Source organism: Carlito syrichta, unplaced genomic scaffold (genome assembly GCF_000164805.1).
Source record: "Carlito syrichta isolate Samal-C Ts95f unplaced genomic scaffold, Tarsius_syrichta-2.0.1 Scaffold314298, whole genome shotgun sequence".
Classification (NCBI taxonomy): Eukaryota; Metazoa; Chordata; class Mammalia; order Primates; family Tarsiidae; genus Carlito; species Carlito syrichta.
Genome location: NW_007258394.1, coordinates 191,174 through 253,335, shown reverse-complemented (window position 1 = coordinate 253,335; position 62,162 = coordinate 191,174). Strand labels below are relative to the sequence as shown.

The 62,162-nt window shown below is 39.2% G+C and overlaps 2 protein-coding genes across 5 annotated transcripts; both read right to left on the bottom strand.

Annotated features, from left to right (window-relative positions):
- Positions 1-7,951: 7,951 nt before the first annotated feature.
- Positions 7,952-17,260, bottom strand: ZNF35 (zinc finger protein 35). 3 transcript variants are annotated; one of them, XM_008071366.2, is made up of 4 exons: positions 17,153-17,260; positions 15,174-15,494; positions 14,113-14,257; positions 7,952-9,971 (listed from the first exon to the last, which is right to left on the bottom strand). In XM_008071366.2, the coding sequence occupies exons 2-4, from the start codon at positions 15,363-15,365 to the stop codon at positions 8,725-8,727; spliced, it is 1,584 nt and encodes a 527-aa protein (XP_008069557.1). In that variant the 5' UTR covers positions 15,366-15,494; positions 17,153-17,260; the 3' UTR covers positions 7,952-8,724. The 3 variants fall into 3 exon arrangements, with proteins under 3 accessions (XP_008069557.1, XP_021574874.1, XP_021574875.1); XM_021719199.1 differs by having other exon boundaries at positions 15,174-15,491; positions 17,153-17,246; XM_021719200.1 differs by having other exon boundaries at positions 15,174-15,491; positions 17,176-17,246.
- Positions 17,261-21,196: 3,936 nt separating this feature from the next.
- Positions 21,197-41,075, bottom strand: ZNF197 (zinc finger protein 197). 2 transcript variants are annotated; one of them, XM_021719197.1, is made up of 6 exons: positions 40,634-40,762; positions 36,597-37,066; positions 35,268-35,427; positions 34,899-34,990; positions 34,183-34,309; positions 21,197-24,028 (listed from the first exon to the last, which is right to left on the bottom strand). In XM_021719197.1, the coding sequence occupies exons 2-6, from the start codon at positions 36,984-36,986 to the stop codon at positions 21,708-21,710; spliced, it is 3,090 nt and encodes a 1,029-aa protein (XP_021574872.1). In that variant the 5' UTR covers positions 36,987-37,066; positions 40,634-40,762; the 3' UTR covers positions 21,197-21,707. The 2 variants fall into 2 exon arrangements, with proteins under 2 accessions (XP_021574872.1, XP_008069554.1); XM_008071363.2 differs by lacking the exon at positions 40,634-40,762 and adding an exon at positions 41,034-41,075 and having other exon boundaries at positions 21,708-24,028; positions 36,597-37,068.
- Positions 41,076-62,162: the final 21,087 nt, after the last annotated feature.

The following is a 62,162-nucleotide window of genomic DNA, read 5'->3' as shown; positions in this document are numbered from 1 at the left end:
ACTTGGAAGGTTGAGGTGGAAGGATCGCTGGAGCCCAGCAGGTCGAGGCTGCGGTGGCCGGGAGTGGCCACTGCACTCCAGTCTGGGTGACAGAGTGAGACTCCAACTCAAAAAAACAAAAACAAAAACAAAACACATTTAGCATTTAGTATGGTACCTGGCACAGAGAAACCCAACAAATGGTGATGATTACAACCTTGCTACTGGTCCAGTAAGGGGACTTGCCATGAGAGAATCCAAGTCCTTGGAGAGAACATACCAAAGAAACCATAGGCATTTGGGAACATCATGCCATGCATGGTACAAGTGGAGAACCTAGTCCATATCAAGCTGGCCTGGGTAGCCAGGTAGTCTGCTAGGACTTGGGTTGCCTCCTCCCTTTTCCCCAGCCCTCCCAGCATCAGACAGGCATTAGCCAGTGTGAACACAGCGCAGCACCAAAAAGGCACAAGGAAACCAAGGCCTCTCAGGCTTAGGCCTAGCCCCATTTGTCACATCCTAGGTCTCACCAGAGTGTAGAGGCTGACTTCTGATTTGGGACTTGCTGCTTGATCTTCTGTGTCGCTTAAGGTCTGATCATCCTATCCTCTAAACATCACATCTATCTCTTCCCTTCTGGCCTTGCCAGTGGCCAGGGCAGAATCCCATGGCCTTTCTTCGACTCTGAAAAAAGCTGCCAGTGTATGATCTTCAGGTTTCATTTCTCCCCATCACCAGCTCAGCCTCTACACTCCAGCCACAACGCACATATTCCTTGGCTGAACTCCTTCACTGGCATTAGGTCTTGGTAACCATAAAATGGTAACAATGGCTAAAAATGGGACCCTTATCCCTCCAGATCCTAGTCTGTCATTCCCCACTACCCAATCCACACTGTATAAGAAAGTCTCACCACTCTGAACAAGCAAGATCTTTCTCTTTCATTAATTTGTCCTTCTAATCATAAAATTCAGGCTCACTGTAGAAATACAGACAATGCAGGAAAATTTAACCACTGTCAAAACCCAATTTATTTCCTTCCAGTCTTTTCTATGCATGTACATTTTAGAAAACTGAAGGTTCTCTGTACACAGTTTTACTTTGCATTATTTACTTAATATTATTGCATTTTATCACATCACTGGTTTTTAAATTGTGATTTTTAGTCATTTTCTAATATTCCCCAGTACCATAATTTAATCATTCCCGTTAGTCACTTATTTTTTTATAAAATGAGTAACACTGACATGTATGTAAATCATTGTTCAAATATTCATTTTAAAGGTAGCTTTAAAGTGATACTACTGTAGCAAAGGACATCAACATTCTTTCAAAAATGGTTTCACTTCTCCTGAAATAACAACAGATAAAAATGATTTAAAATGTATAAGCAACAATGATGGGATAAAAGGAACATATTTCAGGAAGATGGAAAATGAAGTTGTAACTGAGAAAGTTGGGTGGAAGGAATAACAGCTTGGAACACTTACTGAGGACAATGCAATGAAAGGAGGTAGTTGATCTACTCTGCCAAACCCCAGAGACTTGGGACTTAGAAAACCTTGGTACAATGAAGGGTGGGAGGCATAAGTGGGTCTAAAGTTAAGGGCATTGACTGAAAGTGTGTAATAACACTTGACTCCCTTCCCTCCACTTGTAGAGAAGCACTTAACAACATCTAAGTGCCAGACAAAAATATTAGAGAACTTTTGCTAATTAAATGTAAAAGCCCTAGGCAAAAGATTTCACATTCTAGCTTTAGGGGTCCCAGGAAATAGCTTGCTCCCTACCAATCACTTCAGAAGGTGGCCTTGTAGTGGGCAAATCTCACTCCCACACACAGAGGTCTCAATAGGGCTTTTAATTGGTATGCATGTGTATATATATGTATATGTGTGTATATCAATAAGAATCACAAGATATTTGAGGAAAATCTCCAATGAAAACAAGCACATAAACAGAGAGAAAGGACCCAGTGGCAGGGGCATGAAGGAGTGAGATAATTCTTGTGACAGAAGAGACTTTTAAGAAAAAGTCTCTTAGAAAGTAAACTAGTTACTTTCAAAATAAAACATTCATTAGAAAATGATCAAGGTACTTTTCCAGAAAGAGACACAAGACAAGGAAATAAAAATAAAGCAATTGAGGGTAAAGGCAAAAGGTCCAATATTTGATTAACAGAAATTCCAAAAGAGTGAAAACAAAAAAAAATTATACACACACACACACACACACACACACACATATGAGAGAGAGAGGAGTTTTCATATAAAAACAAGAATATTTCCAAGGATAGAAATACCTGAGTCTCTAGATTGAAAAATTCCAGAGTGCACTAGGGAATTGAGTACACCCAAAATAAAAAGGAGACACTAAAAGTTTCCTGGCATTGGGGTGGGAGAACAGAACACTGTGAATACTCTTTATTGACTGTCAAAAAAATAAGAATCAGACTGGAATCAGGCATCTCATTAGCAACAGTGGATGCTATAAGTCAGTGAAGTAATGGCTACAAAATTCTGGGGAAATTTTTCAACCTAAAATTCCAGAGTCAGTCAACCTACCAATCAAGTGTGAGAAAGATGATTTACTTATATGAGCACTCAACAACTTTGCATCCCATGCACTCTTTCCAAGTGATTTGAAGATACACTGCAGTAAAATGAAGAAATAAAAAAGAAAGAGGAAGACATGGAATTCAGGAGACAATGGAACCTAATTTAACAACAACAGTAGGCACAAAGGGCATCAAAGACAGACTAGAGCAGGAGGCTGGAAATCTCTGGAAGAGGAATATGCAGGGGGAAAAAGGGAATTCAACAGAATATCTAACTAGATGAAGAATTTGAAAATGACTGAGGATGTGCTAAAAGCAACTGGTACAAGGTAAGAAGAAAGGTAACTGGAAATGTCAGTAAAAACAAAACTATGCAGTGAATAATATCCACATAATCATAATAATGCTCATGCTATTTTCAACTTTTAAAATCAATCAAAACACAAAGCATTAAAGACTAATTGGTTACAGAATAGAGTTTTTAAGAATTAGAGTTGGCAGCTGGGCTTGGTGGCTCAGCCTGTAATCCCGTGCCTTTGGGAGGCTGAGGTGAGTGGATTGCCTGAGCCCGCGGGTTCGAGACCCGCCTGGGCAGCGAGACCTCATCTCTACAATAAATCAAAAAATCAGCCGGGCATGGTAGCGCATGCCTGTAATTCTGGCTACTCGGAAGGCTGAGGCGGAAGGATCGCCGGAGCCCAGCAGGTCGAGGCTGCGGTGGCCGGAAGCGGCCACTGCACTCCAGTCTGGGCGACAGAGTGAGACTCCAACTAAAAAAAAAAAAAAAAAAAAGAATTAGAGTTGGCAACGTTAGAGACAGGGAGGTAGAAAAAGAGAAAGGAAGGGAAGGGTACATTCAACATCTTCAAAATGGGGAACTGAGACACTATTCATAGTGAATGCAATAAAACTAGATATGTAAATATAATAAATAATTATTTTTGATTATAAAATTCTTGCTCCTTATAGAAAATACAGAAATTACTAAAAAACAAAAAACTTTTTAATCATCCATAATCCTATTATCCAGAGGAGTTGGGTTTGAGTCTAAGCTCTAGAATTTACCATCCATATAGCTGTGAACAAGTCATTTAACTACTTATAATATTCCCTTCAAGTAATTTATCTATATACTTCTTAGTAGTAGATAGTACTTGTAACAGCAACAGTATATGAGAACTGTATTATACACAGAATTAAAAAAAATTTTTTTGAAACAGGGTCTGTCCCCCAGGCTGGAATGCAGTGGTTCAATCATAGCGCACTGTAATCTCAAACTCCTGGGTTCAAGTAATCCTCCTGCCTCAGTCTCCCAAGTAGCTAGGACTACAGGCATGTGTCACCACACCTGGCCAAGTTTAAATTTTTTGTAGAGATGAGATTTCAATGTGTTGCCCAAGCTGGTTTTGAACTCCTAACCTCAAGTGATCCTCCTGCTTTAGCCTCCCAAAGTGATGGGATTACAGACATGAACCACCATGCCTGGCCTATATACAATTTTCAATCAATTTTTTTTCATTTTAAAGCATAAAGTAAAACTCTAGATACACAGCTTATCATAATCTTGTATTCTTCTAAATATAATTCCCAATATGCCCTTGACCATAGTGCAGTCAGAGGTTTTCCCAGAGATGAGACTTGAACTTAACCTTAAAAGAAACCTGTGGTTGGTAAAGTAGAAGGGGGTTGGGTAGGGAGTAGTGATGAGGTATTACAGACACTGAGAAAGGTGTGAGCAAAGGCACAGAAGAGCAAGTACGTGCCTTGAGACTGCAGTAAAATATGCATGAAAGCGAGATGAGGTTGGAAAGCAAATATGCAAAACTCAGTAAATCATGTTAGGTATCCATGTTATTCTCATAATAGTCTTGAGAACAGGATTAGCAGAACTTGTTTGCTTTGGCACTCCAGAATCTAGCCCAAAGTTCACCACAAAGAGAATGCACAAGATTTTCCTAATGAACAAATGATGCCTAGAAAGTCAGAGATGCCTCCTGGCTATCCAATCTGGGTGCCCCAGGTGGTGAGGATAATGCTATTTGGTGAGTGAGGGAATCTGGGAGATGCAAAATTTTAAAGGTTATGTGTCTTGGCCACACTGTTAGATTCTGTACTCTGACTTTTTTGAGTTGGAGTCTCACTCTGTCACCCAGGCTGGAGGGCAGTGGCATGCTCCTGGCGACCAGTCTCGACCTGCTGGACTCAAGCAATCCTTCCACTTCAGCCTTCCAAGTAGCTGAAACTACAGGCATGCGACACCATGTCTGGTTAATTTTTTTGATTAATTGTAGAGATGCGGTCTCACCAAATTGCCCAGGCTGGCTTTGAACCCAAGGGTTCAGGCAATCCTCTGACCTTGGCCTCCCACAGTGCTGGGATTATAGGCGTGAGCCACTGTGCCCAGTCAACCTATTCTTTTTTATTTTAAAAAGTCACTGGTGATTATGCAGTGCATCCCCAGATTAGACGTTGGGCCCCAAAGGGTCTACAGATCAGCTCCAGGGAGTCTGGATGACCCCCCCCCCCCGCAATGAGCACAAAATTCAATGTGCAATGCACATTTCTCAGGAGAGGAACCACAATCTCCATCAGTCTCTCAAAGGGACTGCAACCCCAGACGGTTAGGCAAACTGGATGAAGAAGCAAGTGGTAACAGATGTGGGAGAGGGATACCTGCCTGGGCAAGGAAGAGAGAGGATCCAAAGCACAGATGAAGAATTAGCTTTGCCCAAAGACACCTCTTACTAAACACGGAGGAATTCATAGCCGTGTTTGGAAGTGTGTGTGTGTGTGTGTGTATTCATAGCTGTGTTTGGAAGTGTGTGTGTGTTAGTGGTTGATAAAGTCTTTCCCTTGTGCTCCCAAAGCACCTGTACATGATTTTGTTAACAGTTCTGCATCACTGTGCTCCACTTAATACAAATCTGTTGGTCTCATGTGAGGGTGAGGACAGATCCCTAGTTCTACTCTTAATGCCAATCCCTAGACCTGGCACAGAGCTCTTTGTCTGACACCTAAAAGCCTGATAGCTGCTAGCAACTTAGAAAAATGGGACTTCAGTGTTCCCAACCACTCCTGGCAGGACCAGCCAGGAGAGATGGGAGATGACTTCAAAGAACAGGAAAACCTAAGCCAACTCTGACAAGGCTGTTCATTTTTCCTTTATTGGAAGCTGTAAAGAAAAGGCGGGTCATAATTTATTTTAAGGGCTGGAACTAAATTAAGAGGGTGGGTTGTTATTAGCTGGGGAAGGATCTGATGTGTCTAGTAATCCACTTGGCTCACAAGATTTGTGTGGGATCAGAGGTCCTGAACCTGGGTACAGGTTAATGAAATGCAAGTAGAAAAGTAAAAAGTCTTAATACATGCCTAAAAGTATGTTATATAAAACTTAGTTTGCTCATATAAATAAAATGTTGGTATACTCACTTAAATACAAATAAGTTCAGTTGCAGAATCTTCAAACATCTAAGAGTTGGCAGGGGCAATAAAGGACACCAAGTCTGACCAATGTAAAATAAGTGTCCTGTTTTGCTGAAACAACATAGAACAATTTGCATATACAGGTTCCTATGCTGAAGGCCCCATCCCCCGACCACCACTGTCTCCACCTTTGCTCACACTTTCTTGGTCTGCAGGCTTTACTTTGTTGCTGCAGTGGCTCATAATCTTGGCTGCATATTGTAATCTCCTCCAGAGTTTTCAAAAACACTGAGACCTATGAATGGAAATTTTAAAAAGTGACCTATGTGATTCTAACATGAAGCTAAGGTCTAAAATCGCTGCTTCCAGCTACATGGAAGGCTGAGGCGGAAGGATCACCGGAGTCCAGCAGGTCAAGGCTGTGGTGGTTGGGAGTGGCCACTGCACTCCAGATCTGGGCGACAGAGTGAGACTCCAACTCAAAAAAATAAAAAAACAAAAAATAAAACCACTGCTTTACTGCAAGGTTGGGTCAGTGATTCCCAAACCTAGCTTTCCATCACCACAGAATCACTTGGGTAGCTTTTCTGAACTACTTAAGAATGAAAATCTTTAGCCCAGGAAATTGTAATCATCCATGATTGAATACTCAATTATAAGGATGAATATATGATGCAAGCTAAACAGTTTAGCCGTATTAGTGGTCATATACCCCAGCTGCTCTTGTTATTCAGGAAAGTACAGTTTTGGTCTCTTGGTGGGTCAAGGCTACAGTTATCTCAAATCTTCAGTTCTGCTCTTCTGCTGTTCTGAGCTTTCTGATTCTGCAGGCAAAAATTCTAACTTGTTCCTAACCTCAACAGAGACGCAGGGTGTTATCCTTGGTTGCTATCTTCACTCCTAGACAGGAGGGCAGGAACAGCCACTAACTGTTAGGGTCAAAGAAGTTATGAGCATTTGAACCTACTATTGAATCCTTGTATTTGTGTCTCTATGATTTAGAGTGAAACTGGGAAAAGAAATTACATATGCTTTGACAAGACTACTTGAAGGGGAAAAAAGAGGAAATTAATAAGCTTTCTTATATATGCCTTCTGTATGTGCAAGTGCTCAGTAACCTAAAAAGCACTATGTAATTTAGTCTTGCAGAAATGAGACAATAAATGCATGGGACCTCTGCACAAGAACCATACCGTACTCAGCATTTATGATAAATGCTCTTGGATGCTGAGACATTGGAATAGGATGGCGGTACAGACTCAGAAATGAGATCCAAATTCCAGTCTTATGTTTTCTGCCTTCTGGTTACATTGCCTAAGGCACACCCTAAATCTGTCACCTCAGCTTCCTCACCTGAAAGTGGGACTACATACTCCTTTCTCAGGCTCCCCCACAGGTCTGTGTGGGGATTACAGGTGGTTAGGTGAGTAGCATGGCAGAAAAAAAGAGAACCTGGATTTAGGTCCTGGATGTGAGCATAAGCTCTGCCACTTGTTACTTGGCCTTGCACTAATGACCACTCTCAGGTAAATGGGCAAATACCTCTTTTAGTGATAGAAGGATTAAGGTAATGATCTATGTGAAAGTTCAAGATTAAGTGTCAGGTATCATGATTTGATACATGAAGGTATACAAGAATAAAATTTATGTATAAATACAAGGCATTTATTACATAACTCTACCTATTGCATAGTTTTATAAATGATTTCTGCGGGAATAAAGGCTGAAAGGGTAACAAAGATACCTTACCTTAGTTTCTTCATCATTCTAAAAGTTTTCGTATTCCAATTCCTTTGAACTTCTCAAAATAATCAAATTAAGACCTCAGGAATCCCACTTCACCTCCTCCCTTTCCCTTCATTTTCCCTCTTTGGTCCTCTCAGAATTAGAAGAGCGTGACCACTTTCTGTAAACACCATTCATAATGTAAGAATGAAACCCAAACTGAGCCCTTCGTTGAGCTTGAGCAGAATGAGAGCAGAGACAACTTGGGCATGTCTCCAGGCAAGCTTTATTCTTTGATTCCTCTATCCAGGAAGGGGCAGATAGTTGCCTCTCACCCAAATGGAATGCGATGGGAACTGAGGAATTGTCTGGAGAAAAAGCTGTCAATCTTAGCAAATGAATATAGCTTGTGCATGGGGTCTCCGTCAATCCTTGAGTGCTTGGTCATACAGACTAGGGAATGGTCAGAACAGACTCATCAGAGATCCCTGGAGCTTGACGATACCAAGGTTCAGGAGGTATACACAGCAAGAAAAAGGCTGTTTCCTATTTCTGTCCCTTTTGGGAGCAGTAGACAATTAATAGTTTTTTGTTTTGATTGACTTTTTAAAAATTACCAAGGGAAAAATTACCTGGGGAAAGCTTATAAATGTTCATAGATTAGTTGTTGTTGAATGGTTACCCTAAACAGTTTCCTTAACTAGTCACTGTTTAACCCCCAAATACTAGAATCCAGGGTTCAAAGCTTCAGCATTCAACCAAGCAGATAACCTGCCTGTTGTTCAAGCAATTGCCAGAGTTAAAAAAAAAAAAAAATTTAAACAAAAAAGACCTTTCCCCAAATAGGATCTTTATCACTTAGTTTTTTATGACTTGTTCCTAAGAAAGTAAAATTTCATTTAAAAAACACGACTGCTTAGGGTACAGTTAAAACAAAGTCCTTGCCTTTAGGTACTTAGTTTTCATTTTTTTTAAATTAGAGGTGTCTGATTTGGCGGGTAGTGGGTCATGACCAAAGCCGGAGGTCTTCCTCTTCCTTGTTATTCGACCAGATGGGTTCTGTGGTGCCGCATGAGGTGCGAGTTAGAAATGAAAGCTGCGCCACACTTCTCACATTCATAGGGCTTCTCCCCAGTGTGGGTTCTCTGGTGCACAGTGAGGCTCGACCTCTGTCTGAAGGCCTTGCCACACTCATTACATGTGTAAGGCTTTTCCCCATTATGAATCCGCTGATGAATAAGTAAGTATGAGCTACACGTGAAGGCTTTCCCACACTCATTACACACATAAGGAAGATCTCCACTGTGAATTCGCTGGTGGACAATAAGGCAAGAGAGCTGACTGAAGGCTTTCCCACATTCGCTGCAGTCATAAGGTTTCTCTGCAGTGTGAATTCTCTGGTGGACAATAAGGTGTGAAAAACAACTAAAGGCTTTCCCACACTCTTTACACTCATATGGCTTCTCACCAGTATGGCTTCGTTGATGTACAATAAGATTTGCACTCTGGGTAAAGGCTTTGCCACAATCATTACAGGCAAAGGGCTTCTCCCCAGTGTGGATCCTCTGGTGAACAATGAGGTTTGAGCTTCGAGTAAATGTTTTCCCACACTCGTTACATTCATAGCATTTTTCCGTAATATGGACTTTCTGATGCCGAGCAAGTTGTGAGCTATAACTGAAGGCTTTCTCACATTCACTGCATTTAAAAGTTTTTTCTAAAGAGTGGATTTTTTGATGTACAGTTAGATTTGAACTCTGAGTGAAGGCTTTCCCACATTTTGAGCAAACATAAGGTTTCTGTCCAGTGTGGATTCTCTGATGTACAACGAGGTTTGCACTCTGAATGAAGGCCTTCCCACACTCATGACATTCAAAGGGTTTCTCCCCAGTGTGAATTCGCTGATGCACAACAAGGTTTGCACTCTGACTAAAGCCCTTCCCACACACACTGCATGTAAAAGGCTTTTGCCCAGGCTGGATTTTCTGATTTTTAACAGTGCCAGAATTAAGGTTATATTTTTCCCCAGATTTCTTACATTTCTGGTCTTCTTCCTCTTTGAAGATTTCAGGTAAGTGACAGTCATTCACTGGCACTTGTCTGAAATCTTTCTTTTCCCTCTTTATTCTCTGCCTCTTTAACACGTTTCCTTTTTCACAGGCTTCTCCTGACTCAGGTTCGTGAGGGTCAGCTTTCTGGATTCTTCCTGTCATTATGAGGGGTTTTTCAGATTCCTCACATATTTCAGTTTTGGGAACCAGTAACTGTAGATTCTTGGTTTCAGCACCTGAACCAAGACAGAAAATACAAATGTTAGCTTTCTCTGGTCTAGAAAAAGAATAGGATCATCAAGTCATAAAGGTGAGAAAGTATGCGACTTCATCATTTCTGCAAAGTGCCTTCATCAAAGACAAGAATTCCTTGTTACCACTGCTCTGTAGGGTCTTCTGCCAAGTCTGTGCCATCTCCCCATGCCCCAGCAGAATCCACTGATTCATGATCTTTCCAGCACTTCCACTTACCTCCATTAGACACTCAACCCTCTGCCACGTGCTAGGAAGGCCTAGTCTCCAGACAGCACTCCTGGTTGTCTGATGACTGTTTTCACAACTAAGGTCAGTTACAAAGGACACCAACTTCTCCCCAGACTTGTCTTTTTACCTTGGCTACTTAGAGTAGATTTGTTTACAAACCACCAGTTAATTAGAGATATTCATTACCTGTGAACAAAGATCTAGCAGCTTAGCCTTCTGTGTCTGAGGATGCTGGATGTCAAAGAAAGAATAAGCATGGAAAGGGTTACACTAATGCCAGACAGCCACAGCAGCCAAAAGCATAGGAAACATTAAGAGGCTGTGCAGCATAGAGGTTCAAAACATGGATTCTGGAACCAGAATGCCTGGTTTCAAATCCCTACTCTGTCATGACTTTGGGTTAGCTACTTAACTTCTCCATGCCTCAGTTTCCTAATCTCTAAAACAGGGATAATAAATAATAGTATTTAGAGATTAGTTTCCTAATCTCTAAAACAGGGATAATAAATAATAAGGCTGTGACTGAACCAACAGAGTTATTCTATGTCAACTGCTCAGAACAGTGCATGGAATACAATAAGTGATCTGAATGTATGTAGTGACTTTCAGCCTGACTGACGGTGCTGTGGGGGGCCAGGAAAAAACCCTTAGGGGAGGGGAGTTGCTATGGTGATATACAGCTATACTGTAAGATATTAAAGTGGAAACTTTGCAAACCCTTACCCTTGTGTCAAGGGAACAGCTTAGCATTGTCAAGGAAAGCTGACCTTGTTGGATTATGGCATAGCTGGCCACACAATGCCAGAAAACATGAGAATCTCTCATGATTTTCATTTTTATTTTTATTGTTTTTTTGAGTTGGAGTCTCACTCTGTCACCCAGACTGGAGTGCAGTGGCCGCTCCCGGCCACTGCAGCCTCGACTTGCTGGGCTCCGGCGATCCTTCTGCCTCAGCCTTCTGAGTAGCCGGAATTACAGGCGCACGCTACCACGCCCAGCTAGTTTTTGATTATTGTAGAGATGAGGTCTCGCTGCCCAGGAGGGTTTCGAACCCGTGGGCTCAGGCAATCCACTCACCTCAGCCTCCAAAGGCGCGGGATTACAGGCTGAGCCACCGAGCCCGGCAATTTTTATTTTTAAAAAAATTTTTTGTGTGAAGTATTCTGAATTGTTCCATATACAGTTTTATGTCTTTTCTGTTTTTCATCTGTGCACTGCCTTCTCCTCTTTTATGTTCTCTGTTATTTCTCATTACCTACATCTCACTTTATTTTTCTCCCTTCTAATGTCTCCATCTCTGCTCTTTCTCCTTTGCTTCTTCCTCTCCTTTGCTTTAATTCCCCATCATGGACACTGGGGCCTCCCATCGCCCCCACCCCAGGTATTTCTCCAACAGGAACAGAGTCCAAGAAAACTCTAGTTCACAGCTGGATTCCCTCCCTGACCTTCATGCCTATTATCCTTACTGGGAGATTTAGAATGTTACATTCATGAAAGATATAGACCATATCTATGTTACATACATGAAAGACAGCAAGTATCTAGGGTATAAGACAAGAGAATTTAGGCCCATTTTGTGTCCTGAAGTTCAAATCTCCTCAAGTGAAAAGATTAACCATCAAATAATCCAGGACCTATCATCTTGGCTTGTTTGAAATGGTATTTTTCCTTTTTTGGACCAAGTAGGATTACTGTAATTCTAGAAAAAAAAAAGTATAGAAATAATGAAAAACTAGACTAATTTGTGATCAACCAGAACACAGGCATACAGAAGTTTTGAAATCAATACTGTATTTTCATTTTTTTAAAAAGAAGAAATCTGAAAAGCTATATGAACCTGCCATCCTAGCTGGTGACTGTGTTCTGAGATAAGAAAGGTAATTTGATTTACTAAATTCATAAATCCCATTCATTACACTTATAAAAGGTGTGTGTTTATCAAGATTCTACTTACAAGACTTATAAGCCTGCCTTGTTAGATGCTCAAAATATTTGAAGAATTAGATATATTAAATTTGCAATTATGGTTTTATATAAGAAAATATGATATGTAGTCAGAGTTAAATGCTTAAAAAATTTAATCCATAAAAGTTGAAGCATAACAACATGAATTAAAGAAAAAGTAGGCCAGGCATGGTGGCTCATGCCTATAATCCCAACACTTTTGGAGGCCGAGGTGAGAGGATTGCCTGAGCCCACGGGTTCGAGATCAGCCTGGGCTACTTGGCGAGACCTCATCTCTACAATAAATCAAAAAATTAGCCAGGTATTGTGGCGTGTGCCTGTAGTTCCAGCTACTTGTAAGGCTGAGGCAGAAGGATTGCCTGAGCCCAGCAGATTGAGGCTGTGGTGGCCGTGAGCGTGCCACTGCACTCCAGCCTGGGCAACAGAGGGAGACTCCAGCTCAAAAAAAAAAAAAAAGAAAGAAAGAAAAAGAAAAAGTAAAAATGTTGTCATTTTTATTTAAAATATTTCTAGATGTACAGATGTATAGATGTAGTTAAAACTCCTTCAGATGTTAAAACCCCAGAAACACAATTTCCAAAGTACTTTTATGTATTTTGTACAATTTCACCATGGAGATGAAACTGTCCTTCAATTGTGTGGTAGCCTTAAAAAGGACAAGGTTGTGTGTTACTGATTTCTGTATCTCCAGCACCTATCACACTACTGGACACATAGGAAGTAGGCAGTCAACAAATCCTGTATTTCTTGAATTAAAGCATCCAGTTTGTAGATCAAGAAATGAAGGTCTCAGGAGAGGACTTACTTAAGGTCACAGAGTTATCAGAGGCAGGGTGGGCAATCACATTCAGGTCTCTCTTATTCCTAAAGCTCAGTGTTCTTGCATCACCTGCTGCTATGGAAATAGCCAGCAACATAAAAAGTGTGAACAGGGTCTTGAAGTAAGAGGCACAGCAGGAAAAATGGAGGCCCTTCCTGATGTATGGGTGCAGCTAGCTGCTGAAGTTAAGACTATGAATGGCTGGTTAAGCAAGGAGATAGAAAAGAAGTAAACACATTAGAGAGAATAGAACATAAAGCAGAAAGAAGCTGCTGAGAGTTTGGGGGATAATTAAAAATGAGACAAGAAAATGAAAGGTAGAGATCTAATTGTTCCCACAGCACTGGTTTAAGAAAATGATTTGGTCTCCAAATGTTGAAAAACTGGCTAAGGAGGACAATGGATTCAAAATATTTAGATACAGGCCTGTATCAGGTAGAAAAAAAAGGGACCCTGACAGTCAGTCAGGTAATTGCTTCTGCAACACAGGACTCAACAATTACTGCATTCTTGATTCTAAGTAATATGTCACTTCTTCATAGTCAAGCTTCTGCCATGGCTGAGATATTTAGAACACATTACCCTTTCCTGAGCCTCAGCTTAGAGATAAGATGATAAGTCCCATCAGTACAATACCTAGTTTTGGCAACATTATGGTTGACACAGCCGCTCAAAATCTTCTACAATTAGTACAAAGATCTATGAAAACAGAACACTTCCAGGGCATTTTCTCAAAATCACCACAAAAGTTGACCATTCCTACCTTAGCTAACTTCTCTTGCAGACTCACCAACTATGATAACCACAAAGCACTTGAACAGGACACATGCCTACAAGTGCACATGAAACTTACTGAACAATAAATATGATGAAAAAGTGAATTTGGAATTCTATGTTTGTTTGATGTCTTGAGCCTGTGTGCAAAATGAGCCATTTCCCATGACAAAACATAGGCATTTCTCAGTAGTCCTCTATCAGACCTCTCTGACACTTTCAACACCAAAATACTCTCTGTTGTTCAAACTAGGAGACCAGATGCCCAGCAAAGTTTTTGACAATATTTTGAGAAACCTCAATGGTCAGATTCTGAATCAGGGAGTTAACCTTACCTAGAAAGTTCATGTTCTCATGAGTCTCCAGTATCTCGCTCTTGGCCAGAGTCCCTGGTAATGAGTAGCTGCCAAGGGGTGAAGCAGCAGGTGCCTCCTGCGTTGCTTTCAGGACTACTGCCATGTCCCAGAACATGTTCTGATCCTAGAGACAAGCAGGTACATGCTTATGAGGGGACTGGTGGTGGGGTGAGTACAGTTTTGAGAATGAGAACATAGGTATCTATTCCTGGAGGCCACAAAACTTTTTTTTTTTTAATGGAAAAGAAAGCCAGAGTCTCCCCTAGCTAACCCTCAAGTCAGTTGGGCAGAGAAGCAAGCTTGCTTCCTTCTTCCCTCTTACTTTGATTTTGCCTAATTCTCACTCCAGAATCCAAACCTAACTTGCCAGTGAGTGCATGACAAGAGGAGAGAGCATATGGGAAGATTTTTCAGAGAAAACTTTTCAGAGGTCTAAAGATCAAAGAAGCAAAGTTCTAACCTTATTTCTCCAGAAAGGCTCTGGGGGATCTCTGCCCTTATTTGACTAGTAATGGTAAGGGATGTCTTTGAAAACATTAAGGACACAGCACAGTTTACAGTCTCACTACTCAGCGTGGTCCACAGATCATCAGTATTTGTATCACCTGGAAGCTTGTGAGAAATGCAGAATCTCAGACCTCAACCTAAACCTCCTGAATCAGATTTAACATTTTAACGAGAGCCTGTAGGTGATTCCTAAAGTTTGAGTACTGGCTAGTGCTGTCAACCTCTGACTGGAATCACCTGAAGAGTTTTAAAATATACAGATACCCAGGTCCCACCCCTAGATCCTGATCTAATTGGAATAAATTAGAACTGACATTTAAGATTTTGTAAAAAGCTCCCCAGGTTTGAGAACCACTGGCTTAAACAAAGTATTGAATGTCACACCAGTTAATTATATTACAAAAAACCTAAAAATCAGAACTCTAACCAGGAAATAAGACACGAGGTGTGGAAGCAGAGGGGCAGAGTCCCAACTTAAGCTACTTGAAGTCCTCACGTCTCTTCTCCCCTCTTCCTCCCAGGCCACCCTTTACCTTTTCCTCTTCTTCTGATACATCAAGGCCTGTGTGAAGACCATCTCCAGGAGCCCAGACTTTGATGTTCTCAGAGGGCACTTGTTGGCTGGAAGCCTGACCTAGAAAGTCTTCCTCCTCTTCCTCCTCCTTTTTCACCTTCACTGGGCCCCAAGGGGCTAGAGCCTTGACTTCTCTCAATTCTGTAGTCATCTTCTCTGCTCAGCAGGGTAACTCCTATAGTTGGGGGCTGCCCAGCAGAGGTCAAACCCCATCTAATCTTTACATATCAAAAATTTTTCTTCTTGAGTTTTTTCCCAGTGCCAAGATGAGTACTGTCTACTGAGAAATCAGAAAACATTGTCAGTGTAACGCAGAGATTTACTTGGATGCCACTCAGCCCACAGGCCAATTCCACTAGTGTCTGGCCAGTGGCTACTGTAGCACATGGAATGCTCTATTCCTCCCCCTCATAAGATAAAGGAGTTGGACTGTAAACATGTAAATTCTTTCCATAATAATCACATTGCAAATGGATTTATATAACATCCAGTGATTTTTCTTTTCCTGATTAAATGGTAACATATTTTTATTGTAAGAACTTAAAAAATACAGAAAATGATTAAGAAAACCCCAGTATATCTCCAAAGAGATAACCACTAAACAATGTAAAATTTAAGATATTTCTTTTAAGGGAACACCTCCAACCATATTAATGATTTTATAAACTTGTTTTTGATTATGGGGATACATAGTTTCACAATTATCATCATAGTGTTTTTTTTAAGGGGTTATTACAAAGTTTACTTTATTGCCAAGGATACAAAATAGTGTGAACATTATTTTGATGTTGCCTTTCTTCATGCTTTTTAATTGCTACACAGTTATCTATGACATTAAAATATTTTCACTCTTATTGAAAAAGGATGAAGTAATGTGGAAATATATAGAATTAAATGTCACATGCATCAGTTTAGATGGGAATCCTACTCCCTTTTCTCTGTAATTACATATATATGCGTGTGTATACACACACACACACACACACACACACACACACACACACACTCCCGCATATTGTGTATTTTTCCAAAACACACTTTAGATCATCACACTTATACAATGTTAAGCAACTTGCAGGTTTTCCTATTTCCAGTTTATTTTCCTAATAACAATTGTTAAAAAAGTTTTCTGGGAAATAGCCTTTTCTTTTGCTGAATTATTCCTTTAGGATAAACAGAGGGATTACTGGCTCAAGGAATTTATGGTTGATATATATTATCAAATTACTTTCCAAAAGCACCACATCAATTTACACCCCCACCAATTATCAGCGGCTCCTTATCATAGCTAAGCCAGCAGGGTTTTTAAAAAATTGTTTTCAATTGGTGGGTAAAACAACCTTACTATTTTGGTTGATTATGAAGAGACTGAAATGTTTCTTTCTATTCCCCTTTGAATGTTTTATTAGAAGAAAGGTGTTAAATTTTATTTAATCCCCTTTTACAGCCATTGAAGTGATTATATTCTTTTCACTATGTTAACTGGTAACTTACCATATGCACTGAATTTCTTGAGTAATGCAATAGTATTATTCTTTTCATGACTACTTGGCAGGAAGGCCCTTGACACGAGATCTACCTTGTGTATACAAGGTATATACATTTTTTAAATGGACCTCCAGCCCCAGACGGCACAGAGCCCTCTATCAGTCTTCCCTTTCAACGTCCTTTCCCTATTCCCAAACGTGACAATCCAGCCCTTCCCCTCGCGGCCCTGTCTCTGGATCTGCCTGATCCGCTCGCTAGTTTGCGTCCAACCTCTCCGAGCCAGGTTCCCGGCAGGAGGCAGCCGGGATTCAGAGCGGCGGGGCACCGAGTCGCCCGGACAGGACTGGTGTTCCCTAGGGAAGGATGCAGCGGGCCGCCTCTCGGGCGGCCGCCCCTGGGATAGCCCCTCCTTCCCCGACGTTCGTATCCACCCCCGGCGACCCGGCTCACCGTGCGCAGCTGAGAGGTACAGCCCGAGTTCACCAGCTCTGAAGCAAGAAGATGACGGACCGGGACACCGGCTTCCACCGGCGCGAGAACAATGACCGGACAGGAAGTGCCTCGGGACGGGCTTCCGGATCCCCAAGTCGCCAGGCTGGCCTCTCTAGGAATCTCGGAGGTGCTTTCTTCTCTATGGGTGTCCAAGGTCGCCCCTGCCCGAGGATAGGGTCAGAGCGCTCAGAAGGAGGGTAGAGGATCTGATCCTCAGGGAGGGGCCCATCCCCGGCAGGGCATGAACACTCGGGCGAGGCGCGCGCCCGGGAGCCTGAGGCTACAAAACATTAAGCTGTAGAAAAGCACTGATAATATCCCTTAAACGTTTTATTTTGAAAATATCAAACAGTACAGAAAAGTTGAAAGAACGGTACACTGAATACCCGTCTCCTCCACTTGAATACGATGAAGACTTTGTTTGCCTGATCTCTCTATACATACTTAAAAGCATTTTTTAAAAAAAGTTGTAGGTGTCAGAACACTTCATTCCAAATAATTCAGCATGTATCCCTTTAAAATATTCTTCAAACACCACTATCATCACAGGTAAGAAAATTAACAATAATTTCCTAAGACCCTTTAATACTCAGTCATATTCAAATTTTCCCAACTGTCCTAAAACATATGTCATAATTCTTTTTTCAATTAGTCTCACACACTGTATTTGGTTATGCTCTTTAGTTTGGGTTTTTTTTTTGTTTGTTTTACTTTTAATTTAGAAATGATTTACAGGAAATTGCAAAGACAGTACCCTTTACCCCTATTTCCCCTAATGATTACATATTACATAATAATATCAAAATCAGGAAATCAACATTAGTACAGTGCGTTTATATTTTTTTCATTTTTATCACCTGTAGATTTGTGTAACCACCAGTACAATCAAAATACACAAGTGTTCTATGACCACAAAGTCCTTCCTGGTGCTACCTCTCAACAGTTCCATTTAACCCTCTCCCCATTCTCCCTCCTACCATCCTTAACCTCTGGTAACAACTCATCTGTTTTTCATGTCCATAGTTTTGTTATTTTGAGAATATTATATGGATAGAATCATGCAGAGTATGATAGACTTCTGGAATTGGCATTTTCACTCGCATTAATTCCCTTGACATTTATTTGAGTTGTGGCTGGCTATCAGTAAGTCATTTCATTTAATTGTACAGCAGCAAATATTCTATGGTATAAATATACCATGGTTTGTTTTAACCAACTGGTGAAGGATATTTAGGTTGTCTACAGGTTTTGATCATTATGAATTAATCTGCTACGAACATTCATGTACAAATTTTTGTGTACATGTATGGAACAAATGCTCAGAAGTGTGATACTGAGGCGTATCATCTATACATGTTTGGTTTTTACAAGAAAATGCCAACTATTTCCCAGAATGGGTGCACCATTTTACATTCCCAGCAATGTATGAGATCTAGTTTCTCTGCATCCTTGCCAGCACTGATATTATTTTTTAATTTTAGCTATTCTGATAGGAACATGATTGTATCTCATGATTTTAACTTGTATTTCCCTAATGGCTGATGATGTTAAGCATCTTCTCATTTGCTATCTATACTTTGGTGAAATGTTCCTGTCTTGTACTCACATTCTAATTAGATTTTTTTTTTTACTGTTAAGTTTGGAAAGTTCTTTCTGTAGTCTAGATGCAAATTCTTTACTGGATATATGATTTGCAATGTCTTTTCATCCCCATAAAAGGGGTCTTTTGCAGAACAAATTATTTTAATTTTGATAAGTTCCAATTTAACATTTTTCTTTTCCTCTAAGGAGTATGCTTTTGATGTCATTTAAGACGTCTTCACTTAGTCTTAGTCCTAAAGTTGTTGGTTTGTTTACCTATGCATATCCACTTGCTCCATCAGCATTAGAAAATGCTATCCTTCCTCCACTAAATTGCTTTTGCACCTGTCAAAAATCACTTGGGCATTTGTGTGAGTCTACTTCTGGTTCTTAGTATCTAATGGCTCTTTAGAATTTTTCTTTTTTAAACCCTCATTCACATTTAATGCTTTTGATTATGGAAATTTTCACACATACACAAAAGCAGAGAACAGTATAATGAACTCCCAGATTACTCATCCAGTTTCAACAATGTCCACTTCTCTCTTTCATCATGATGACATTTTGAAGAATTCAGGGCAGTTTTCTTATACAATATTCCATTTTCTGGATTTGTCTGTTTCTCAAGGTGTCTTTTGCTTTTTTACTTCCTGTATTTCTTGTAAACTGGCAATTAGGCTAAATCAGATTGAACATTTTGGGGCTGACTACCATCACACGAGGAGGCACATTATGTGAGCTGTCTTAGCAACATTACATTCTGCTACTTGGTTACGAGGTAAATGACAACTTTCTTCTTTTTTTTTGGAATTTCTTTTTGAGTTGGAGTCTCACCCCATTGCCCAGGCTGAGGTGCAGTGGCATGCTCACGGCCACCTCAGCATCAACCCATTGGGCTCTTTATTTTTATTTTTTACAGTAGAGATGAGGTCTCAAGTTACCTGGCTGTTCACTAACCCATGGGCTTAGATAATCCCCTCACCCAGGCCTCCCAAATTGATGGAATTACAGGTTTGAGCCACTGTGCCCAGCCTTTTTTCTTCACTGTTAAACTACATATGTCCCTTTATAATTATCATATAATCTGGGGTGATTATTCTACAGCATGGATATGAAGCATTTTCATATCCATTACCTCCTAACAACTTTGTGAGGTAGATATTTTCCCTTCTGTTTAACAGATGAGGAAATCAAGTCTCCAAGAAGTGAAGGGCCTTGTTCAAAAGTGGACGAACCTGAATCACATCCAGATCTTAAGTCCATTCCAGTTTTCAATCTTGGGGAGCCAGCCCTCAGAAAGCTGTGGGGTTGAATTAATAACATTTATTATAATCAACACACCACTTTGACATTACTAATACTAGAAAATACGATTCTTATATTCAGATATTTCTAGTCCAGCTATAGAACCGGAGTTTTGAGAATTACAGCATAAACTTTTCAGCTCAAGAATGTAGGGTAAATGAAACCTACAAATGTACAAAAGGGAACAGCTGAATGAATGGCTCATAGGGAGTAATGAACAAGAACTGCCCAGAAATGGATGCTGCAAGGGTTTAATCAACACTTGAAGAGGTTGGCTCTGTGTAAAAAAATTATGTAGTAAATTAAGTGCTGGGACAAAATGTTGCACAAGCAACAAGCTATCACATGACAGTAATGATGAAAAGTTAATTAGAATTGAGAATGACTGTGGCAGGGATCATCCCCTCAGCTGCTGGGGTCAAGGATTTTTTTCTTTTAAATCAATGATCAAGGGAAGCAACATAGTATTGTGTTTTCATTGTGACACTTGACATCTGTTGTTTCTAATTCAGAGGTTGGAAAATAGTTTTCCCTGGCATCATTAATGGCTGGCCAATATTTCTTCCATACACACAAACTAGATATGCTAACTATTAACTTCCTTTGACATTGTAAAGGCAAATTTAAAAAATATTATTCTTATAGCACTAAATTCCAAAGTTAACTATTCACCATACTTCTTATAAAAATGAGAATCTTGCCGGGCCCGGTGGCTCAGCATGTAATCTCGCGCCTTTGGGAGGCTGAGGTGAGTGGACTGCCTGAGCCCACGGGTTCGAGACAAGCCTAGGTGGCGGCAAGACCTCATCTCTACAATAAATCAAAACATCAGCCAGGCGTGGTAGTGCATGCCTGTAATTCCGGCTACTTGGAAGGTTGAGGTGGAAGGATTGCCGGAGCCAGCAGGTCGAGGCTGCGGTGGCCAGGAGTGGCCACTGCACTCCAGTCTGGGCGACAGAGTGAGACTCCAACTCAAAAACAAACAAAACGAGAATCTTTGAGGTTCATGGAATCCCCCTCGTTCTAAATTGATGTACTTAAATTATGCCATGTTCTAGACTTTGACAATATCTCTCCTATCCAACTTTATTGACAACTGAATGATTTCACAAAATACTTTCACAAAGATCCTTTCACTTAACCCTCACAACAACCCTGTGAGGTAGGTAGGCATCATGTCAACATCTGACTGACAGATAAATTGATGCTTAAAGACTGATTTAATAATATCACACAGCTAAAGGAAAAAGCCAGTACCCAAACCTAGGTCTTTAGATTCCAAATCCAGTGCTCTTCTTAGGTTGTCCTCTCATAGCAGACTCTTGTCCACTCAATTCCACCTTTGACATTCTGGATCATATTGTCTACACACCTTTCTACAGCAGTGATGCCATCTTTAAAGTGTACACTACACATATTTCCAGAAACAACATCCACTTTTTAATACAAAGATATTCTTGCTATTACTTACAACTCCATTGTTTTTGTACACCTGAAAGTTTAACTTTCTGTATGCAACTCACTTATCCATAAAAGGATTGATCATAAACTTTTTCCTTAGAACTATATACCATTCCTCCAGAGTTACTTATGTAGGCAAAAATTCTATTCCATTTTGCATATGACACTAGAGTTTCTGAATCTCAAACTTGGGCTCATTGGTATTTTGTAGCCAAGAGAATTCCTCAACGGTATGGGTTTGCTGTTGAAGATGAAGGTTTGAAGTTTGAGAGAATTCTTTTTCAGACTCATCACATTCACAAGGTTTTTCATCTGTATGAATTTTCTGATGTACCATAAGGTTTTTTCTTTGCCTAAAAACTTTACTACAATCATTACACCCATAGGGTTTCTCCCCTGTGTGGATTCTCTGGTGGCCAACTAAATTCCTCTTAGAAGTAAAGGACTTCCGACACTTCTCACACTCATAAGGTTTTTCCCCAGTGTGCATTCTCTGATGTACAACAAGGTTTTTATTCTGACTAAAGTCTTTTCCACACTCATTACATTTATAAGGTTTCTCTCCAGTGTGGATTCTTTGATGTACCATAAGATTTCTACTAGAGGTAAGGACTTTTCTACATATATGACATTCATAGGTTTTTTCCCCACTGTGAATTCTTTGATGTTCAATAAGGTTTCTATTGTAAGTAAAGCCTTTCCCACACTCGTTACATGCATAGGGCTTCTCACCGGTGTGGATTCTCTGATGGGCTATAAGGTTTGAGCGGTAACTAAAGACTTTCCCACAGTCACTGCATTTATAAGATTTTTCCCTCGTGTGAATCCTCTGATGTCCAATGAGGCTCTTCTTCAGAATGAAGCACTTTCCACATTCATTACACTCATAGGGTTTCTCACCACTGTGGATTCTCTTATGTTCAATGAGGTTTCTATTTGAACTGAAAGCTCTCCCACACTCACTACATTCAAAGGGCTTTTCTCCAGTGTGGATTCTCCGATGTACAAGCAGGCTTGAATTGTAACTGAAAGCCTTCCCACAGTCCTCACATTTGTAGGCTTTCTCCTGTGTATGAAGTTTCTGATGGACCATAAAACTTTTGCTCATAATAAAGGTTTTCCCACATTCTCGACATTCATATGGCTTCTCCCCATTGTGGAGTCTCTCATGGTCAATGAGGTTTCTGTTAGAACCAAAGACCTTGCCACAATCTTTACATTCATAGAGATTCTCTCCAGTGTGGAACCTTTGATGTAAAATGAGGCTCTTCTTAAGAATAAAAACTTTCCCACATTCATTACATTCATAGGGTTTCTCCCCATTGTGGAGTCTCTGATGGTCAAAAAGGTAAGCACTCTGAGTGAAGGCTTTCCCACATTCAGTGCATTTATAAGGTTTCTCTCTGCTGTGCATTCTCTTATGGTCAATGAGGTTTGACTTCGAACTAAAAATTTTCCCACACTTTTTGCAACCAAAGGTTTTCTTTTCTGTGTGGACTCGCTGGTGTAAAAGGAGGCTTTTACTTCGAATGAAGACTTTCCCACATTCTTTACATTTATAAGGGTTCTCTGCACTGTGGAGTCGCTGATGGTCAATGAGGTAAGTGGTTTGAGCAAAGGTTTTTCCGCATTCATCACATTTATAGGGTTTTTCCCCAGAGTGGATTCTCTGGTGCAGAATGAGGCTCTTCTTCAGAATAAAAGCCTTCTGACACTTACTACATTTATAAGGTTCTTCCCCTTTGTGGAGCCTCTGATGGTCAATGAGGTAAGCATTCTGAGAGAAGACTTTCCCACACTCGTTACATTTATAAGGTCTCTCCCCTGAATGGCGCCTTAGATGTATAATAAGGCCTGAGTGTCTATAGAAGCCCTTTCCACACTCCTTACATTTATAAGGTTTTTCCCCAGTGTGGATTCTCTGATGGTTTAGAAGGTAAGCACTTTGAGAAAATGCTTTCCCACATTCATTACATTTATAAGGTTTCTCCCCAGAATGGTTCCGTAAATGCATTAGAAGGCTTGAGCGCTGAATAAAGCCTTTTCCACATTCCTTACATTTATGAGGTTTCTCACCGGTGTGGATTCTCCGATGGTTTATCAGATGGGAGATTTTATTGAAAAGTTTACAACATATATCACATTTATAAAACTTCTTTCCTTCAATACCTATTAAACTTTCAGAAATAGCTGAACCTAAAGTCAAGCTTTCTCCAAATTCCTTCCACTTTTGGCCTCGTTTTTCTGGTGAAGTCCTTTTCTTCTTGTCTTGTTCACAAAGGGAAATTTTCTTCACTTTATCTGTCCTTTCCTCTATTTCACTTTCCCACTGACTTGCCAAAACTTGCCATTCACACTCTTCCTCAAAATCAAGGGCCTTGGGGATACCTCCTTGAAGTCTTTTTGATGTTCCTTTATGAGAGTCTGCTCTTTGAGAAATATTTGGCTTTGATGTCACTTCCTCATTCTCAGTCATGGTCTCCCATTCTGGTAAAAGGAATTAAAAATGCAAATGTTACCTAGTCCTGTGTTTTTAAGGATCTTCAAGTGACTTTAAAATGTGCTAGAGAGCTACACTTTTATATGTATCCAGAAAGGAGAAACTTCATTGAATGAAGGTACAAAAGCTGAATGCTACTGAAAGTGGATTAACATACAACTTACTCTGAGACATTTCTAAGCTCTTTGTCTTCAGAAGGTAGATGAAAAATACAACTGATACTAAGAAAATAGATGCAAGGAAGAACCAGAGGGAGAACATGGGATTTATGTAAGTGATTCAGATCTCAGGCTCAGGAAGCTGGATAGAATAGCAAGAACCATTTGGATTAGAAAGACTTTTCTTTTTTATTTTCTTCATGTTAGGAAGATAGAAACTTTAAAAGAAGGAAAAGTATACTAAGGACTCTGAAAGGCAATTTTTAATTTTTGAAAATTGTTTACTTAGTTGAAAGCAATTTATCTACAGAATAAAGCTCCATTAGAAAGCAACTTAATTTTTAAAATCATATATAACTCCTCATATCCTTTTAAAAAGGAGAAACAGAAATTTTAAAATTCATTTCACAAAAACATCAAATGTGTTGGACTCCCTTACTTAGTTACATATAAAAGGTAAGAGAAGAAATACAAGATGAAAAGAAAAAAATACAGAAACAGAATAAAAAACATGCAAACATCTGTAAAATGATGAGGCTGAACTAGTTAATCTCCAAGGTCCCTTTCTACTTAACATTCTCAAATATATATATTTTTTAGTTGGAGTCTCACTCCGTCACCCAGGCTGGAGTGCAGTGTCATGCTCATGGCCACCCCAGCATTGACCCGCTGGGCTCCAAGGATCCTTCTACCTCAGCCTTCCAAGTAGCCGGAACTACAGGCAAGTGCTACCACGTCCAGCTAATTTTTTTTTTTATTTTTATTTTTATTTATTGTAGAGACGATAAAAAGTTGCCTGGGCAGGTCTCGAAACTGCAGGCTCAGGCAATCCACTTGCCTTGGCCTCCCAAAGTGCTGGTATTACAGGCTGAATTGAGCCTGGCCCTCAAATATTTTAAAATATGAAACAATTTTTATGAAAATGGTTTGGAAGTTTACTTTCAAACTACCCAAGTGTAAGAAAAATTATGAGCTAGTTCCCCAAATTATCTAATAAGTTATGTAAAAATAGTAACATTATCTTCTCTTTGAATATAACAATACCTTCTTCTACCTAACCAGAGACAAAAGGCATAAGAAAGTAGTATAGCTATTTTATTTCATTATAAACTTTATGATAGAGTGATGATAGGAAATATCCAATAAATATTAAACTACAGATATTCTTAGGTCAGACCCTCATATTTCATTTCAACTGTCCCCTCTTTGGGACTCAAACAGGACTGCCAACCACACTACCTAACCACCTGGCTGCAGGGATGGGTATGTGTCTTAAGCCTATCCAACACTGGTACTTAAATTAAGTTTTCTTGTTCACAGTGATTAGATAAAGGATGGTTTCACAAGTCAAGCCAAATGCTGGTGAAGAGGGCACTTTTCAATATAATGAAGTACAAGGTTACAAGTGGTTAGACTGAGGCGGAAAATAGCTTAAAAAAAAAAAGCAACCCTTATATCAATAGCTAGTTAGCTGGTTCAACTACCTAATATTTTAGTATAAAAATCAGACTACCTATGGGCCTACTGAACTTTAAAAGACTTGGTAGAAAAATGTCAGAAGCATAGAGGGAGTTGGTTACTTTCTGCAATCTTTGGTGATTAAAGACTACAAGAAACAGACAAGCTTCCCTACCACCAATTCCCCCTGCCCCTCATCTGCCTCAATTCATGTGTACCACCATTGTCAATGATCCTTCCAATAGGTATATCTGATCATGCTCAAAATACATAATTCTCCATCGCCTATGATATAAAACACAAATGACCGGCACAGTCAAAGAGATGCCTTCACCCATTGTCTGTCTGTTTTTCTGGCATTAACTTGTCAGTATCTTTTATACCCCTAGATTCTAGCCATAGTGAACTGCATGCAGCTGCCCAAAAATATAATGGTATTTCTTGCCTCTCTATCACTACCTATGTCCTTTTCTCTTCCTTAGTTGCTCTTTTTCTTTCCAAGTCACTACATGCCCTACACCTATATCCTTAAGAACTAAGCTCTAAGGTCATCCCCTCTGGACATTTCCACTACTCTTAAGTAAATAAAAAGAATTATAAGGAACTATTATGCATGATTCTATGCCAATAAATTAAACAACTTAGATGAAATGGGCAAATTCCTAAAGCTACAAACTACTAAAACTGACTCAAGAAGAAACAGAAAATCTGAATAGACCTATAACAATAAAGTGAATCAGTTAAAAAAAAAAATTAGCTGGGCTCGGTGGCTCAGCCTGTAATCCCACGCCTTTGGGAGGCTGAGGTAAGTGGACTGCCTGAGCCCACGGGTTCGAGACCCACCTGGGCAGCAAGGCCTCATCTCTACAATAAATCAAAAAATCAGCCAGGCGTGGTAGCGCACACCTTTAGTTCCAGCTACTTGGAAGGCTGAGGCGGAATGATCGCCGGAACCCAGTGGGTCGAGGCTGCAGTGGCCAGGAGTGGCCACTGCACTCCAGTGTGGGTGACAGAGTGAGACTCCAACTCAAAAAAAAAAAAAAATTATACCCCACAAAGAAAACTCAGGCTCAGATTGTTTCATTGGTGAATTCTACCAAACATTAAAATAATGAATACCATTTCTTCACAAATTCTTCCAATAAACATAAGAGGTGGGACTATTTCTCAACTCATTCTATGGGGGCAGTATTATCCTAGCAAAACCAGACAAACCCATTATAAAAAAGAAAACTATAGAAAGACATATCTTAAAAATACAGACATAAAAATCCTTAACAAAATGCTAACTAAGTGTAGCAGCACATTAAAAAAATTATACACTATGACCAAGTAAGATTTATCAGAGGAAAGCAATTAATATAATATACCATTATCAACAGAACGAAGAACAAAAATCACATGACCATCACAATAGATACAAATACTCTATCATGATAAAAACACACCACAAAGTAGAAATAGAAGGGAATTTCCTAAACCTGGTAAAGGACAACTACAAAGAACCCAAAGATAACATTATATTTAATGGTGAAAGATTGAATGTGTTCCCTCTAAGGACAAGAACAAGAAAAGGCTATCTGCTCTCGCCACTTCTAGAATGTGTACTGGAGGTTCTAGCCAGAGCAACCAGGCAAGATAAAGAAGTAAAAGGCATCCAGATTGTAAATAAACAAATAAAATTCTCTATCTGTGGATGACAAAATCTTGTATATGGACAATCCTAAGGAATCCACTAAAAAGTAATAAATAAGTACAGCAAAGCTGCAGGAAACAAGATCAATATATAAACATCAGCCTGGTGTGGAGGCACACACATCCCTGTAGTCCTAGCCACTCAGGAGGCTGGAGGTGGAGGATTCCTTAAGCCTAGGAGCTCGAGGCCAATCTGGGAAACAGTGAGATTCCATCTCTTTAAAACAAACAAACAAAAAACAGTAGTATTTCTATTCACTAGCATTAAACAACTCTACAAGGGAAATAAGAAAACATTCATAATTGTCTCAAAAAGAATAAAATATTAGGATATATTTCACAGAAGTGTAAAACTTATATTCTGAAAACTATAAAACAATGTTGAAAGAAACAAAAGACCTGAATAAATGGAAATGAACTTCATGTTCATAGATGGCAATAGTTCCCAAATTGATCTGCAGATTCACTGTAATCTCTCTGTTAAAATCCCAGCTGGCATCTTCACAGATATTTACTAGCTGATACTAAATTCATATGGAAAGTCAAGCAATCTAGAATAGCTAAAACAAACTCGAAAAAGAACATAGTTGGAGGATTCATACTTCCTAATTTTAAAATGTACTATGCAGCTACAGTAATAAGACAGGGTGGTACTGACATAAGGACAGACATACAGCTCAAAGGACTAGAATTGAGAGTTCAGAAATAAATCCTCATATTTATGATCAACTGGTTTTCAAAAGGGTGCCAAAACAATGCAATGGGGAAGCACAGTCTTTTCAAAAAATGATGCCCAGGATAACTGCATAGCCGCATATAAAATAATGAAGTTGGATCCTTACCTCATACCATATACACAAATTAACTCAAAATGGATCAAAGACCTACATGTAAGAGCTAAAATTTAGGAGAAAATATAGACATAACTCTTCATGGCATTGGACTAGCAATGGTTTCTTAGATCAACACCAAAAACACAAGCAATAAAAGAAAAAATAAATTGGAATTCACAAAAATTTAATGACTTTTGTTCTTCAAAGAATACTGTCAAGAAAGTGAAAAGACAACCCACAGAAAAGGAGAAAATACCTGCAAGTCATACATCTGTTAAAGGACTTATATCTAGGATGCATAAAGAACTCCTATAAATAAATAATAAAAAGACAAATAAATTAAAATATAGACAAAGAATCTGAATAGACAATTTTCTCCAAAGATTTACAAATAGCCAACAAGGACAATAAAGTTATCCCCAGAGAAATGCAAATCAAAACCATAATGAGATATTATTTCAGAGCCACTAGGAAGGCTATAATAAAAAGGCCAGATAATAATAAGCATCAGGGAGGATGTAAAGAAATCAAAACCCTTATAACAAAAATTAGAATTGATTTATAAAAAATTATGTACTCTTACATGTTTAAACTTCAGTCACCTTCAAAGTACTCTCTGTCTGATGCCATACACCTATCAAGATGACTTTTCCATTGCTCAGTTTTTGAACTTGTCAATTTTGACGCCTTTTAGTGCTTCTGCCGTTTTTTGTTTTGTTTTTTTGTTTTGCCTCTTCCATATCAGCAAAAAATATTTCCTTTTGAGGACGTTTTTCACCCAGGAAAACAAACAAAAGTTGCTAGGGGTAAGATCAGGTGAATAGGAAGGGCAAGGCACAGGGATCATGCCATTTTTAGTCCAAAAACTGCTAAACACTCAGCAGATGCACTTGTAAATCACACATCATGAAATGGGCAAATACACTGAAAGAATTTAAAAAAAAAAAATTCACTGAGGCTGAATTTAGCCTCTCACAACGCTAACTGGTACACTGATACCAATGGGTTCCTAGAATACTTACCTAGAGAGGAAAGCCTGTACTACAAAGGGCCTGCCCTCCAAAAAATAATTCCAGGTTTTTTTGGATCCCCCTTGCACACTGCTGATAGGAGGGTAAAATAGTGTAGCTGCTTTGGAAAACAGTCTGTTAGTTCCCTAAACGATAAGTACATATAACAACAGTCTGTTAGTTCCCTAAACGATAAGTACAAAGTGAACCTATGATCCAGGAATTTTACTCCTGTGTATATACCCAAGAGAAACGAAAACGTATCTACATAAAAAATTGTACACAAATGTTCATAGCAGCATTATTAATAATGGCACCCAAATGAAAGCACCTAAATGGCCGTCAACTGATGAATTGATCAACAAAATGTAGGTATTTCCATTTGATGGAATATTATTCAGCAATAAATAGTAATGAAGTACTGACACCAGCTATAATATGAGTGAAACTTAAAAGCACTATGCTAAGGAAAAGAATCCAGTCTCAAAAGACCACATATTGTGTGATTCCATGTATATGAAATGTCCAGAAGACACAAATCTATAGAGACAGAAAGTAGATTAGTGGCTGCCTAGGACTAGATTGGAGCAAGGAGTTAGGTGGAATGAGGGTGGAATGCTGAAGTGTCCAAGATTCCTTTACGGGGTAATGAAATGTTCTAAAATTGACTGTAGTGATGGTTGCACAACTCTGTGAATATAACCACCACTGAACTGTATACTTTAAATGATAAATTTGATGGTCTGTGAATTATATCTCAATAAAATTGTTATAAATCTTTCCCTGAATCATCCTCCTCCCACTCTCCCAATCCTTCCATCATCCTAGGCTCTTATGGGCTCACATGACCTTGTGCATACTTTTATTATACAGTGGTGCCAAACTGTGTTGTAATTATCAGTGTAAATGTCTATCTCTCCAACTTGAATGTACTTTAAATCAGGGGCTATGCCTGACATGGGAGGTACTCAATATTTTTTAACACTTTCCTTCACGTTCTAGTCCAATGTCTTAAATAAACATACAAATCTTTTACATATTACAGCAGTGTATGTAAGCTATCTAGAAGTATGCTTTTCTACCACAGTTTATCAGTGCCCAGAAATTGAGTACACAGAGTTATCATTAATAGTTGATAATGTTATAATATACTGCCAGGTCAAAGCACCACTGTCTGCTTAGTACTTTATCTTGGAGAATTTGTTATGCCCAATTTTTTTTTTTTTTAAGTCTCACTCTGTGCCTGTGGAGACGGGAGTGCAGTGGAGACTGGAGTGCAGTGGCACACTCACATCCACCACAACTTCAACCTGCTAGGTTCAGGTGATCCTTCTGCCTCAGCCTTCCAAGTAGCTGGAACCACAGGTGTGTGCCACCATGCCCAGCTTTTTTTTTTTTTTTTAAATGTAGAGATGAGGTCTTGCCAAGTTGCCCAGGCTGGTCTCGAGCCCCTGGACTCAGGCAATCCTCTCACCTTCATCTTCCAAAGTGTTGGGATTAGGGCAGGAGCCACTGTGCTTGGCCCCAACTTTTAACCATTATAATTATCAGAGACTATCTTTAGACATATTACTTATTTTTCCTCTTTTTGAACCATTTCCTTAAAGTATCCTCCTCAGATCAATATTACTAGGTCAATGGGTATAAACACTGGGCACCTGCTTGCCAAAAACTCCAACAACACTGGAGAGTATGTTTTATTTATTAAAATCGATTCAAACTTCTCTTTCCTCAAAGATCCAGAATGATTAAGCAATTCGAATTTCTTTTTTTGAGTTGGAGTCTCACTCTGTCGCCCAGGTTGAAGATTCAGAATGATCAAGCAATTCCAATTTCTTTTTTTGAGCTGGAGTCTCACTCTGTCACCCAGGCTGGAGTGCAGTGGCACAGTCTCTACCGGCTGAGCTCAGGTGATCCTTCCACCTCAGCCCTCCAAGTTGCTGGAACCACTGGCATGTGCCACCACACCTGGCTAACTTTTTGATTTATTGAAGAGACGAGGTCTCATCATGTTGCTCAGGCTGGTCTTGAACCCCTGTGCTCAGGCAGTCCTCTTGCCTCCTCCTTCCAAAGTGCTAGAATTACAGGCTTGAACCACCAAACCCAGCTTCCAATTTCTATTATTACATTTTTTTGTTTAATTCTTAAACCCATATGTAATTTACTTTAGTGTACAGCATGAATGTTTTTCATAAAATTAGCCAATTGATCCATAAAGCCTACTTTAAACTCCTTAGAAAAGATTGCTTATTAAGTAAATAGCACTGGCACAACTGAAAGTTACCTGGGCTAAAAACAAGTTGGGCATAGTGGTGCATGCCTGTAGTCCCAGCCACTAGGGAGGCTAGGGCAGGAGGACTGCTTGAGGCCAGGAGTTCAAGGCCAGCCTGGACAACACAGTAAGACCCCCATCTCAAAGAAACAAATAAAAATCCCCAAAGGACTACTATGTCATTCTGTATATCAAGACAGATTGATAAATATCAAGATGGAATCAAGCTTAAATATAAACATCAAACAATAAAAGTATCTTAAGAAAATACAGGTTTTTTTAACCCTTCACACTCGGAGACATCTCATAGATCACCTACCAGCAACCTGACCACACTTTTTTTACAAAATAGTGAAAAACACATCACTTCATATTAAATAGTATAGTGATAGAACCAATTATTTTATTGTAATATTTGGCTTATAATGAAATTTTGGACACTGAGGAACTTATGACAAAAAAATTTTAAAACTTTATATTTTTCTAACATAAGGTAATGAGTGAAACAGTCACTGACAAGCATTGCAGGTTCATTGATACATAGTCATTTGTTTGATGTCTTCCACCTGGTGTTTTTCTATTTTAGCAGACAATGCAGTCTTGTTTTCTTCCTCCCACACTAATAATATGTAATTTATTGTTTTGTTTGTTGTTCAAAGAAGATGTGGAAGGATGCATTTATGATTCCTGAAGACCTGTTCTCAACTGATAGATCATATCTCAGTATATATTCCATCTCTTTATTTGCTTTTTCATGCAATTTGAATGGAAAACTTCAAGGAAACATACATTTTTTAAAAATTTGCACTTGTATAAGTTTGTCCTATATAATCACCAGCAATCTCCTTAAGTTCCCTGAAAGGGGACATCAGAGTGGTTTGCTAGATTTATGATGCTCCCTCAGAGGGAACATCCAAGAGCAAAGGGCTTAAGAAAATGATTTTATAGGGAAAATGACCATCAAGACCATAAAGGAAAATAATGCTAAGTTTGACTACATAAAAAATCTTCTGAGGCTTTAAAAATAATTTATAAATAAAACTGGAAAGCAAACAAATGGGAAAAATATATGCAACAATTGAAAAGTATTAGTGGTTCTAATATAAATATATATATAGGAAGGAAATGAATAAGAGTAAAATGATCAGTAATCATATGAAGAGACTTCAACCACACTAATAATTAAAAAAAAGAAAAACAAAGATAGTAATTCTTCATCTACCCAACAAAGATTTAATTTAAAAAACTGACCAAGCCACAAGTATATACAGGGGATATGGGCTTTCCTGCGCTCTTTTTGCGGGAGTTTAATTTGTGTATTATTGGTAGAAAGCATATTGGTAATTATGTATCAAAGTATAAAATCTATTGACTGTTTGACCCGCCATTGCCCCTGCTGAGATACTAAAGGATATATTCTCAGAAATATAAAAATAATACAGTACAAATTACTACAGACAATAAAATAATGAATAAGGGTTGCCAGGTACAAAATCTACATACCAAAAAAATCAGTACTTTCATATATGCAAACAACAATCAATTAGAAAATATCAGAAAAAAACTCCAATTTCAAAGAATAAATGTTACCAGCATTTATGTAGGGTCTAGGCAATTTTAAAACATACCTGAAATATACAAAGGCAATACATAAAAAATGGAATGGTGTATAAAGTTCTTGAATAGAAACATTCAGAACCATAAAGCTGTCGATGTACAACATAATACACAAACAATGGAATACTATGCAGCCATTTAAACTGATACTATAAATTTGTATTTCAGTGAAAATTAGTGTGGCTGATTACTCAGTTTTCAATGTTGATTTCTCCAAAATCTTACTCTTTTCTTCAAGTTTCAGCATAATTGTTACCTCCTTTATGGCTTTCCCTAACCCCCAAGAATGAAATTAGTTGCTTTGTCCTCTGCATTCCCATCACATAAAGCTTACACCACTCTTGTAATAAGCATTGTATTCTGCCTTGTATGTTTACTCTTTCTGTAATTACCTCCTAAACCATGGTAAGCTATGTAAGGGCAGAATCACATCACTTTCACAGTAATACCATATGATAGGTGTTCAATGTTTGTTGAAAGCACAAATTTTGAAAATATTATTTTATCACTAATTAAATAAGTCTACTTTAGAATACTATATATGTTAGCAACAATTTAGAAAAATGGGATTACTCAGTACAAACGGAGAGTTCTTATATAGCACTGATAAGAAAAGAAAGGACAGGGATCACTGGGGAAAGTAATTTGGCAGTATGAAGCAAGCTAGCAATTGTATTTCTAAAAAATAATAAAGAAATTTTTAAAAGGTCTAAGCACAGAGATAGATGATTATTACAGCAATTATCCCAAATAAGGAAACAGCTAACTGAATTATGGTACAAACTTTACAGCCAATAGAGAGAATTACTGCAAAGAGCTACTAATATAAGAGCAAGAACACAAGGAAAGCAAGCTATAACAATGTATACCCACACACATATTTAAGCAATGTTAAAAAAAAAAAACCTTAAACACATAGAGAAAAACAGAAAAGTAATATATCAAAATGTTGATAACAGGTATCTGCAAATAGTGAAGGAATTTTTTTCTTCTTTGTAATATTTTGTTTTCCAAAATAATAAATACTAATTTTATAATCAAAAAGCAAATAAAGGCTGGTGAAATAAAGGTAAGAATTACAAGAAGAAGGGTCCTTACCCAGGGAGGTCACATTTCCATAATTCTCCAGCATCACATCCCAGTACAAGGCCCTCTGAATTGGGCCCAGACATGCCCATTCCTCTGAAGTGAAACATACTGATACCTCCTCAAACATCACCAATTCCTGAAATAACAGGTGTGAGTGAGATTATCAATGCCCAGAAGCTTACCTATTAAAGGCTCTTTTCGGCCGGGCTTGGTGGCTCAACCTGTAATCCTAGCACTTTGGGAGGCCGAGGCAAGTGGACTGCCTAAACCCACGGGTTCGAGACCCACCCGGGCAACTTAGCGAGACCTCATCTCTACAATAAATCAAAAGTTAGCCAGGCGTGTTAGTGCGCGCCTGTAGTTCCGGCTACTTGGAAGGCTGAGGCGGAAGGATCACCAGAGCCCAGTAGGTCAAGGCTGTGGTGGCCGGGGGCGTGCCACTGCACTTCGGTCAGGGCGTCAGAGTGAGACTCCAAAATAAATAAATAAATAAACAAATAAATAAAATTAAAAGGTTCCTTTCACCTTTAGGGAAGAAATACATTGTGAGGCCATGGGATGTGCAACAGCCATCAGGGAGACATGAAGAAGCCATAGTGAAGTCTGTCATCCAATAGCATGGATCTTGATTTAGAATGGGAGCGGACTAGACACCCAAGCACTAGGACGAGGGCACTTTAGTCACAGTTAAGTAGTGCAGATAGGAAAGAGGTTGCAAACCTTACCTGGGGCTGGGCTGTTAGGAGCATAAGTGCCATTAATTGATTTCTTGGGTTCTCTTCCTGGGAAAGGGCAGAAGCTTCAGGGGCAGGAGAATCTGAGGAAGGAGGAAAAGCTGCATGTGATACCTACGGAACTTTTCAGAGTGACCTCTACGTGCAGAACTGGAATAACACAAAAAGTAGCAATAAGAAGGATACAGAATCAGAGAGACCCAAGAAAGAATGAGAGAGGGAACAGAAGGAACAGCAAAAAGAGACTGGCACTGTAAAGGATTCTTATACAGGGCAGAAGAAAAAACTCCCTAGCAGAGGAGGAATGAGCCACAGAAAGGGTCCTGGAAAAGTCCAAAGTCAAGGCCACTGAGTAAGTACCATGTTGAGGCTCCTGGAGGTTGAACACCACTGGGTCTGTAAGGGGATTTGGGCAAATTTCAGCTGCTATGTGGCTGCTAGTGAGTACGGGAGGAAGTATTGTTCCTGGAGAACTCATCTCCTTCTGGAGAGTGTCCTGATCCTGGACAAGGACTGGAACCTGGAAACAAGCAAAACAAAATAAGTTGGTTCTTCTTGTACCTTCAAAAAATGAACTCACTTAACCAACGTGGACCTCTTTCTGCCCACGATCTAGAACTGTGAGATCAGAGAGACCCATCTGAAGCAAGTATGGAGCAATAAAATAGCAACTGAGAGCAATGCAACTGTACACTCAGAACAATGGAGCTGCCCTCTAGCCACAGACGTAACACTAGTGAGCTCTCTGACAGGAGACAGTACATAATAGTTGGAAGAGAAGCCGAACCTGGGTATGGGTTAAGGAGGGAATGGGAAATAACTAGCAGTAATGAAGACCATGATTTTTAGCTTCATATCTAGTTTTGGATCAGGCTTAGGTTCAGTCACATCTGTTCTACTTACTTGCCTTCTATTTATTTACCCTTTTACCTATCTCTTTCTGCTCCAATACAATAATAGGTAGGTACCGAGAGACTTGGCTCTGTGGCCAGCTAGATGTCTGCTTCAGTTTTATCTCTCAAATAAGGAGGATGCATTCATAATTTGTAATGAAATAGACAGCTTTATTTTTTGTGATTAAAACAAGGCCATCCTTGTTTGAGTTATGACTCAGACTTCTTAGATAGAAATGTTTCTAGTGGGCTATAGATTTACAGAAAGAAATCTCACATGCAAGAGGCCATAATAAGATCGCATTACAATGGTCAAGGTATAAATCTTATCAGAAGCAAATGTGTTAGCTCAATCCCTTGGCTTGCAGAATCCCCAGTAGGCACACACAAGGGGAGGTTGTACCAGATCCAGAAAGTATGCTACTGCCTTTTATACTCCAGGCTTACATCACCATTCCAGACTTACAGAAACAATACATATGCTTCTGTTTAGGGAAACATTTATAAATATTATCTTCAGGTTCTTGAAGCAAACTCAGCGCTAGCAAGCATCACCCAGAGGACAAGACAGAGTAAGTGCTTTTGTGCTGATTCTGAGTTAAGCCCAAAGACCTCAATCAAAAGTCCATTTCTCTGCAGAGATATTCTATGGTCTGAATAGCTCAAGAACTAATTAGCACTAGTGTTGCTAGTGTGCTATAAGTTGTTAATGAAAATCACAAGACCACCCTCCCACCCAGCCTCAATTCTTTCCCTTTATCCCAACCCGCCTCCCCCCGCCCCCCACCCTTCTTACTTTTAGTGCTGGTTCATCAAGGTCTTTCTGCAGCTCCTCTACCAGGGCCACAGCCTCCTCACCACTCCCAGGGCGATGCAGCTGCACCCAGGTCCGAATCTCCCCAGGTAAGATGCTAAGAAACTGCTCCAGCACCAGCAGCTCCAGGATCTGTGCCTTGGTGCGTGCTTCTGGCCTCAGCCACCGGCGACAGAGTTCCCGGAGCCGGCTCAGAGCCTCCTGAGGTCCGGATGTCTCATGGTAACGTAACTGTCTAAAGTGTAGATGAGAGGTCTCCCAAACAGAGGAGCTACTCCCTTGGAAGCTGGTTCCCCATTTCCAGGTATCATCCTTTCCTTTCACAAGACCCTCTTGTCTCAGAGTATTGTGAGCCCAATTTTCTCTGGTCATTGTTGTCTTTTAAGAAAAACTCCTCTCCAGGTACCCTTAATCCTTGCTTGACTTCTTCCTTAGAGCTGGGACAGTATCATCTCTAAGACCTCAAGAAATCATTGTTAGTTAACTCAGAGAAATAACCAAGTTGTCCAGACCCCAGTTGCCTCCCAGTAATAAAGAGAAGCTCTGTGAATCCAAGGTTCTTGGCTCTAGACTGCTTTTTCTGACAGAAGCCTCTACTTAAGGCTCTGAGGGCACAGCCACTCATGTTACCCAAACCATGTTGAAACCAAACACATGAAATTTCTTTGGTATTTATTCATAGACTCTCCTTCATTTAATTACAATAAACTCCTAACCACTCTCAATGGGCATCCTGGCTACTCCTGTGTAACCCTGAACAAGTTACTTTACTTATGGGACTTTTTTCTTAAGCAGTAAAATAGAATTAAAAACAGGTCTTATCTCTATCTCATGGGATTGTTGTAAGAATTTGAAGTCTAAATATATTTCAAGTTTTTTAACAGTGCCTGGTACACAGATTCAAATGTCAGCTTTTATTCTTCTGTAACTAGCATTCATTCCTACATTCAGCAGGATCAACGTAATCCTGGTCTTAATCCTGAAATTTAAAAAAAATCTTAACATCTTCTCAACAAATAAAAAAAGGCCGAATTAAGTTCTGTGTAGCTTTGTTGTACATTTTAAATTCTCTGAAAATTGTTCATTCTGTTAATCAAACTATATGAATAAATAAGAATAAGGCTTTGTTATATAGAACTCGGGTTTGTTGCTGTATAGAAACCATCTGTTCTTTAGAAATAACATTTATGTTTCTGATTATAAAGCAGAAAATGTATAAAATCAGAAATCACACCAAAAAAAGAGAAAAATAGTCATTGCTAGTGTTTTGGACTATGTCCTTCTAGTCTTTTGTGTACCAGTTTAGGTCACAGATTGACTCCAACTGTATTGCTCTATAACTTGTTTTTCTCACATATCATGTAGTGAACATTTACTAAATATTCATTATTTTTAAGAGCTGTATGAGTTCATTCATATTAAGTAGTTCCTTGTTGCTAGACATTTAGATTGTTTTCTAATTTTCCCCTATTATAAATAAGGCCACAATGACTATCCTTGTTAAGGAATTTTTGGTTACATTTCTGCTTATTTCTTCAGGATAAACTACTAGAAGAAAAATGGTTTGGCTGAAGGGTACAAACATTTTTAAACTTTTAAGATTATAACAGCTACATCAGTGACCTATAAAAACATCCTCATTAATTTTATTTAACACACAGACTCTTAAAAAGCTATAACTGAGCAGAGGAGGCAGAAATAGAAACACAATTTCAATATAATATGTAAGTACAACTAATAAGAGAACATAAGAGCACACAAAGGACTCATGAAAGGTAATTTGAACTGGGCTTTAAAGGAAAAATAAGACCACTGGAATTCCAGGAAGAAATATATTTTAAAAGAAAAGCAAGGGAGTACTAGTGCATATACCTCTGTTAGAAATGTGCTTTGCAAACCAAAGAAAGAAAATAAACTTTGAGGCAGGATTGTAGAAATAGAGAAGAGAGGTAAACAGAAGTCAAATTCTAAAGGCTTTTTAGTGGCAAAAAAAGGTGATTATGTCCTATAAGAGACAAACATTCATTAAGGAGGTTTACTTTACATTTTTCCTTGTTATTTTAAAAAATAGGTAATATATTCAACTGGTTCAAAATTTAGGCACCTCTCCAGCTACTTATGTATGTACAAGTGTATACATATATTGTCTGTATTTTCCTTTTTTCACAAATGGTAGAACACCATGAAAATGTGCTGCCATCTTCTTTTTCTCAGTATATCCTAGCAATCTTTCCTGTCAGTATATAGCCCCTTCCCCTGTCTTTATTGATGTATGGTATTACTGCATGGATGTATCATAATTTATTCATTCCAGTACTGATGAGACATTTAGGCAGTTTTCAATCTTTTATTACCAACAATATTATCATGGATAACCTTGGTCATACATCAATTTGCATACATGTAGGCATGTGCAGGAAAAGTTCCTTGAAGCAGAATTGCTGAGTCCAAAGATATGTGCATTTACAATTTTGATACTGCCAGTTAGTCCTGATTAGGACTGTACCAACTCACATTTTACTCCTTCATCAGCAAGAGATACATGGAAGTACTGATTTCCTCACTCTCTCACCAATACAGTTGTCAAAGTTTGAGATCTTTGCCAAGTTTTTAACTTGTACTTTAAGTGAATAAGTATATAGGAGTTTATATATTTTTTTCAATTATTCATATTTTGGTCATGTTTCTATTGGGGTGTTGGAGTCTTGTTAATTTGTACAAACTCTTATCATTGGAAAATTGTCCTTTGTTTATAATGGGAGGAGCAGATTTTTCCCTGTTTGTCAGGTGTCTTAGTGTCTGTGTCATCTGTGTCATATGCCTTTGCTTACAGTGGTTTTTGCTGTATAATTAATCTTTTATTTTATGGCTTCTGGTTATTGAGCCATAATTAGAAATATCTTTCCCTCTATGAGCATGAAAGGAGTCTTAAGTGGGGCCAGGAACCTATAAAGGAGGAATGATGGGGGAGGGAGGACTGGATATTAGGAAGGTCAATTAGGTTTTTGCAACAGTCTAAACAAATTAAGTTTTAAACAAAGCAGCAGTAGGGATAAGATAATTGAGAAAAACTTGGCAGTTCTTGGTAACTGATCTGGGGGCGACGGATTTTTTTTAAAAGGATTTTAAATAATTTTACACTAAATTATCAGTACTCTACATTTACTTCACAGATAAAAACGACAAATCCTGAAACATACATTTATTTGCTTCTCACAAAAGGTTTGCAAAGCAGATGTATAAAAAGAGCAAAAGGCACAGAGAATACAAGTAATTCACTCAAGGCCACTCAGCTAGTAAAGATGTGGGAGCCAAATTTGAACTCAGGGATTCTAATTCCAAAAGTCCAAAATAATTTCATCTAAGAAGAAACTCATAAAACTCAGGCAACACATGAATGATTTAAAACGATATTCCAATACTAGTCCACAATAAAACTTTACCTGGCAAGTTGCTAAAAGAGAAAACCACCATCTATACATAGTCACTAACAGGTAGGCAATGACTTTTTTTGGCAAGTCACAGCATTTATTCTGAGTTTTCAGTCTTATTACTTAGAGTTAAAATATATTCACCGAAATAATGGTGATATGGGTTAAGTTTGCTTTTTAAATACCTTTATATTACAGAGTTAAAAGATGACAGACAACTGTCCCATCCCTTAATTTAAAAAAAAAAATCTGTCCCCAGAAGACCGAGGGCTAGGTCTAGGGAAGCCTCAAAATGTTTCTGTGCATCTGCCTCAGAGAAGACTGAGGAAGAGCAGAAGGGCCTGAATCTGTTCCCAAAGCTGCAACAGATTCTGTTTAACTCCAGCCCTAGTCCATAGTCCACACACACAGACTCAGGGGCGCTGTCAATATCTCCCCCAAGCCGGCTGCGCACCTAACAGAGCTGAGGAGGGACAGTACTGGGGGCCGGGGCCGGGGAGGGGCCAGCGACGGGTGTGCGGTTTTAGCAAGCTCAGACCGGGCCGCCCTCCGCGCACGCCCACCCGCCCCCGAGCCCACTCCGCTCACCGGGGGCTCACGCTGTGGTTCCAGCCTTGGGTACTGCCGCCTCGGCATTAGGCCGCTAAGAGATGACAGACTCAGGAATGGGACGCAGCGGCAACCGAGGCCCAGAATAATGGCCGAGACCTGGATACTGCGACTTCCGGTTGCTCCCCCGCCCCCCGCAATTCCCGCCTCTCTAGGAGACCGCATCTCTATGGTGCATTGCTTTTCCTAGAGTAGATGAGGAGGGGCGGAGCTCCTAAGTACCCGTGTCTTCATTTCTCCCGATGTTTCAGACTGGACGAGTGCGGAGATAAAAGACAGGGCCCAGGGCTTCAGGGTGCTTGTTGCCTCCTGAGAGAGCTATTTCTGTTTTAATTTGCATTTCAGTTGAAGTTGATAGGGAAACTCTCATATGTCTCACCTGGCGGGTGACTTTTCTGGTCTCTTCTTGAACCTATGGTAGTTCTCACTGTAAATAATAACACGGCTTATAAATTGCTCTTTGTGAATTCACTTATTGTGGTGTATCTCTGGCTCTAATCATGGCTTAATAGAGCTTTGATATTAAATGGTAACCAAATTGAAGTTGCAAGGTAATGTCTAAATGGCGGGGACGCCCTCAGCCCAATAGTCCATCACCCTGTATGAAGGAGTCTGGAACTCTGATTCTGTCTTTGATTTTCAATCTCTTAGGTACTGACATCTATAATTGACACCCCTATTTGGGACTACAGCTGGAATCTGGCTCCAAAAGAGCAAGGGCCATGTCTTTATGGGTTCCATATATGTAGCACCTCGTACAAAGCTGGAGCCATACTAAGTAATAGATGAATATTTGTTGAATGAGCAAGGTTCATGTTATTGTTTATTTCTGTATGTTTTATCCTAGTTTTTCTTAAACATGTGCTTAAAAATTTCAACTTTTACTCATTCATTCATTCAATTATTACCTGAGTACTTGCCATGTCCCAGATAATAGGGACTAGGAGCATAAATTAGGAGGTAAAGTTCCTGCGCTCATGGAGCTTACATTTCTAGTGGAGGTAGACAGAAAACAAACAAATACAAAAAATGACAGGTAGTGATACATTTTAAGAAAGGGTAGAGAGGACCCAACAAAGGAGACTGAGAAGCAGCAGCCAATCAAGTAGGAGGAGAACCAAGAAATAATACTTTATGGAGCTTGAAGCATGAATGGGTAGATTCTGAAATATTAACCAACGTGGTCCCTGCTCCCCCCACACTAAATTATTTTGCTTGTAACCTGATAACTTCTTCTGATCTCCAGGTAGTTAGGGGTTATTCATTATGGGAGTGGAAACAAAGGAGACAAAGAGTATACTGTTAGGTCAATAGAAGACTTTGGGAGACTGGAAAACATTCTTGCTTACCAAGTGTTTCTGCTGGAAAAGAAAAAAGGAATGGGGGAAGCCAAAATGATCAAAAGACTGTGGAGCACTGACCAGTGAGCCTGTAACCATCCACACTCCTATCAAACAGTGACCTAGAAGCGTATAGCCACATAGTTGTCAGCTAGTGAGGGCCACCAGTTACCAATGGCCAGCACAGAGCCCCAGTTATGTCATTCCACTGGTGCCTGAGATTCTGCCTGGTGCCCATCTGAGGGTCAGGGAACTTAAAACCCTCATCCCTGACCCAAGATGAAAGAGTTGATAACCTTGTGGAGTGATGGTGATAGGAAAGAAACTCTATCTGTGGAGTTCCAGCCTCCGCTGAGCAGGGCCTGAGGTGAGGGGAGGGAATGAGAAAGAAAGAGACAGAGAAACAGCGGGATTGGGAGGACTCTCTCCCAGGTAGAAAGGAGAGAGAGAGAGAGAGAGAGCAAATTTATTTTCATTGCATGACTCTTATATAGGGCAAAAATCACACAAGGTAGGGTAAAACCACACAAGCAAGATATATGTTAATGTCTCAACTATGCTTATCTTAATGTCTATGCTAAGTTAAAAGCAAGGCAATCCCTTAAGACAGACAGCCTCCTGGCTAGGCATGGTGCTGCTATGCTATCCATGGAATATCCATGACCATCCAAAGGTCAGGGGAGACAAAGGAAATATAGGCTTGGTTCTTGAACACAAGCCAAGAAACATAAGGACTTTGTTAGTTTATGCTCTGGTTTCCTTCATCTATCCTTTGACTAAGGTGGAACTATACAGAATCTGTTTACAGTGGCCCAGAGTGCTGGGACAATAGTGGAATACAACACATAGCCTCTGCTTTACATATACATATATCCCTGGTATTTAGAATACCCAAATGTACAGGTGAAAAAACTAAGCAAACAAGAAATAAATGAGTTTGAGATGGTGTTTGAGAAGACGCTGGAGGCAGAGGACTGATAGTTCAGAATAGGTTAAGACCTTAGAATAATGATCAACTAAAACTGAAATCTAGCCAGACGCTCATGCCTGTAATCCCAGCAGTTTTGGAAGTCAAGGTGTGGGAGGATTGCTTGAGCCTAGGAGTTCAAGACTAGCCTAGGCAACATAGCATGACCTCATCTCTAGAAAAAAAAATTAGAAATTACTCAGTTGTAGTGGCACACACCTGTAGTCTCAGCTATTCAGGAGGCTGAGGTAGAAGGGTGACCTGAGCCAAGGGGTCAAGGCTGCGGTAAGCCATGATCATGACATTGCACTCTAGCCTGGGCAACAGAGTGAGACCCTGACTCAAAAAGCAAACAAACAACAACAACAAAACCCCTCTGAAATCCCAGTCTGAATGGAAATGTGTTTCTCATCTTTCCATAAAAACCTGTCAGGCTACTATAAACCCACTCTACCAGTGTTGTTTTATATATATTAGAGGGTGAGAAACCCCAAGACCTAGAAGCTGGAGACCCAGGAGACCCAGAAGGTATAGTTCCAGTTTGAGCCTGAAAGCCTAAGAAGCAGGAAAGACTTCCAGTCTGAGTTCTAGTCAGAGTCCAAAAGCAGGAGAAGACTAATGTCCCAGTTGGAATATAGGCAGAGAGAGAAAATTCTCCCTTACTCAGCCTTTTTCTTCTACTCAGCCCTCCAACAGATTGGATGAGGCTCACTCATGCTAGAGAGGTCAATGGTCTAGATTCAAATGTTAATTTCATCAGGAAACAACCTCACAGACACACCCAGAATGTTTAACCAAATATCTAATACATCATGCCTAGTCAAGTTGACACATAAAATTAACCACTGTACATGGATTCCTCCAAATATAATTCAGAGTGTTAGTTATAAAATAGAGTATCTAGGCACTGAAGGGCATCCATGGTGGATAGACTCTAGTCAGTGTTTCTTAGAAGGATATATTTCAGATCTGAATGTCCATCTTGGACAACTTTCCCCCCTTACATTTACATCCTCAGAGAAAAATCCTGTAGAAAAGAGGCTGGGTGTGGTGGTGCATACCTGTAATCACAACAATTTGGGAGGCTGAGGTGGGAGGATTGCTTGAGCCCAGGAGTTCAGGACCAGCCTGGGAAACATAGTGAGACCTTGTTTCTACAAAAAATAAATATAAATAGAATAAAATAAGGATTGAGGAAGTCATAGTGAATGGAAAGTTGGAAAAGGAGACCTGTGAAAAACTAACCAGGATGGGAACAGAGAGGTGTAAATCCAGTCTGGACGGGAAAGCTTGAGGAAAGATAGAACAGCCATCCTTTTTGTGATTTGGAAGGAGGTAGAAATCCCATTGCCTATCCTTTTACCTTTATTGGAGGCCTACCTAGAGAGGATGGAAAAAGGGAATCTGGTAGGAGTAGAGTGATCATAAAATAAAAAAACCTGAGCTTGGGGTGCCTATAGCTTTGCAAGGAGTTTTAGAATCTGAAAAGTTTAAGGGGCTGTTTTGGTCCTAGTGGGAAAGGAAGGGGATACTGGGGCATCTGCTTTGATCTTTCTCAAAGGCTAGATGAAATGAAAATCTTCAGATTGTTCCAGGTTGGTCTGTAGGCCAGCCCTCTATTATTAGGGTGGTGATGCCATAATGAATCAGAATAGGATTCTTGACCCTTGATAGAGGTCTTTACTGGTGCCAAAAATTATCCAGCCGCACTTCCTATATCTCCACCCCCAACACACACACACTAAATTTTCAGCAGTATATATATAAAACATTTAAGTTGAATGAAGCTAGAATTCAAACCAGAACAGTGAGGCAAAGCTGGGATATCAGAAAAAAATAGGGGTTATAAACATTACTGGTTACGTGTCAGCCTCTTTCACATGGTTAATCTCATTTACTCCTACATGAATCCTTGAGATAGATAATATTGCCATAGTTTAAGTAATGATACTGAAACTAAGGACAAGTCAGGTTGAGTAATTTGTTAAAATGTACTTTCTAATAACCAAAAAGCCTTTAATATCTAAGCCAAATACTCTTCCCACCACTACATATAGGCTTTTGTACACCCCGGAAGCAAGCAAATCACTCAGGAGACTGAGGTAAGACACAGGCAGGGAGAAAGGGGAGAAAAGCGAAGAAAGCTGATATAAAGAGTACCTTCACCCTCCTGAATACTTTAGACCTGTGTTCAGGTCTTGGACAATTCATTCCAACTTGAATGCAAGCCAGCATTAATATGCTCTGTTCTCTGGCAATCCAACTAAATTGTTGATAATCTGGTTGGGATGGAGGACAGAAAGCCTGCTATCTTGGCTTGTACCACCTTTGTTTTACATGGAAGATCATGACTCTTGAATATACTCTGTTCTAGAAAAGCCCAAAAATGGTAATTCTAAGGTCAATCTAGTATCTCCTAGCCTTAGAGATGTCTGGGGAATAGAACAAAAGGTAACTGAGGCCCTATTTTACATATACGTTATTTTTGGATATTGGAAAAATAATGGAAATAGTTACTACACAGCTGAAAGACATATTTTGAAACGCTAAAATTCTTTGGTTCAGATATTAAAAGCAGCTTCTGCTTGTTACCTAAAGAAGCTGTCTTTTGTGTTCTATGCCATGGTCCCTTCTGCCCACCTCTGATTTTTGTGCAGCTGTGGGAGAACGTCTCTACCCATCCTGCCAGTCTCCTATCTCAAGCACTCACTATGATATCTCAAGTTATTTTGCCTGAGAGCTCCCTCTGAAAGTTCAGAAGCCTGCTTAGCCAGGTCTAAGGCACAGATTGGAGGAAGTGGATGAGAATAACATCCCCTCTGGCAAAACCTGAAAGAATGATAAATAAGGATTGGTGCCTGAATGCCTCAGTATCTTTGTCCTTTGACAAGAACATTCTGGGCTATGTTCGACATGGGTCCTTAGCGGGGCCCTAATGAGAATGAGCCTCAGTTGCCCACAGGGGAACCAGCTCGATAGCTCACTCATTGTTGACTTTCGTCCTTCCCTAGCTTCCTCTCCCTGCTCACTCCCTCCTGCTCCTTGGGATGACCTTCAGTATAACCTGCTCCACCTACATTCTTGTTTCAGGCTCTGCTTTTGGGAAGAAAACTAAACTTACAGTCAACACTTTAGAATCAGGCAAGGTTGTGTCTTTTCACAATGCCCAATTTTGCCAACACCCATGTATTAGTCAAAATGAAGACATGTTATTTTTTTCCAGTGGAAAAAACACTGAGTGATACACTAATGAGGAAAATGGAAGATGCCTATCCAAAGAGGGGAATTACAAGTTTAAAATTTCTTACTACCATATGAAGGGAGTCAAGTGCCACAGGCTTCACCAGATTGTGGAAAACCAGGCCTCATGGAGACTGTGCCTTGATTTGAGAGGACCGTAATAAAGTATACCATAGACTTAAGTTAAGAGCATGCTATAACCCAATAAATATGTAATCAGCTTGTGGACAATAGCACAGCCATTTTTAGTTTTCTGCTTTAAAACATAACCCTGTAGCTGTTTAAAGTTTCAGTTATGGAAAAAACTGCAAAGCTCTGGTTACAAACTTCGACCCCTTCCCTTATCTCACTTTCCCCTTAGCAACAACCAATCAGGTGCCAGGGGGTAATCACCTAAGTTTCCAGATGTCTCTGCAACTTCCTTAGCTAGTGGGCCAAGGTCAGCCCGAGTCAGGCTAGCCAATCCTCCACGATTAAGCTGGCCACCAGAGGTTACTACCCAATTAAATGGTAACAAAACTGGAAAGCCCCCCAAACTCCTCCTCCCTTTGTGTAAAAGCATAAAAGGCATCTGCTTAAAAAAGTCAGGGCCTCTGGGTGTACTCCGCTACGTCAGTGGTCGACAGAGGTCCAGGCTCGAGCTTGCAAATAAAGACCCTCCTGAACTTCCATCGGAATTGGCTCTTGGTGGTCTCTCGGATTGAACTTTCGGCCACTACAGATTCAGGGCCGTCCAGGAGCCTCAGCAACAAGAGTAAATGCATATTTATGCTGTGTTCCACTATAAATGCAATCTAGCTGCTCAAGTGTATATTTTTTCTCTACTTCTCCTCCCATCACTATCTAGCTTCTTCACTCTGAATCTTCTGTCCACCTCATTAGTCCTTCTTCATTATAACTTTGTTCCTTTCATACTTATTAATCATCATGGCTCCTAATGAATTGGCTTCTCCTCATATATAATTTCTGCTTCAGCTTTTGCTTTTAATTGCCTTGTTTTTGCCCTATTTCCAATTCAGAATTTCCTTAGAGAGAGGTTCCAGCTAGTATAGCCATTAGATATTGTCTCTGTTTGGGCAGACCTTTGGCCCCAGGCCACACTCTGCAGGATGATTAAAAGGAACCAACATCAGCCAGGCTCGGTGGCTCAGCCTATAATCCTGCGCCTTTGGGGAGGCTGAGGTGAGTGGATTGCCTGAGCCCGCAGGTTCAAGACCCGCCTGGGCAACTTGGCCAGACCTCATCTCTACAATAAATAAATAAAAAAAAATTAGCCAGGCATGGTAGTGTGCACCTGTAGTTCCAGCTACTTCGAAGGCTGAGGTGGAAGGACCACCAGAGCCCAGCAAGTCGAGGCTGCGGTGGCCAGGAGCAGCCACTGCACTCCAGTCTGGGCAACACAGTGACACTCCAACTCAAAAAAAAAAAAAAAAGGAACCAACATCTTCATGTTTAGTAATCATGTTCATGTTTACTTTGCCTTTTCCCATATTTGACTTGACTTCTCTATCACCCCAATATCTTTTAGGAGTACTATAGAACTATATAAGGTCATAATTGAGAAGGAATTATAATTCATCATTTTACTAAGTGTCTTATAGAGGTAAGATCCATACCATCTTTGCAAACTGGTCTCACCCTCGAAGTGTCCTCCTAATTTGGCTGTGATGATTCAATATCTGTCTATCCCTGTTATTTCTTCTTCTACCCTCCTCCACTAATTAACTTCTCTCTTTCTTTTTTTTCTGTCCATGAATAAAAAATTGAGCTATTTCCCATTTTAGTCTTGTTCTCAATGTGTGACCTCATCCCACACTCATAATGTGACTCTTTTTGAGGTATATAGGTCTCTTGATGATTCTGTTTCCAAAACCAGGACAAGAAATGAATAAAAATTGTTTTCTTCTTTTGTTTTGGTTACGTGAAATGGGTTAGAGAGTTCAGAGTTGACTCTGAAGTAGGATATTTTTATAGGATCAGAGCCAACTGATAGAATAGCATGAGGTGGTTCATAGTGAAACCAGAAACTAGAGATGCTTGTGAAGATACCTTCAAGAAGCTAAAAGGGTAACTCTCAGATGAAAAGGGAAGTAGACTAAAAGTGATTTATTGTAAATAACATACAAGGATTTTTTTAAACCACAAAAGGTGGATATTGGGGTACATCCTGATATGTTCTCTAGTCCTGCTGCATATAAGGAGTTCTGATAGGACAGAAATTTTACCAAGGTGATGGATCTAGTAAAGCTTTCAATGAGGGTGCACATCTCATTGGCCATCAAAAAACCTATACCAAAGTGAGATCCTGTGAATGTAATGAGTGTGTTCTGATCCAAAGAATTTTTTTAAAGTCTCAGACATTTTTTTCTTTAGAAGTTCAATTTAGGTCTTTTTTGTATCTTCCATGTCTGCTAAACAACTTCAATCTTTCCTTTTGTTTTTTGCTTACATAATATACAGTTATAAAAACTGTTTTAATATCCTTGTTGGTTAATTCTAATATCTGTATCAATTCTAGGTCAGTTTTGAGTAATTGATTTTTTTCATTAATATAGGTGGTATTTTTCTGCTTGCTTACATGCCTACTAATAACTGTATATCAGACATTTTGCATTTTACTTTGCTGGGGGCAGAATACTTTTTATTCCTTTATAAATATGCTTCAGTCTTTTTTTAGTGGGAGGAATGCAGTTAAGTTACATTATGGTCAGAGAACATACTTTGTATTATTTTAATCCTCTTAAATGTGTTAAGGTTTGTTTTATGACTGAGTATATAATCTCTCCTGGAGAATGTTCCATGAGTACTTGTGAAGAAGATATAGCCTGCTAATCTTGGGGAGAGTGTTCTACAGCTGTCTTAGGCCTAGTAGGTTAATAGTCTTCAAGTCCTTTATTTCCTTGACCTTCTCTCTGGTTGTTTCATCTACTGTTGAAAGCAGAGTATTGAAACTTCAAGCTGTAATTATTGAATTGCCTATTTCTCTGCTTCATTTCTGTCAGTTTTTCCTTCATGCATTTTGGAGGTTTTTCATTGGCCTCATATATATAATTGTTATAGCTTTCTGATTCATTTACCCTTATGTCATTATAAAATGTCCCTCTTTGTCAGTAATAAATTTTTTTGTCTTAAGGTCTAATTTTGTGTCATATTAGCATAGCCATTTCATGTTCTTATGGTTGCTTTTTGCAAAATACATCATTTCCATCAGTTGACTTTTAATCTACTTGTATCTTTTAAACTGAAGTGTGTCTCCTATAGAAAGCATGGAGTTGGATCTTATTTCTTTATCCCATCTAACAACCTCTACTTTTTTATTGGATTGTTTAATCCATTCACATTTAATATTATTATTGATATAGTTGAATTTACATCTGCCATTTTACTTTCTCGTTTTCTTTCTATTTTATTATTATAAACTCAAGTTTTTACATATACATTTATGCTTCAACCTACTGCAATTGGTACAGGTGGCCCTTCATCTGCATATTCCACATCTGTGGATTCAAAAAAAGCATGGATCAAAATATTTTTTATAGTCTGAGCTCAGTGGCTCATGCCTGCAATTTCAGCCCTTTGGGAGGCCTAGGCAGGAGGACTGCTTGAGCCCGGGAGTTGGAGACCAGACTAGGAAACATAACAAGACCACACCTCTACATAAAAATAAATTGTAAAATAACTAGAAAAAAAATTTCCAGGCATGGTGGCATATGCCTGTAGTCCCTGATACCCAGGAGGCTGAGTTGGAAGGATCACCTGAGCCCAGGAGTTCAGGGCTTGTGGTGATCTGTGATCATGCCCCTGCACTCCGGTCTGGGTAACAGAGTAAGACTCCGATTATATTATATATATTTAATAAATATATATTTAATTATATGTAATTAAAAACCCACAAATAATGACAAAATAAAACAATAAAAAATAATACAAATACAAAAACAATACATGATAACTATTTACATAGCATTTACATTGTATTAGGTATTGTAAGTAATCTAGAAGTTATTTACAGCATATGGAGGATGTACATAGGTTATACAGAAAAACGACAACATTTTATATGAGGGACTTGAGCATCCTCAGATTTTGATATTCACAAAGGGTACTGGAAACAATGTCTTCCCAATACTGAGGGATGATTATATTCCTACTTATGCTAAATGAACCCATCTTTGGCGAATGGGAGCCTCTTACTTTGGCTCCTGAATGTTTTTGACACACTCCAGTAGTCTTTTATTCTTTCCTTGCTTTCTGGTATCACAAGATGTTTGAGACTCATCTTGTGCATTTTCTGCCCCAATCTTAGAATCAACCACTGTTTCAAAAAATCAGCCGGGCGTGGTAGCACGCACCTGTAGTTCCAGCTACTTGGAAGGCTGAGGCGGAAGGATCGCCGGAACTCGGCAGGTCGAGACTGCGGTGACCCGGAGCCGTCACAACACTCCAGTCTGGGCGACGGAGTAAGACTCCAACTCAAAAAAAAAAAGCTCTAATTTCTTTTAGAGGAAATGATATTTCAATTCCACAGCCTTGATGGGAGGGGTGTTCACTTCTTGGTAGGTCTTTGTTTCTACTTTTCAATGAGCAGAGCTGGAAACAATTTTTTTCTTTTATTTTTAGTTGGAACATAATAATTGTACATATTTTTGAGAGAGTGCTATTTCAATACATGTATACAATGTGTAATGATCAAATCAAGGTAATTAGCATATCCATTGCCTCAGACATTAATCATTTCTTTGTGTTGTGAACATTCAAAATTCTCTACTCTAGCTTTTAAAAAATACACAACAAACATAATTATATTCACCCTTCAGTGCTATAGAACACCTGAACACTCATTCCTCCTACTAGCTGTAATTTTGTATCTGTTAACCAACCTCTCCCATCTCCCCACCCTTCTCAGCCTCCAATACCCACAATCCATTCTCTACTTGCATGAGCTCAATTTTTTAACTTCCCACATACAAGAGAAAACACGCAGTATTTATCTTTTTTTTTTTTTTTTTTTTGAGTTGGAGTCTCACTCTGTCGCCCAGACTGGAGTGCAGTGGCCGCTCCCGGCCACCGCAGCCTTGACCTGCAGGGCTCCGGCGATCCTTCCGCCTCAGCCTTCCAAGTAGCCGGAATTACAGGCATGCGCTACCACGCCTGGCTGATTTTTTGATTTATTGTAGAGATGAGGTCTTGCTGCCCAGGCGGGTCTCGAACCCGTGGGCTCAGGCAATCTGCTCACCTCAGCCTCCCAAAGGCGCGGGATTACAGGTTGAGCCAGTATTTATCTTTTTGTGCCTAATTTATTTCACTTAATGTCCTCCAGACTCATCCATGTTGCCACAAATGACAGGATTTCATTCTTTTTATGACTGAATAGTATTCCATTGTATATACATACAACATTTTCTTTATCCATTCATCCATTGGTGGACACTTTGATTGCTTTTATATCTTAGTTATTGTAAATAGTTCTATAATAAGCACGGGGGAACATGTATTCCTTCAATATTCCTTCAGATAAATACCTGGGAGGAAGATTGCTAAATTACGTGGTAGTTCTATTTTAGTTCTTTGAGAAGCCTCTATGCTGTTCTCCACAATGATTGTACTAATTTACAGCTTCACCAACAATGTATAAGACGTCCCATTTTTCTGTATCCCTACTCTTTTTTGTCTTTTTGGTAATAGCCATTCTAACTGGGATGAGATAGTATCTCACTGTGGTTTTGATTTGCATTTCCCTGATGATTAGAGATATTGAGCATTTTTTCATCTATTCATTGGCCATTTGTGTGTCTTCTTTTGAAAAATGTCTATTTAGGTCCTTTGCCCACCTTTTACTCAGATTATTTGTTTTGTGGTTGCTGAGTTGTTTGAGTTCCTTGTATCTTTTGAACATTAGTCCCTTGTCAGAAGAATAGTTTGCAAATGTTTTTTTACCATTCTACAGGTTGTCTCTCACACTGTTGATTGTTTCCTTTGCTGTGTTGAAGGTTTTTAATTTGATGTGGTTCATTTTGTCAGTTTTCGTTTTTGTTGCCTGTACTTCAGAAGGCTTAGCGAAAAAATCTCTGTCTAAACCAATGTCCTAAAACAATTCTCTTATGTTTTGTTCTAGTAGTTTTGAAGAACCATATCTTATGTTTAAGTCTTTAATAAATGATGAGTTGATTTTTGTATATGGTAATACATGGGGGTCTAGTTTGATTCTTTTGCATATGGATATTTCCTTTTCTCAGGACCATTTATTGAAGAGGGTGTCCTTTCTTCAGCACATGTTCCTGGATCCTTTGTTGGAATTCAATTGGCTGTAAATACATGGATTTATTTCTGGGTTCTTTATTCAATTAATATATATATCTTTTATATACCAATACCGTGCTGTTTTGCTTACTATAGCTTTGTAGTATATTTTGAAGTTGGCCAGTGCAATGTCTCCAGATTTAATTTTTTTCAGTATTGTTTTGGCTATTTTGAGTCTTCTGTGGTTCCATACAAATGTTAGAATTTTTTTCTATTTCTTTTTTTTTTTTTTTAGACTGGAAGATATAGTTCATTTAAAAAGTAAATTAGTGAGAGAGATGGAGAGAGGAGATTCACCTCCCCAAGGTAGAGGAGAGGGCCAAAGCTAGAAAACATGGCAGCCATAACTCCTTTTTTTTTTTCCTATTTCTGGAAATGTCATTGACATTTTGCTAGGGACTGTATTGAATCTATAGGCTGCCTTGGGTAGTATGGTTACTTTAACAATATTAATTATTTTAATTCATGAGCACACAGGGTGTCTTCCCATTTGATTGTGTCCTCCTCAACTTCTTTCATCAATGTCTTGTAGTTTCTATTATAAAGATCATGCACTTCCATGGTTAAATTCATTCATAGGTATTTTGTTTGAGGCTGTTGTAAATGGGATTGCTTTCTTGATTTCTTTTTCAACTAGTTTATTATTGGTGTGTAGAAATGCTACTGATTGTTGTATGTTTGTTTTGCATTCCACAACTTTACTGAATTTGTTCATCAATTCAAAGAGTTTCTTGGTGGAGTATTAAGGTTTTTAAAACATAAAATTATGTTGTCTACAAAAAAGGACAATTTGACTTCCTCTTTTCCAATGTGAATGCCCTTTCTTTCTCTTAGCTAATTGTTCTGGCTAGGACCTCCAGTATTATTGAATGAGAGTGGTGAAAGTGGGCACCATTGTCTTGTTCCAGTTCTTAGAGGAAAGAATTTCAGCTGTTCTCCATTCAGCATGATGTTAACTGTGGGTTTGTCATATGTGGCCTTTATTGTGTTGAGGCATGTTCCTTCTATTCCTAATTTGCTCAGGATATTTATCCTAAAATATTTTATATGAAAAGCTTTTCCTGCTTCTATTGAGATGATCATACAGTTTTTGTCCTTCATTTTGTTGATGTGAAGTATCACATTTACTGATTTGCATATGTTGAACCATCCTTGCATCCCCGGATAAATCACATTTGATCATGCTATATTTTTACGCTGGGTACAGTGGTTCACTCTTATAATCCTAACAATTTGGGAGGTGGAGGCGAGAGGATTGCCTGAGCTCAGGGGTTCAAGACCAGCCTGAGCAACTTGGCAAGATCTCGTCTCCACAATAAATTAAAAAAATTAGCTGAGTGTAGTGGTGCATGCCTGTGGTTCCAACTACTTGAAAGGTTGAGGCAGAAGGATCACCTGAGCCCAACAGGTCAAGGCTGCAGTGGCTGTGAGTGTGCTATCGTACTACAGCCTGGGTGACAGAGTGAGACTCCAACTCAAATATATATATATTTTTTATGTGATGTTGGATTTTGCTTGCTAGTATTTTGTTGAAGATTTCTGCATCTATGTTCATCACGGATATTGGTCTACAGTTTTCTCTCTCTGTGTCTGTGTGTGTATCCTTTTGTAGTTTTGGTATCAGAGTAATGCTGGCCTCATAGAATGAATGAGCAAGAATTCCCTCATTTTTCAACTTTTTTTGGAATAGTTTGAGAAGAGTTGATGTTAGCTCTTCCTTAAAGCTTTGGTACACTGTGTGCAATGGTGTGTGCCTGTAGTCCCAGCTGTATGAGAGGCTAAAGAGGGAAGATCTCTTGAGCCCAGAAGTTTGAGTCCAGACTGGGCAACAGCAAGAACCTTTCTCTTAAAAAATTTTTTTAATGTTTGGTAGAATAAAGCAGTAAAGCCATGCAGTCCTAAACTTCTATTTCTGATTCAATCTCATGATTCATTATTGGTCTGTTCAGATTTTTAAATTTCTTCCTTGTTCAATTTTGATAGGTTTGAAGTGTCCAAAAATTTTCCATTTCCTCTAGGTTTTCCAATTTGTTGACATAGAGTTGTTTGCAACAGTCTTTAATTATCCTTTGTATTTCTGTGGTATCAGTTGTAATGTCTCTCTTGTTTCTGATTTTATTTATTTGAATCTTCTCTCTTCTTTTTGGTTAATCTAACTAGTAGTTTATTGATTTTGTTCATCTATTCAAAAAACAACTTTTTGTTGTGTTGGTCCTTAGTATTTCTCGGTTGCTATTTGATTTAGTTCTACTCTGATTTTAATATTGATTTCCATCTACTGGTTATGGATTTGGTTTATTTTTGCTTGTATATTTCCTTCAGGTGCAATGTGAGGTTGTTTATTTAAAATCTTTCTACTTTTGTGTGTAGGAGTTTATTTTTATAAACTTCTCTCATAGCACTGCTTTTGCTGTATGTTGGTATCTTACGTTTCCATTTTTATTAGTTTCAAGAACTTTTTTTTTGAATTGGAGTCTCACTCTGTCAACCAAACTGGAGTGCAGTGGCCACTCCCAGCCACCACAGCCTCGACCTGCTGGGCTCCGGCGATCATTCCACCTCAGCCTTCCAAGTAGCTGGAACTACAGGCGCGTGCTAACATGCCCGGCTAATTTTTTGCTTTATTGTAGAGATGAGGTATCGCCAAGTTGCCCAGGTGGGTCTTGAACCCACAGGCTCAGGCAATCCACTCACCTCAGCCTCCCAAAGCACGGGATTACAGGCTGAGCCACCGAGCCCAGCTAAAAACTTTTTAAAATGTCCTTAATTTCTTTATTGACCCAATAGTTGTACAATAGCATGTTGTTTAATTGCCATGTATTTTTACAGTTTCTAAATTTACTCTTGTTATTTATTTCTAGTTTTATTTCATTGTGGTCTGAGAAGATACTTGAAGTGATTTTGATTTTTTAAAATGTGTTGAGACTTGTTTTGTGACCTAACCTATGATCTATCCTGAAGAATATTCCATGTGTTGATGTGAAGAATGTGTATTCTGTAGCTTTGAGATGAAATGTTTTGTAAATGTCTTGTTAGGTTTATTTGGTCTATAGCATTGATTAAGTCCAATGTTTCTTTGTTGGTTTTCTGTCATGATGATATGTCCAATGCTGAAATTGGAGTGCTGAATTCCCCAACAATTAATGTATGGATTTTTCTTTTTAGCTCTAATAATATTTGCTTTATATACCTGGATAGTCTAGTGTCAGGTGCATATATATTTATGATTGTTAAATACTCCAGCTAAATTGATTCTTTTATTATTTTAGAACAATCTTCTTTGTCTCTTTTTATGGTTTTTTTTCCTAACATCTATTTTGTCTGGTCTAAGTAAAGCTACACTTGCATGCTTTTGGTTTCCATTTATGTGAAATATATATAGTTTTTCCGTTCCTTCACTTTCAGTCTATGTGTGTCTTTACAGGTCAAGTGAGCTTCTTAGAGGCAGCATATAATTGGGTCTAGTTATTTAATCATTAAGCCAATCTATATCTTTTTTTTTTTTTTTGAGTTGGATAGCTGTGGTGGGTATAATATTATTGATTGCCAGGTTTTTTTCTTTCTTTCAACCATTTGAATATATCTAGATGTTTATATCTCTTTCAAGACCTTGGAAATCTTCAACTATTGTTTTATTATATACGGTTTCCACTCCTTTTCCCATCTCTTAGTCACCCAGACTGGAGTGCAGTGGCCACTCCTGGCCACTGCAGCCTCAACCTGCTGGGCTCTGGTGATCCTTCCACCTCAGCCTTCCAAGTAGCTGAAACTACAGGCGCATGCTACCACACCCCACTAATTTTTTGATTTATTGTAGAGATGAAGTCTCGCTAAGTTGCCCAGGCGGGTCTCGAAACCGCGGGCTCAGGCAATTCACTCACCTTAGCTTTCCAAAGGCGCGGGATTATAGGCTGAGCCACCAAGCCCGGCTCTATATCTTTTAATTGGATAATTTAAATCATTGACAACCAAAGTTATTTTGGATAGGTGAGGACTTACTCCTGTCACTTTGTTAACATATTTCTGATTGTTTTGAATATCCTGTATTCCTTTCTTTTTCTTTTATTATATACGTTTATGTGTTCATTTTCTGAAATAATAACATTTAATTGCTTCCTCTTTCTCATTTGCTCTGTGGGTTTTATGCTTTCATTTGTTCATGATGGTAGATACCATCCTTTTACCTTCAGACGCAGAACTTCCTTAAGCATTTCTTGTAAGCCTGGTCTAGTAGTGATGGTTTCCCTCAGTTTTTGCTTGTCTAAGAAAAACTTTATTTCTACTTCATTTCTGAAGGATAGCTGTGGTGGGTATAATATTATTGATTGCCAGGTTTTTTTCTTTCTTTCAACCATTTGAATATATCATCCCATTCTCTCCTATCCTGGATGGTTTCTGTTGAGTCATCTGCTGTTAGTTGGATGGGGATTCCCTTAGATGTGATTTGAAGATTTCCTCTTGTTGTTTTTAGAATTCTCTCTATGTCTATGATTTTGACCATTTTACTATAATGTACGTCAGAAAAGATCTTTTTGAATTGAATATATTATGGGATCTTTGAGATTGCTGTATCTAGATGTTTATATCTCTTTCAAGACCTTGGAAATCTTCAACTATTGTTTTATTATATACGGTTTCCACTCCTTTTCCCATCTCTTCTCCTAGAACTCCCAACATTTGAATATTTGTTCACTTGATGGTATTCCATATGTCATGTAGGTTTTCTTCATTCATTTGTATTCTTTTGTGTATTATTTTGTCTGTGTTGTTTAAAAGAACTGTATTCAAGTTCAGAATCTTTTTTTCTCATTGGCTTAGTCTGTTGAAGTTCTCAATTGCAGTTTAAAATTTCATTCATTGAATTCTTCATTTCCAGGATTGCTGTTTGGTTCCTTTTTGGATCTTTTTGTTGAATTTTGTACTCAGATCATGAATTGCATTCCTGACTTCTTTGAATTGTCTGTATTCTCTTATATCTTGCTGAGGTCCTTTAGGATCATTATTTTGAATTCATTTTTAGGAATTTCTTAGACATCTTTTTTTTAGATCTGTTACTGGAAAATTGTTTGTTTTTTAGATGTATGTTTCCTTGGTTTTTCATGCTTCTTGTGTCCTTGCATTGATACTGGCACATCTGGTGTAACAGACACTTCTTCCTATTTTATGGATTGAGTTTAATAGGAAAATACATTTGATATAGATATAGCTATAGTTTTGGCTGGGTAGGGTGCTTTGGCTTTGTTTATGGGTAAGTGCAGTAGTGTATTCTCTATATGATTTCTTTAGCTCCACTCAACATCAGCGGTGTCTGCAATTCCCCAGTGGCATAGACTGCAGTTGCTAGTGGAGGTTATGGCAAGGTTATGCTGGAGACAGTGACACCAGGTAGTTTGATCCTAAGACCTGCCAAAGATGTATATGAGCACTAGTGGGTGGTAGTGGGCCAGGTGTGCTGGTACTTGGACTCCCAGGGGGCATGCACTGCACAGTCACTGGCAGTGGCAGCAGCAAGCTGAGTTAGCTGTTTCTTAGGCATTTGGGTGGTGCAAGTGGTGCTGGTGGAGTCAGCAACAATGTGGACCAACCCTTGGGCCCCCAGGCAGTATGTACACCAGCTGTGGCAGCAGCAGGCAGGGCAAGCTGGTTCCTGGACCTCTGGAAAGTATGTGCAGGTGCAGACACACCTTTTTTATTATCTATACACCTCGTGTATTTTTTTGTTCCTCTCTTCTTTCTTTACTGCTTTCTAATGTAACATTTTAATTTTTCACAATTGTTTCACCATAAATTTTGAGTTGTGTCTTTAGTGGTTGATCTAATATACATACATGTTAACATCATAATCTACTTCCAACTTATGCTAACTTAATTCTATTGAGATACAGAACTCCTATATAACTTTATTTATTGTCTGCTTTTGTGCTATTATTATGGTACATTGCTACAGTTATTAGTTTGTATAATTTTATGTCTTTTAAAAAAGCTAAGAAAAGAGAACAAGTATATGTTTATATTGCTTGTTAAATACTAACATTATTTACCATTTCTGATTATCTTTATTTGTTCCTGTGGATTTGAGTTACCAGCTGGTGTCATTTCCTTAGTCAGCTTTGCTTCACCCACCTCCTTTATGTTGTTATGCACAATTTTGTTATGCATCTATAGGTCATAAGCCTGTCAATACAATTATAAACATATTGCTTTATGCAATTGATTTCTTAAATTTAGGGGAAAAGATATGCATATATATTATCTTTTATAATTAAATAATTTCCAGGGCTTTTTTAATGTGTTGATTTTAACTTCTACTAGGAGTCACTTGCTTTCAGCCAGAAAACTTTCCTTTAGTATTTCACATAAGGCAGACCTACTAGCAACAAATTCTCTCAACTTTTGTTTATCTAGGTGTCTCTTTATTTCACATTTATTTCTGAAAGATAGTTTTGCTAGTTGTAGACTTTTTTGTCCTTTAAGAACTTTGAAGCCAGGCTCAGTGGCTCAGCCTGTAATCCCACACCTTTGGGAGGCTGAGGTGAGTGGATTGCCTGAGCCCGCGAGTTCAAGACCCGCCTGGGCAGCGAGACCTCATCTCTACAATAAATCAAAAAATCAGCCAGGCGTGGTAGCGCATGCCTGTAATTCTGGCTACTCGGAAGGCTGAGGCGGAAGGATCACCAGAGCCCAGCAGTCAACGCTGCGGTGGCCGGGAGTGGCCACTGCACTCCAGTCTGGGCCACAGAGTGAGACTCCAACTGGAAAAAAAAAAAGAACTTTGAATGTATTACCGTACGGCCTTCTGTCTTCCATTGTTTGTGATGAGAAGCCAGTTGTTAATTGTTCATTATCATTTCCTTGTAAGGGATGACACATTTTTCAATTATTGCTTTCATGATTTTCTCTGTCTTTGGTTTCAGTCTTTTAAAAAATGTTCCTGCGTGTATATTTCTTTATGCTTATCCTACTTGAAGTTAACTCAGCTTCTTGGATGATTAATGCATTTCTTTCCTTTTTTGAGTTGGAGTCTCACTCTGTCACCCAGACTGGAGTGCAGTGGCCGCTCCCAGTCACCGCAGCCTCAACCTGCTGGGCTCCGGTGAGCCTTCTGCCTCAGCCTTCCAAGTAGCTGGAACTACAGGCGCCTGCTACCACACCCAGCTAATTTTTTGATTTATTGTAGAGATGAGGTCTCACCAAGTTGCCCAGGCAGGTCTTGAACCCACAGGCTCAGGCAATCCACTCACCTCAGCCTCCCAAAGCACGGGATTACAGGCTGAGCCACCGAGCCCAGTGATTAATGCTTTTGGTACAATTTGAAAAGTTTTCAGTCATTATTTCTTTTGTTATTTTTATTTATTTGTTTATTTATTTATTATTTTTTTTGAGTTGGAGTCTCACTCTGTCGCCCAGACTGGAGTGCAGTGGCTGCTCCCAGTCACCGCAGCCTTGACCTGCAGGGCTCCGGCGATCCTTCCGCCTCAGCCTTCCAAGTAGCCGGAATTACAGGCATGCGCTACCACACCTGGCTGATTTTGATTTATTGTAGAGATGAGGTCTCGTTGCCCAGGCAGGTCTTGAACCCGTGGCTCAGGCAATCCACTCACCTCAGCCTCCCAAAGGCGCGGGATTACAGGCTGAGCCACTGAGCCTGGCTTGTTATTTTTTTTTAAATAGAGAAAGGGTTTCTCTATGTTGCCAAGGTTGGAATGCAGTGGCTATTCACAGGCACAATCCCACTACTAATCAGCATGGGAATTTTGACCTGTTCCATTTTCAACCTGGGTCAGTTGACCCCTCCTCCTTAGGCAACATAGTGGATTCCCAGGAGTTCACCATATTGATGCCAAACTTAGTGTGGACACCCAATCAGTATAGTGCACTATAGCCCAGAACTTCCAGGCTTAAGCAAACTTCCCACTTCAGAGTCCTAAGTAGCTGGGACTATAGGCATGCACCACAATATTCAACCATTATTTTCTTTCTTTCTTTCTTTCTTTCTTTTTTTTTTTTTTTTGAGTTGGGGTTTCACTCTGTCACCTGGGCTGGAGTGTAGTAGCATACTTGTGGCCACCCAGTATCAATCTCCTGGGCTCAGGCAATCCTTCCCCCTCAACCTCCCAAGTAGCCAGAACTACAGGTGTATACTACCATGCCCAGCTAATTTTTTGATTTATTGTAGAAATGAAGTCTCGCCAAGTTACCCAGGCTGTTTTTAAACCCATGGCCTCAGGCAATCCTCTCATCTCAGCCTCCCAAAGTGCTGGAATTACAGATTTGAGCCACTGTGCCCAGCCCCATTATTTCTTTAAATATATTCTTCTGTTCCTTTCTCTCTCTACTGTCCTTCTGGTACTTTCATTACTTGTACGTTGGTGCTTGATGGAGGCTATGTTCACTTTTTTCATTTTAAAATCTCTCTTCTTCTGATTGCATAGTCTCTATCAATACGTGTTTTAGTTTAATAATTCTTTCTTTTACCAGCTATTAAGTCTATCTAGTGAATTTTAAAATTTAAAATATTGTCCTTTTTAATGCCAGATTTCCATTTGATTTTTTAAAAACAACTTGTATCTCCTTATTTATATTTGCCATATGGTGAGGCATTGTCATAACTACCTTTACTTCTTTAAGCTGGCTTTCTTTCACTCTTCAAATGTATTTATAATGGCTACTTTGAAGTATTTGTCTGTTAAACATGACATCAAGCCACTGTCACAGGCAATTTCTATTGCCTGCTTTCTCCCCTCTCTCCATTTTATGGGTTTGTGTCTATGGTCCTCCAGACCACCTTCAGGTTAAATTATTCATAAGATTCAGTATAGATTCATATTCATAGCTATGGACTACTACAGCAAAATAACTTAAATTAAAACTTGTACAGGGAAAATGTTCGTGAGACAAATTCCAGAGGATATCAGATACAAGTTCCAGGATTCTTCTCCCAGTATAGTCACACAGGATATGCTTAATTCCTCCAGCAACAAATTGTGGCATATATAAAATGTTTTTTATTAGGAAAATGAATACTCAATTTAAGAGTTTTTAATGTGGGCTAATCACATGAATACACTCTGCCTAGCATGTACCAACATTCTAAACTCCCAAATGGAAAGTAGGTATTCAGCATAAACCATATTGTTTACACAAACTGTCTAGGTACAGTGATCCATTCCCATCATAGTATAGTGGGAAACCTCTCAAAACTCAGGTTCCTAGATGTCAACCAAGAGCCAATCGTGAAAGGAGGCCCTTGATGGATAGCAGGCACATGCCTGCAATCATCACTATTTTCTACACAAGCTCATACTTTCCTGTGCCTTTGCATGTCTTATCATTTTTTTTTTTTGGAAACTGAATATTTTGGATAATATATCTTATAAATTTTAGGTACTGCTTCCCCGACCCCGGGCTTGGTATTGTTATTTGCTTGTTTATTTATTTAGTGACGGGCTAGATTAATTTAGTGAAGTTTACCCGACACCAAGTGTGAAGCCTCTGACAGATTCTCAGAGAGCTCAGTCTTGGGCATACACATTGTCACCCAGAAAAGATAGTGGATTTATCAGAATTAACTTTGTCTCTTTCCCTGATCATATCCCACTATTATGCTTCTCCAATTGCTAGATGGTTGCTCTGTTGTTTATTAATATCCTGAGGCTTAAAT

Coding starts and splice junctions, on each gene's coding strand:
- ZNF35 (XM_008071366.2), bottom strand. CDS start 15,365: ATGACTACAGAATTGAGAGAAGTCAAGGCTCTAGCCCCTTGGGGCCCA. Junction 14,258..15,173: donor TATCAGAAGAAGAGGAAAAG/GTAAAGGGTGGC, acceptor GCTTGTCTCTAG/GATCAGAACATGTTCTGGGA. Junction 9,972..14,112: donor TGAGAACATGAACTTTCTAG/GTAAGGTTAACT, acceptor GTCTTGGTTCAG/GTGCTGAAACCAAGAATCTA.
- ZNF197 (XM_008071363.2), bottom strand. CDS start 36,986: ATGACCAGAGAAAATTGGGCTCACAATACTCTGAGACAAGAGGGTCTT. Junction 35,428..36,596: donor TTGATGAACCAGCACTAAAA/GTAAGAAGGGTG, acceptor GCTTGTTTCCAG/GTTCCAGTCCTTGTCCAGGA. Junction 24,029..34,182: donor TGGAAATGTGACCTCCCTGG/GTAAGGACCCTT, acceptor TCCTTTTACCAG/AATGGGAGACCATGACTGAG.